We start from the raw sequence: 72,089 nt of genomic DNA, 5'->3' as shown, positions 1-72,089 counted from the left end.
AATCAGACTGGAACTGTGAAATGTGCCATCCTTGTGATGTAGCAGAGAAAGGATTGCACCCTACCGACCATATCCAGTCCTGTCATGTTCAGAAATGAATATTTCGACATTGCAGTCCAACAAAAATTGATAATGAAGTTATAAAATATTCTCTATAATCAAGTCCCTATGCATATATCACTTTTTCTAGATACGGGCAGAACGGTGAACAGGTAGGTGAGAACATGCACATCACCCAATTAATAGCCAAAACAGAAAGAAGAAAAGAAAAAAAGAAAGAAAAGAAAAAATAGTTATGCGCACCAACAATCATTGTACATTAATTGAATTTGTTCAACAAATGAAACATCTTCATTTAATTAGATCTAAAACACTAAATACATCATAGAAATAAATTGGACATAAAACTCTACCTCCATTGCAGTCTCATGGGCTTGACCATAAACAAGATGAAGGGGAAGCAAACCCGCAAGATGCTCAGCAGTAGCAGCTACAGCAGCTTTTATCGGCTGCCTTTATAGACCAGATGAATGATACCATGGAAGAATTGATAAGTGGCGTTATGTTCCATAAATAAAGGTCTTATAACAATTGTTCAATTATTGCTGAGTATCTTCAGCAAAATTATATCTTAAATAATATTGTAACATTATATAACTTGAGATTTAAATTTCTCCCTTTCCCCTATCAAATTAATAAAATACTATAATCTCACCAAAAAAATTTAAAATGTAAGGCCTGTGATGAATATAACTAAACATCCCTTAATATCCTGAATCTTTCAGCTCCACCATCAACATATTTTCAATATAGCTTATAAAATTTATACATGCTTTGGAAGTTCTATGAAAAAGGTAGTTATAAAACAAATGTATATTTCTGACTCTAACCTCAGGTTCATCAGAAGTGAGTGTCCATTACAATGTAGATGGCTTTCCCAAGAAGAGGGCTCTGACTGAACAACAATAATCATGTCGGATAGTGCTATAGCCTGAAAATGTTTGTCCAGTAACAATGGTTCACTGTGAATGAACCAAAAGATTGGAACCTCTAGCATGGACCTGGAATGTGCATGCCTACCTGTTGAAGTTGTGGGATTTAGATAAAAGAGGGAGAGGAATAATAAGAACTTCAAATATTATTGATAATGGGATGATACTAACTCAATATTAATGACTAAACACTAATCCCTATTTATAGGGATACATAGACTCGGTCCTAAATCCGGAAAAAAATAATAATAATTGTTGGAAAATATTTAGTTTCCTAGTTTGTTATTTCTAGGAGATTCTAAGCTTATCTATTATTTCCTTTTATGTTTGTACTCTTCCTATTTAAACCAGCCTTGAGCTGAGGAATAACACATAACAGTATTCACTTATTATTTTCTACATGGTATCGAGAGCTCCCGATTTTGGGGGTCTCGCTTCCGCAAAACCCTAGCCGCCGTCGTGTTTACAATCTGACCACGACAACTGATTTTGTGTGCGGCACTGTTCACCCGTGGTACTGTTCACACGTACTGTTCATTCGTTGGTACTGTTTACGCGCACTGTTCACGTGGTTACTGTTCACGAGTGCTGTTCACCGGTGTTAATTTTTCTTCGCTGCTTCCGGTACTACTTGGCTAAGATTATTAATTATGACGTTTTTTTATTCTCGACGACGATCATCCACTTTCAAATACCGTCGTGAATGCAAATATTGTCATCGTTTGGGACATACTATTTTTCAATGTTGGAAATTACATGGTCTTCCGCGACCTTCAAATCAGAAGAACAAAGGTGGAGGTGAGGGTCATACATTCCAAGCCAGTAATTCTGATCAAGAGCATCAGTCTTCTTCAATTCAGCTTTCATTCACGATGGAACAACTAGACAGACTGTACAAAATTCTTGAATCTAACACTCTTTCTGGCTCTGTTGCCCCCAAAGGTACTTCTGCCCTTTTTAGTGTCAGTCCCAGTCGTGCTTGGATAGTAGATTCGGGTGCAAGTGATCACATGACAGGTGATTCTACTCTGTTTTCTTCTTATAGTCCATGTGCAGGTAACCATAAAATAAAAATTGCGGATGGATCCTTTTCAGCCATTGCGGGTAAAGGTTCGGTTGTGTTGTCTCCAAGTCTAACCCTTAAAGATGTTCTTCATGTCCCAAATCTATCTTGTAGTCTCATGTCTGTCAGTAAATTAGCCCAAGATAGAAATTGTCAAACTAATTTTTTTCGTACTCATTGTGTTTTTCAGGATTTGAACTCGGGGAAGATGATTGGTAGTGCTAAGGAGAGTGGAGGACTCTACTACTTCGACATTGAACCTGAATCACAACTACCTTCCAAACCAATAAGTTCATGCTTTGAATCTTTTTTAGTTCTGAATAATAATAATGATGATGTTATGTTATGGCATTCACGATTAGGTCATCCTAGTTTTCCTTATTTAAAACACTTATTTCCTGAGTTATTTCGTAATAAGGATTTATCTTTGTTTAAATGTGAAGCATGTAAATTTGCAAAACATCATCGTTCTCATTTTCCATTACAGCCCTACAAACCATCAAAACCTTTTTCTGTTATTCACAGTGATGTTTGGGGCCCTAACCGAACGAGCACACTTTCTCATAAAAAATGGTTTATCACATTTATAGATGATCACTCAAGAGTTTGTTGGGTGTACTTGTTAAAGGGGAAATCTGACGTTTGTCAGGCCGTAAAAGATTTTGTTAAAATGGTGCAAAATCAATTTCAAACAAATATTCAAGTATTTAGAAGTGATAACGGCAAAGAATATTTTAACACAATGTTGAGTGATTTTTTTCGTGAAAATGGAATTGTGCATCAAAGTTCATGCCCTAACACTCCCCAACAAAATGGAGTTGCAGAAAGAAAAAATAGGCACTTGTTGGAGGTGGCTAGAGCTTTACTTTTCGCAAGTAAAGTACCAAATTATTTGTGGGGTGAAGCAGTTTTAACTGCTGCATACTTAATTAACAGAGTGCCCTCCAAAGTTCTTAATTTTAAAACTCCAATTCATATTTTCAAAGAATGTTTTCCTAATGATCGTGTTTCAAACGATTTGACCTTAAAAATCTTTGGTTGCACTGCATTTGTTCATGAACATAAGAATATTAGCAAACTTGAACCGCGTGCTATAAAATGTGTTTTTGTTGGGTATTCTCCAACCCAGAAGGGATATAAATGTTTTGATCCAAAAAATCAGAAAATGTTTGTCACCATGGATGTTACATTCTTTGAAAACAAACCTTTTTTTGACACGCATCTTCAGGGGGGAAATTTAAATGAAGATTCGTCTCAAACTGAGGACATGAGTTTTTTTAACTCGTTTCAAACTGAGGACATGAGTTTTTTTAATAATTTATCTTTGCCGGTATCACAAAGTTTTAAGACTTATACTTCTGCACCAACGAAAAATGGCCATGATTCTTTATCTAATCCTACTCCTGTTATGAGTAGTGAGCTTGGTGAATCCGAGGCTACATTTTCTCATGAAGAAAACAATGAGAATCTTGAAAACAATGATAATGATGATCTAATTGAAATGCCACAAAATAATGAGTCATATAAAGATAATAGGTTTGAAGAAGGAAACAAGACTTGGAAAGGAAAGGTTTTTGTGAGAAAGAATCACAAAGAAAGTGATGAGTCCACATCTCAACACTGTCATGAATCTGAACCGGGGGATGATCAACTTCCTAAAAAAAGAAAAGGTAAGTCTATCTCTGTTTCTGAGAGTCGTATTTTGTATCCCGATATCGATGATCTTGTGGCTGTTAGAAAACCTGTTAGATCTTGCACTAAATACCCATTGTCCAATTTTATATCATATTCAAATTTGTCTTCGTCTTTTTCTGCCTTTACCTCAAAATTGTCTAGTGTAGAGATTCCAAAAAATGTACAGGTTGCTCTAGAAGTTCCAAAGTGGAGGGAAGCTGTACTTGAGGAGATGAAAGCTCTTGAAAAGAACAAAACCTGGAGTGTTATGACACTACCGGATGGCAAGAAGACGGTTGGATGCAAATGGGTGTTTACTGTGAAGTATAATTCAGATGGGTCAATCGAAAGGTACAAGGCTCGATTGGTGGCTAAGGGTTTTACCCAAACTTATGGTATAGACTACTCAGAGACTTTTGCTCCTGTTGCAAAATTGAACACTGTCAGAATTCTCTTGTCTCTTGCTGCTAACTTAGATTGGCCCCTACATCAGTTGGATGTTAAGAATGCTTTTCTCAATGGTGATTTAGAAGAAGAAGTATATATGGACATTCCTCCTGGCTTTGAAGACAAGTTTGGATCAAATGTATGCAAACTAAATAAGTCTTTGTATGGATTAAAGCAGTCTCCTAGAGCTTGGTTTGAAAAGTTCACTTATTCCATGAAGAAACAAGGGTACATTCAAGGACAAGCTGACCACACCTTGTTCACAAAGTTCTCCCAAGATGGAAAAATTGCTGTCCTAATTGTTTATGTTGATGATATCGTCCTTACTGGAGATGATATAGTTGAAATGGCAAGAGTAAAAGAGAAATTAGCATTAGACTTTGAAATCAAGGACTTGGGATCCATGAGATATTTTCTTGGTATGGAGGTTGCTCGATCAAAAGATGGTATTGTAGTTTCCCAGCAAAAATACATTCTAGATTTATTGAAAGAAACAGGAATGAGTGGATGTCGACCAGCAGATACTCCCATGGATCCTAATGCAAAACTTTGGGAAGAAGGTAGTGTTCCTGTTGATACTGGAAGGTACCAGAGATTGGTTGGGAAATTGATTTATTTGGCACACACTAGACCTGACATTGCTTTCTCGGTTAGTGTAGTAAGTCAGTTTATGCATTCTCCTTTTGAGGAACATCTTGAGGCAGTCTATAGGATACTGCGATATTTGAAAGCAAATCCTGGAAAGGGATTATTTTTTAAGAAGACTAATGAAAGAAATGTGTCTATCTTTACCGATGCTGATTGGGCAGGTTCAGTCACTGACAGAAGATCAACCTCCGGATATTGTACCTATGTTTGGGGTAATCTTGTGACATGGAGGAGCAAGAAACAAGGAGTTGTAGCAAGAAGTAGTGCAGAAGCTGAGTTTAGAGCTATGGCTCAAGGTATTTGTGAAGGATTATGGATCCACAGAGTCCTAGAAGAGCTTAAGATGAAAATTGAGCTTCCATTGAAATTATACTCTGACAGTAAAGCCGCTATTAGCATAGCTCATAACCCAGTTCAACATGACAGAACCAAGCATATTGAGATCGATCGACATTTCATAAAAGAGAAGTTAGATGCCGGAATCATATGTCTACCTTTTGTAACTTCGAGTCAGCAAACTGCAGATATCTTGACCAAAAGCTTAGCAAGACCCACCTTTGAGCATTTGATCGGCAAGTTGGGCATGATAGATATCTATGCACCAACTTGAGGGGGGGTGTTGGAAAATATTTAGTTTCCTAGTTTGTTATTTCTAGGAGATTCTAAGCTTATCTATTATTTCCTTTTATGTTTGTACTCTTCCTATTTAAACCAGCCTTGAGCTGAGGAATAACACATAACAGTATTCACTTATTATTTTCTACAATAATAATATTAAATAAGTGATATAAATTTAATCCCGAGATACTCTAAGATTATAAACTAATTCTAGGAAATAACTTAAGATATTTTAATATAATATTTAAGATATTTTATAATATTCAAGTTTCTAACCGTCCCGTCCCCCCCCCCCCCCCCCCCCCCCAAGCCCCAAGCTAAAGCTTACTAAACTTGATTATTACAAATTTACCTTTTCAGAGAGAAAATATAACCTGGAATAATCAAACCAAAACATAGTGGCGGATGCATGCATAACATTATATTTATGGGGGCACTTACCCAGACAAAGGGAAAAAATTGGGTTAATGTCTAATAATTTTAATTTTCCCCCCAAACAGAAGAGTTATTTCCTACATAAATCATTTTTTAAGTAAACGTAAAATGTTTCTCTAAAACAAAATAAATTATTACAAATTTTTATAATTTATTCTTTTAATAATGTTTATGACTTCTTTAACACTAAGTACACATAGTGATACAAAATTTAACATATTTTGTAAAGATTTTTTAGGTAATATTGTATATTTTGTAAAAGTGTAAAATATTTTTCATTTGTGAATAGGTTATTCACAATTTTGTTGCACCAACTACGGAAAATTTCTAGATCAGACACTGCCCAAACAGATATCGTTTGGACAATCTAACAAAGAATCCCAAAAGAATCAACCAGTCATGTCAAAACTTCAAACCAAACCAATGAAGAATGTTGAACTACCATTAAGCAAAAGCTACCAAGCCAAACCATTAAGATCAGGAGGAGGTAAAGGATGACCCTTCACCACTCAAGACTGAAGAAAAAAATGTCAAAGCTTAACAATAAGAAAAAATCAAACTACAATGATACTAGGCCGGCGCTCACTAAACTTATCAGTGGACAAAATTTGTTTCCTTTAGAACTTTCCAATATATATTTTTTAATTCAAGAGGACAGCCCAATCAATTCTTTTTGTTTCCAGGTACATACAAATGGCATTCTAAAAATAAAGGAGCACATAAGAAGGATACCTTTAAGAGAACCGTGCTTATTTAGCCTTTGCAACTGATACTGCAGAATGGAAGAATCAAGATAGGTGCGAATTGTCTTTCGATACGTTCCATTGACAAGTAACAGTGGCACAGCAGCTGCTCTCCGTGCAACAGAAAAGGCCATTGCTAAATCAGGATCATCTGACAGAGGTAGCCTGAAACATGGTAATATCAGTAGAAAACTAGGGAAAATGCACATTTTAAGGGAATGTGAAAAATCAAGCGTTTTTCAGTGCGCCTGAAAAGAATTTTCAAAGAGCGGAATAAAACACTTATGACTGCATACATGTGTGGACTGAACATTGGTTTCTGAGAAGGCACCATCAATGAGGAGAGTCCGTCCTTTATAGCATTCATATCCACAGGAAGCTGTTTAATGTGCCTAACTTTCTGCAAATATAATTGCAAGAACATAAATATTCCACTACTGCAAGCCTTTTGATATGATGGAACATACATGTTACCTCCTGTGTCATGAAAAACAACTGAAAGGATATCTTCTCATAATAATGGAAGGCCCCATCAGAAACTGAAGGTGATATGATATGTCTCATAGATCCCCACAGTGTCGCGCCAAGATGTGAAAGAAACGAATCGCGTGCAACTGTGTAGTTCTGAAACTCCTGCATTGAGGCAAACCCATGAACCAAGCTATTATTGAATTGAATCAACCAAGTATTTGCATGTTATTAACTATGTACCAAACCCACACGTAATGAACAGAATTAATGAAGTATATACAAGTCATAAACCACATCATTATGTGAACAGTGCATACAGTGTTGATAAATGTGTCAAAAAGTCATTTTTCTTTGATGAAGGAAGAAACTATTTCCTATCTGGTTACAAGTAAAAAAATCAGTTTTACCTGAAACAGTCATAATGACAAACTTTCAAAAACAACCAAAAGTAATTTTCAAAATAATCAGCAATCTAATTATTATTTTTCCTTTCAAATTCTTTTTTTTTAAGAAAACCTCTTGAACAGATTTTTAAAATTAAAAACGACCAGACAAACAAGCCTCAATACAGTCGGACCAATCAGCTGACCTCATGTGTGTCACTGAATAAATTCCAGCTCTCCATCCTCTTTAATGTCTCTATGGCTTTTGCCTTATGACTTTCATCATATTCTTCACCTTCAAAAGACTGTAGCTCATTTTTCAAATCCCGCATCCTCTCATCAAGTTCTGAAATTACCACATATTTAAGGCTGTGTGAAAAATACAGTATATAGAATATAAAACTTTTAGTAGCAGTAAATGAAAAGGAATTTTGTATCAGAAATAAAAGGAAATGGCTTGACGAGGTGAGATGTAAGAACAAACATGTCGAAATGATTATCACACTGGTGTCTAACGTGTGTGTGTGTGTGTGTGTGTGTGTGTGTGTGTGTGTGTGTGTGTGTGTGTGTGCAGTGGGATCAGACTGGGATCAATGAACTTGCTCCCAGAAGCATGAAACCAGCGAGTTTGAGCAATCCTATGAGGGTGCTTATCGGGTCCGGATTTCACGGTTCAATTTGGTAAAACATGTGATTTCACGATCCCGGTCCCTATCTGTCAACGGTGTGACTTGCCATCGACAGAAGCTCCCTCTCTTTGTGACTACATTACTCTAGAACCACGAGCTCTCTCACTGTCTATGCGACTGTGTGTGACTGCGACCAGCTTCCCACAGCACATTTTTGTAAAGCTCCTGTGATCTCCTTGTGGGAAGCTTTTGCAGAATTGTGTGACCTTCTCAAGCTCATTTGTTGAAACCTTAGTATTGTAGGAAATGTTATAGGTCATTTACTTTCTCTTTTTTATAGTAGCTAGTATTTATTATTCAGGGTGCATATAAATCAAACATGTTGAGTTCATCACTGAAGCAATTTGCCTCAAAAAATACATCTCTTTAGTTGCCAAGTAAGCTCTCTGCTCACATACAAAGACTATATTGTCAGGAAAACTCAAGGAAACAAATTTTTATTTTAAAAAACAAATGCATTAGTCAAACTTCAAGTTTAATCAGCTCAATGCACGAGATTATCACTACACGGGGTATGTAAAACGTAGATGTACACAGGATTATTTCCGAAAGCGAAGAGGTTGTCTTGAGGATTTGAACCCATGATTTTCAGGTCACAAGGCAACAACCATACGATTGAGCCATTACTCACTATCCAAGTTTAATTTTAAAAAATAAAACCTCAAAAACTCAAACAGATTACCTTCACAGAGAGCAAGTTTGACTTTCCTTCCCTTGCAATGTTTAAAAGCAAAAAGCTCATATATATCAATCTCAGCCAGAAGAATATCAATAGCCTGGTGGTCTTTCTGCAACATTGAAAATCAAAGCTGACTTACTGCAAATTCCTTTAGAAAAAATGAGTCGGGATCGCAAACATGTTTTCCTCTTAGCATCCTAATTAACATGCCAATGCCATCAAAGTCTAAAGCCACCGCATAGAAGTACATTCAATTAATTATCCTCTAAAATATTCATTTCTATCGCATATAGTTTCTAATCATCAATTATTTCTGTTGAGCCTCAAAATTAATTTTTCTTCTTTTCATTTTTGGCTTCAACTGCCGCAGAAGGATTCTAACTTGGTCACTATTTGCTACAACTCATTGAAACCTTGTTCTTAGAAGCACAAAATATAATATGCAATCCATAGTTATAAAATCATTCAAACAACACATACATCACCAAATACCGCAAATTTCTCGTGAATAGCGTCTTGCAGAAGGTCTTCAGCTTCTTCTTCTGAAATTTCTGGAATAAGCATCAAGAAAATCAAAATAACATAAACAATAACAATTCAAGTTAAACTATGAAAGATGAACTAAATAATCAAGGTTCAACTTTACAAGAAAGCGTATGCCTTTTCTGGACCTAGATTAAGTAATTTAAGAAATTAATCAGTTTGTTGGATATTCCGCCTTCATTGCGGTCCGCCCCCATATGCCTAATTGCGGCATTTGAGTTGCCTTCATTGCAGCCTCCAACACCTTCATTGTGTTGGGTGTGAAGGGGTGGATTTAGTCCCACATTGCTAAGATATATGGCCTGTGTAGTGTTTATAAGCAAGTGGCAGCCCTCACCTTACAAGCCGGTTTTGTGAGGATGAGTTAGGCCCAATATAAAATTCGACATGGTATCAGAGCCTATCCTAGATCTATTGTTGGGCTTCCCGCATCGTCCACGCTTCAGGCCCAATGGGCCTGAGCGTGAGGGGGTGTGTTGGATATTCCGCCTTCATTGCGGTCCGCCCCCATATGCCTAATTGCGGCATTTGAGTTGCCTTCATTGCAGCCTCCAACACCTTCATTGTGTTGGGTGTGAAGGGGTGGATTTAGTCCCACATTGCTAAGAGATATGGCCTATGTAGTGTTTATAATATAAGCAAGTGGTAGCCCTCACCTTACAAGCCGGTTTTGTGAGGATGAGTTAGGCCCAATATAAAATTTGACACAGTTCATTGTCAAGAAAAGAATAAAGAAATTAATCAGTTCAGTAGGACACCACAACAATTATCAGATTATTCAATTGCACAGAAAAATAATTGCAGGTATATCTTGATCATTCTTTGCAGGCAGTTCACATCTCTTGGAAAGTAAAAAGCAGGAGGTTGTTGCTAGATCCAGTGATAAGTATTGCACTATGACATTAGTCAAATGTGAGCTTATATGGATCAACCAACTAATTGATAAGTTAAAATTTAATGAGGTCTCTCCAATGAAGTTGATAAGCAATAATCAAGGTGCTCTTCACATTGCTTCCAGCCCAGTTTTTCATGAGGAGCAAACACATTGAAGTGAATTGTCACTTTCATCAGACAAAAAGATTTATCTGGTTGTATTGTCATTAGTTGCATTAGTTATAATGATCAATTACTAGCTAAATTTTCTCTAAATCACTCAAGGCCTCTTGAGTTGATTCTATTTGTAACAAGCTAGGTGCAGTCGGAGGTGGCTATAGTAACAATCCTTGGACAGCTTGGGTTCCCAGAAGGAATCTGAAGGTGGCTGTAGTGATTTTCGGGAATGAGTCTCATTGAAGAAGGCGTGACTGGTTGAATCGCATTAGGATGCAAAAAAAAACACACCGATGGAAAAAAGAAGCACCGGTTGAAGCACAATAAATGCACATGGCAGGAAAGAAGCACAACAGAAACATCAACTTACTGAGATTACTTAATAAGAGCTCACAACAAAACCAAACGAGGACAGATCCATGTTATAATGATTGGTTCTAGACATTCAGCTCCTAATTTATTCACCATTTCCTTTTGTGAAGTTATAATATATATCTTAGTTTTGGGCCTAACTCATCCTTACAAAACCCGCTTGTAAGGTGAGGATTGCCTATACTTTATAAACACATATTCCGGCCATCTCGCAACAAGAATGTAAATGTTGAGATCTCACATCAGTTATTGGGCAACTCATTTATCCATTATCCAGGGGCCCTTTCCTATGCATGAGGGGTATGTTGAGATCCCATACACTGGAAATAGTTCTTATAAGGCTTTGGATAAGGATTTGACATATAAGTACTTGAGTAAGACTCATCAAGCATTTTCTTTTGAAACAGCAAGACTCATCAAGCATTGACTTAGGCAACCTTCCACCCAGGCCTTATAAAGACTAAAGACTGCTTTAGAATAAGAAATAAAAATTGTAGTCGCAAGGTCAAGTGTAAAGCAGAATTTTGAGTTAAGGCTCACAAGATTTGTGAGACATAGATGAAGGTCAAACTTGGCGGTTTCAAAATAAAATATGAAGAATCTATGAGGCTATTTTGCGATAACAAGTCTGTCTGAGCATCACTCACACCATAGTTTAACAAGATAAGGCAAAGCATATAGCGATTGATCAACATATCCTCCAGGAAAAAGCATCCCTTCTAAGCTTCACATAAAGCAGCTTCAAGATCTTACTTGCAAGCAGAGAATGAAAGGATATCGAGGAGTGGTGACATAATACAAAAAGGATTCAATCTTTCCTTTAATAGTGTATCAACTTGTTACCGTAATTAATGTAATTAAGCATATTTCAGAATTTCAAAACAAAGTCTAACGATTAAGTTTAAAATTATTTATACTTGAGCTAACCTACAGCCTATTTTATACCTCTAAGACAGTCACAGCTGTTAATAACTAACCAGTCCTTATGTAGCACTTTACAGATTGCCAGCACTTTTAGGTCAACACACGAAATGCATATATATTAATACACCAAGTATCAGTTTAATTAGGACAAATTTGATTCGATAAAGCCTATATAAGTTATACAGTTTATGTAATTTTTTAATAAAGAAATAGAACTTGGATTTCCCCTCCACCTTTTTTCAAACGATTTTCCTATTTATATTTGTTATATGGATGTAAAGTGGAATCCATTGCCATTTTAGTAACTCTGGTTGTCCAAAATAACACTACCACTATATATCAAACCAGCGTGCACCCACCCAAAATCAAACACATCATTACTACCTGAAGTTGAACCAATTGTCCTTTCCACATTTGGCAAGCTTGCTTCTGTACGCACGCCTTCTCCACCAACAGCAGGTCCCCATGAAAATGGACCAGCACTTAAATCAATAAAGGCCCATCTGCTACAAAACATGAATGAATGTGAATAGAAAGAAATGTGTATATTTTCACATATGCTGTGTAAAATAAATTGAACCTGTCCTTTCCAATCCACGTGTCTGTGAGACATTCTGCTTGGAAACCACCATAATCTGCAGATTTTAATACCCTTTCCAAAAGGAGCTTTAGATCCTGATCCTTCCCTTTTAGTACCTTCAAATACCAAAACACAAATGTTAGAAAAGAAACGTGGAGTAAATATCCTGATATTATTGTGTAAAAAATATTTCTGATTTGTTTCAAAAGTGTAAATAAAATACAAGCACTAATATGTTTAAAAAAGACTATTCTAAATCTAATGGGCCTAATTAATAGGCCAAATACAATTATTTACAACACTCCCTCTCAAGATATGAATATCTATCATTCCCATCTTGCAAGTAAGATGGTTGACACGTTCAACTGGTACCCCCTTTGTTGACACATTTGTCAGTTGATGCTCAGTTATCAATCTACTATCTAACTTCTCTGTAAAGAAAAGATAGTCTATCTCAATATGCTTTGTCTTGTCATGTTTCCATTACTATGTTCTCATATGTAGGAATACCCCTGTTAGCCGTATTTTGTAGCAAATTCTATTTGTTCTTGATTCATAGGCACAAAACAACTTCATAGAGAATCACACTTTATCTTTAAATCATCTTGCACAATTTTCATCCACAATAACTCACAAATTCCTTGTGCTGTAGCTTTAAATTCCGCCTCAGCGCTTGATCAAGCTACTATACCTTGCTTCTTACGCGTGAAAGCAACAAGGTTCCCACATAGGAAGGTACAATAACCTGACATAGATCTTCTCTCATTCATTGAACCTACAAAATCAGCATCAATATACACCTCTTTTAAACAAAAGTAATGGCTGGCATATTGTAGAACATGGTCTACAACCTGCAAATGTCTCACCCTTGGATCATGCATGAATCGGCACACCACACAACTGCATAATCCAAATCTAACCTAGTTTGTGCCAAGTGAATCAACTTTTACAATAATCGTTGATATTGTACATTGCCAACTTTGACACTATCTTTCTCAGTTCATTTTGTGATTTTGTTCAATGAGAACACTCGTAGGTTTGGATCCAAACTTGTCTGTTTTTAGCAAAAGATCAAGAACATACTTTCTCTAAGAGATCAAGATGTCTTGCTTTGAATTGGCCACCCCAATTCCGAAGTAAATACTTGAGTTTCCCAAGGCCCTTCATCTCAAACTCTTCTTATGGTTTCTCCTTGAGCAGTTGTTTCTCAGTTAATCATCTTCTGTAACAATAATGTCAACAACATAAACAAGAAGTAGAGTCAGTTTTTGTGAATGTTTAAAGAGAAGAGTATGGTCTCCTTGACTTTGCTTATAGCCCAAGCACACCATTGGTGAATCTTCCAAACCACGCCTGAGGAGGCTGCTTTAGTCCATATAAGGTCATGCTCAATCGATGCACTCTGTTGGCTCCACTTGTGTGACCAAAACATGGGGGAATTTCCATATACACCTTTAAATCTCCATGCAAGAATGCACTTTTAACGTTTTCCCATCAAGAGTAGGTGGCAAGAGATAGTAAGATCCGAACAGTATGTATATTTGTCACTGGACCAAATGTCTTCTCATAATCAATGTTTTATGTGTGAGCATATCCTTTTATCACTAGTCTGACCTTGTATCGATCAACAGTGCCGTATTATTTGTGTTTGACTATATAGATATACCTGCATCAAACGGCCTTCTTGCCTCTCAACAATCTCCCAAGTTCCATTTCTTTCAAATGCTTTTATTTTCTCATCCATAGTTTGGGCCCAACTTTTATCTTTAAATTTTTCTTGATTAGGCGATGGAATTATCACAGATCCAACAACTGCAATAAAACTGATACTGCATGGAAAAATGTTTAGAGGATACAAATTGAGAGATATGATATTTGGCACAAGATCTTTTTCCTTTCATAAACGCAGTGGGTAAATTATTTGGATCAGTATTACAAGTATAAAAAAATATGAGAATCATCAATAGAGGGATCATTTTCAGTAATTGCATCTAGTTCAAGCAATTGAAGTTGTATCTGGAGCAGGAAGGGTTTACTTCTTCTCTGATGCACTAGAGTTGCCTGCGCCGAAGGTGTTGATTCTTGAAAAAACAGAAGACAAAGGAGGAACCAAATAGAAATAGTCAAATAGATTCAAGTTCATAAGTTGAACCAATAATAGGAACTGAAATAGCTGTCTCAAGGAAGCTAGTACCACGAATCTAAAACTTGGACTAAATTCGAAGTCATTTATGTTCTCACTCTGAAGTCGTTTGATGGGTGCATAACCCATAAAGATACACCTGATTGCACAAGCATCCAATATGATGTTGCTTATGAACATGAAGTCGTGAACAGAAGTAACACATTCACTGGAACATAAGGAAAACAAGAGAGCACTAGTCTGTACGACCTTGCCCCAATATGAGGTGAGAACAGACATTCGGAAGAGAAGGGCTCAATCAACTTCAAGTAAATGACGATTTTTCCTTTGTGACACCATTTTGTTGTGGGGTGTTGACACATGTGAATACATGGATGATGCCATGTTTACTGGTGAAGCTGGAAAGATTATGATTGACATATTCTTTGTAATACATTTCCCAAATTGTTTTTGTAGCATATGATAAAATTGAATAAACAATTGTGGTACTTTTGATTTATTATTCATCAAGAAAATCCATGTTACTCGAGTGCAATCATCAATAAATGAAAGAAACGAAGAAAAGAAAAGAAAAATGGGGGCCAGTCTCCAGACATCAGAATGAATAACATCAAATGGTTCGGCACTTTTATTATGACTACGAAGAAAAGAAAAATTATGGTGTTTGGCAAACTGACAAATGTCACACTTAAGAGACTCAACAGAATGTTTTATAAGTAAAGACAGAAACATAGACTTAATTGTGGGAACATGAAGCACAGTTTGCAACTAAATAGATGGTTCCAATTCAATATTCTCACTTTGCAACTTAAAAGAAGATTGCAATTCAATATTCTCAAGAGTTAGTTTCCCCCTCTGTGGAGCCTTCAGTGTCAAGGGCCAAAGTGGAAATATGTGCCTAGTTTTGGTGCTCACAATAAAACTTACGTGACCAGGATTGGATGACAGTGATGTTGACCCTTGTTTGTCTGTTTTCTTTTCCCTTATGCTAATGCAGACCCATCAAAAGACTTCTCATCAAGCATGACATGCCGATGTAAATCCTCACTTCGAACAGTGTAAAATATCTCAGTAAGAGGGGGAAGTTTTTCCTTACCCAAAATCTGCACTCAAATAGAGTTAAACTCAACGCTCAGTCCTCCTGATAAGAAATTGAAGGCCTTATCCCGATCTCTGGGTGGCGATTCTCATGGTCCTATTACCGGTGAAAAAACTGCAGTGTACAGTGGTTAAATAGGCTTGAAAATTGATGGGTGTAGTGAACAGTAATGTAAATTGTGAATTGGAACTGGAAAGGCAGCGAGCAAGGCTGAAGATCTCAAAGAGCTGTAAAAAGACATCAAAGGAACATGAAACCACAATGAGGGTGGAAAAAGAAAAAAGAAACCCTAATGGCAGCTAGGCTTTAAGCGAAAGCAAGACTTGGAGACCTGGAGCTCATTATACAATGTAGAAAATATTTCTGATATATTTTGTAATTGTAAATGAAGTACAGCCACTAATCTATTTAAATAGAGACTATTCTATAAATCCAACGAGCCTGGTACAATCATTCCAAATAGTTACAAATAATTACAATTATTTACAAGATATATTGCTTACATTTTCAAAGAAATACAGAGGCTTATTTGATGAACATATACCTGTAAAGCTTTGGCCTCAATGAGTTTAGCTATCTCTCTCCCTTGATGCAACTTCCCAAAATTATCTAGTGTGTCAAGCCAAATATTATACCATTCCACCTGCAATTTATGGTTGTGCCAAAACAGCAAATTTTCAAAAATAAAATAAAATTACACTGCCGTGTCCAAGAAAAACAAAAAAAACAACAGACTCAAAACATAAAATATAAACACATAACTACAATAGAAATTCTTCCGCTAGTTTCCTGTAGGCTTCTACAACCAAGATAGGCCTTTTTCTTAAAGAGAAGGAAAATATTCTCAAAGAAAAAGGAGGGAGAGTATAAGATGCTACGTGAGAGGAAAAGGTGAGGAAAATATGATAGAAGAATTTTTTAATGTGTTTTAGTGAAGAACACAAAGAGCCGTAGCATTTTTGTGTCTAATACAAGAACAGCGAATCTTATTTTGAACAAAAATAGGATTCATTGTTGGAGCATGACATTTATATACCAGAAATATACAGTTTACAAAAAGATAAATTAAAGCGATCACGAGTTGATGAAAACCATAACCCAACACCGGGAAGGAAAAAAAAACACCTAACAAAGAAAGGGAAATCCCACTGCCATAGAGAGAGGCTCCTGCAGAAAGCTACTCCTCCCCATCCATTCCGAGCATAACTAATTTCTAAATATGCCCTAACTCCCTTACAACCAGCCTGTGAACAACTGTAACCCACAAATCATGAAACCACCTTCATTCTTTTTATAACTTCAATGGTAGTGGTTCTGCTGAATGGGTCTTCACCTCCGTTCTTTTTTAAGCTTCATATTAGTGTTTCAGCTGAATGGTAATCTTCTAATTGAAAAATGAAAATCCTAATTCAAGTTTACACCTACAGGCTTCAAAGCTATCACCCTGATCCATGTATTCTATCAGTGATTCGGAAATAAGCTTCTTCACATCTCCAGAAGCGAAGTAAGTTGTTCCGCCCCATTGTCTTTCCACAAATTCTTCATGGTGGAGAGAGATAACTCCTCTAAACAGCCTTAAAATGCCCCTCTACTTGCAATCTGCACAACCAGTTTCATTTTCTCAAGCGGTAACGGTAAACTCAGCAACCCAGTACACAACTTGCACTTCTACTCGAGACTTATATCCCTCTTGTATATACTTGGCCTTCGGCTTTAACATATTCAAAGGTATCACTCGAAGGCCGCAGAGGGTTGCGCACCAGAGAAAACAGCAACAGAAGTTGTATCATTTGCGAGTTCATGTCGGATCAAATTTTACCTTGGATTAGGCTATATAACATCCCTTTTGTTAGGCACGGGGCATCACAAGAGGGAAAAAGATTGTTGAGGGTCTCTTATAATAGCAGTGTGCTTGTATAATGAAAGGGGGTCTTTTTTATTTGTTGTGATTAGTGAATTATCTAGTGTGAAAAGGAGAGTGCTCCTGTGGGGTAGCCTAGTTCAGAAGGTTACTTTCTTGTCCATTCCTATTGTTTTCATTCAAGTGTTAATACCAGACATTCAAAGAATTCTTTTTCCCTATTCTGTCGATCAATCTATACGATAGTTACCATCATTCTTTGCTCTAGAAAGATACCTGACACCTTTTTCCTAAACCCAGGTATCTAATATTCTGTTTTCTTGAATCCATGTGTTATCATTAATTTGAGTCAAGCCCGTTAGGTTTAGAGTTGAACTCAACTTCCGCCACACAACCCACTTGGGTTGGTGCATTGGTATTGGCTTGGGACCTGGGAGTGTGCTCCTCTTGAGGTCTGAGGTTCGATTCTCTCTGGCGCCAATTTGGGTGGGCTAATTTAGCTTCTTCAAAAAAAAAACTTCCACCACACTTGGATTGCCGTCCGACGGTTCTGGTGCATGTAGTTCATTGAGTAGGATGTCTGAGACCCAAACATTAGAGGATTTCACTCCCTCCCTTCTTCGGCTATCTACCCTTGCAATAGCCACACGAAGAGCCTCATGTTCTATTTTTGGATGTTACTGCATCTCCTTCGAAAGCTTACTCTATTGGGAAATTTCTGCAATGCATCCCACTGGTTGGTCCGATTGAACATCTTTCTTGCCCAAGAATGATGCCCTATTGTCATTTTTGGCCCATACTTTTGTTAACATCACCATCAAATTTTCGTGATTTTCCTCTACTTTGATCTGAAGATTTGCTACAGCCTTTGTGATGCTTGTTACGTTAGTTTCTATAGCTTCTATTTTGCCTCCCTTTTAGTTATAACTGTATTCGTCTCACGTCCTTCCTTACTGCCCTGATCCTAACAATGGAAGAAAAATATCCTAGCACATAGCAAGGCTCCTACAGAGACGCCCTCATTACTTATCTTGACTCGCTGGCAGGTCAGTATACTAGCCCATTCACCCTCTATTTCATGGATCTGGCTCCTCTAAAGCTTTCTCACTTTTTAATATATTAACTAATTACTCACTTTGGAAAGTGCAAACATTAATTGTATCTTATTTTCACCACCCCCCCCCCCCCCCCCCCCCCTCTCTTTCAAGGTATGTAGAGATCAAAAGCATTGACCCCGTAACATATATAAGAGTTGGTCCCCCAAGGCAAGTAAATCTGCCAATTGAACATTTGAGTAAACAAAAGATATACTAAATTCTCCACTCTCCAGAAATGATCTTCTGCAATATTTTTCACAAACAAAATGCCAATGGATCTCTATATGGTTGGTTTGTTCGTGGAAGACTGAGTTGGATACATTGTCAAAAGCACTTTGAGTATCACAAACATGTGTCATAGTCACAATTTCACAATATTTTAACCAAGTTATTGCAGCTGAGAGTTTGCATGTAGTAAAAGCAACAATGAATATTCTACTTCGGCATGGGATCTTAACCACATTTATTTATTGCTTTTGGTGAAAAGAGACTTCTTCTATAGGGAACACACAATATTTTGAAGTGGATTCTTATAAAAAAAATTAAATAAATATTTTGAAGTGGATCAATCTATTACCACCATGAGATTTGGACCAATCTCCATCAATATACTAAATATAGACATTTTATAATTACTTAAGGAAAATGTCAAGTATAATAATATTCTCTTGGTACTTGAGCGTTCAATTTTTAAAATATTAAATTTTTGGTATTATTTAATACAAAATTTCTATGTTTAGATACCCTTAACACGTGCACATGTTAGCATTACCCTTTATTTAATCATAATGCATATATATGCATCAGTATTGGTGTCCTATGTTTTTCACATTAGCAGTGTCTACATGTCCATGTTGTGTCAGTGTGAGAGTCCGTGATTCGTATGCTTCATTATTTTGATATAAAAAAACACTTACAATATCAGTGTCCTCTGTTCTTGTCCATGCAAACTTCATCATCGGATGCTTTGCATATAATGGTCGCTGAATCTTTATATGAGCTGCCAATAAATTTATAAGTAATAATAAATAAGGGTCCTGTTGGAGAAGACAAATTATAAGGACATTTTTTTACAGAACAAATTATATGGACTTTGAATAATGGCAATGGTGTAATGTAATTGAAAATAATTTGATACTAATTTAATACTAAAGACTAAGCACTATTGCCAATTTATTTAGATGAAAGACTTCTGCGTCAAAAAAAAAAAAAAAAAAAAAAAAGATGAAAGACTTCTATCTATTCATAAATAAATAGGAATATCAAGAAACAAATCATGATATAACTAAATAATATGGAAATCAATCTTAAGAAGTAATTTAAGATATTATATGATTAGAAACTGAACGAGATAAACTACGATACTCTAATATTACAAGATCTTTTCATATATTCTAACACTCCCCCTCAATCTAATGCTTAAGTTTGTTACAAATATACCCTTTGAAAGAGAAAACATAAAATTTGATATAATTAATTTTGTTACAAATATGCCCTTTAAAGGAGAAAACATAACATTTGACATAATCAGACTAAAAAGGCTGCTGGAAAATACTGACATTGGCCAGTAGTGGTGCCAGGAAAATCAGAAGTGCCGAAAAGAACACACAGCAGACGAGAGAAAAATGGCAGATTGTATGGCTGACAAACTATTAGAGTTTCTTCATAAAAACCGCTCTGACACCATGTTGAAATAATGGGTTTTAGATAAAAGTAGGGAGAAGACAAATAATAGGACCTTGGGTGTGTTTGGTAACACAAATAAGCTAGCTCATAGCTTATTATTTGAGCTTATAAGCTTGTTTCAAAAAATTAGAGGTGTTTGGTAACAAGCTTTTTTTACTAGCTTATAGCTTTTTTCAGCTGTTATTTCAAGTAGCGTTTGAGCTTATAGCTTATAGCTTTTTACACTTTATTCCATTTTTACCCTTTAATTTAATAACTACCCACTCTAAAAAAGAAACTACCCATTATCAATTATGTCATTTTATATTTATTAACCACTTTAAAAGCTAATTTTACCAAACACGTTAATTTCAATTAGCTAGCTTTTCAGCTATCAGTTATAAGCTAATTTTTCAGCTATCAGCTACCTTATAGCTTATTTTTACCAAACAGACCCCTTGAATGATGACAAATAATAGGACCTTGATACTAAAGACCAACACTATCCCCTATTATAGGGACACAATAAATAGGGAAAAAATTGATAATAACAACTAAAAAATACACAAACTAATCTTTGGAGATAATTAAAGATACTCTATTATAATAATATTGTGATATTATAAAATATTTCCTAATTTTCGAATGGACAGGAATTTCTAAAATCTAACTATGGAAGTCAATCATAACAACATCGTCGGATGCCTTTTCAAACTAAATGGAGTCAGCTACTAGGGTCAAATGGTGTTTTTTGTCTTATTGTTGAAGATTCTTTATTTCCTTGTATATATTGATTTTAACAACATCTTGAGCATTATGCATTCTGCAACATATATTTTTGTCAGAGAAGAGTTTCATACCAAGAGGATTTTCAGGAACCACTTCTGACTGCAGAAGCTTCATTTGCAAACTATTATTCTGCATGACATGGAAGTTGTTAGTTCTGGCACTTAAGGTATTATAAAATAGAAAAATATTTAACAATTGAAGTTTTGACATGCAAAATACCCATAAACTAAGCAGAAAAACATCAAGCATGGTATGATACACTTTACACATGAATCACCAATATCAGATTTAGAAAAGTTTAAAGGAAAAAAGTCAGAAAGTTCCATATACCTCCTTTAAGAAGTTAAATTCGGACTCCGATAAACCTCTCCTGAAATATTTTGCATAAAATAAAAATACAGAGAAGAAAACAATATAAACACAGTTATTAAAAGTGACAACATCAGATCTTTCATACTTAGATTACATCATTTACAATTTACAATATAAAACAGATCTGGCTCAAAATATGCATGAAACAGACTCCAAGTGGCACTTTAAAAATTATAAAATGTACATGTAGAAATGTGAGGTAAAAATGTATTTCATTTACTTACTCAATAGAGTTACAGCGTTATGTATGTGTACGTATATACAAGAGACTAATGGGCTTGGGCCTAATATTTAAAATATTCTAAAACTCCTCCTCAAGCTTGAGCATATAGATTATATGCACCAAGCTTGTTACAACTCAATTTGAGGCCCCCTAACAGACTTCATAAAAATATCAGCTAACTGGTAGTTAAAAACAGATGTAAATTAGTGACTATACAGTCATACAAAACTTCATCTCTAATGAAATGACAATCAACTTCAATATGTTTGGTTCTCTCATGAAAAACCAAATTAGAAGCCATATCAAGACCTGCCTGATAATCACAAAACAACTTCATCTAAGAAACCTCTGAAAACTTTAACTCCTGAATTAACTACTCAAACTGACACTTATAAAATTATAAAATGTACATGTCGAAATGTGAGGTAAAAATGTATTTCATTTACTAACTCAATAGAGTTACAAAATTGTGTGTCTATGTGTGTGCGCACATATATACAAGAGACTAATGGGCTTGGGCCTAATATGTAAAGTATTCTAACACGCCCCTTCAAGCTTGAGCATGTAGATTATATGCACCAAGCTTTTTACAAATTAACTCAATTTGAGGACCCCCTAAGAGTCTTAGTAAAAATATCAGCTAACAGGTCATTAAAACACAGGTAATTTGTGACAATACAGCCATACAAACTTTATCTCTAATGAAATGAAAATCTACTTCAATATGTTTGTTTCTCTCATGAAAAACCAGATTAGAAGCCATATCAAGAGCTGCCTGATTATCACAAAACAACATCATCTAAGACACTTCTGCAAACTGTAACTCGTGAATTAACTGCTTGATCTAAATAAGCTCATGTTACCATGGCCATATATAGCACGGTACTTAGCCTCTTTTAGTATTTTTCCTATTATACCCTCATTTTAATCTACCATTTACTTTCTCTTTCCAAAATCAATTCGACCTATATACTCTTTCTCTCTCCCTTAAATTCCCTATTTTTCTACATACATTCTCTCCCAAACATTAAACAATCCGTAAAAAGCAATAACAATATTTGAAAAAGGACTTTGAAAAATGGAATGGAAGTTATTGAAAAAGGAGTTAATTAATTTTATGGAAAATATGATGTGGAGTTATTGAGAAAGTAAGGGTATAATTAACAAATCATAACCTTAAACTATCAAAACGATAGTTAAATAAGAACAAAAAAAATCTTCTAAAACGACACTTAAAAAGGAACAAAAGTGTATTACTCTAAACTGGGAATAATCCCCTAGATTATAGAACAATGGCAGCACTTTGAGGTTCTGCCTACCTCTCAATGCCAAAAGGCGTTATTCCTCTCAAATGACACAAAATATCCATTCTATAATATCTTCCCTATTTATAGAAAGCATGTCTTATTTGCCCTAACCATCTCTCAACACACTCACTAACTAACCCATAAACTAATTAACTAACTACATAACTAACAATAAGAGACCTATTAATATTCCCCCCTAAACATTCACCGTGTCATCAAGGTGAAGAATTGTGTAAAATAGCCTCGAAAACTCTTGCAGCCTCGAAGCAGGATCCCATTGTTAACAAGTTAAAGACCCAATAAAACCGCATTAATATGTGAAAGAAAACAGTATTGACCAATAAAACATTGTGCACACCTTGGCTGAGATTCAAAGGAATAACACTGACATGCTCTAACCTGGACAAGGAATCAAGCATACTATGAGAATTTGGGTTGGGCCGAACTCAATCTTACAAAATCTTCTTGTAAGGAGAGGATTGCACTCACTTATAAACTCATGTTCAGACCTTATCTCATCCAATGTGAGACTCTTAACACACTCCTCTCACACTAAGGACTGGCCATCTGGAGCATGATCCGAGTGGCCAGATAGCAGTGACATGATAGTAGGTGGCCCAACAGATTTTCACCGGCCTCTGCTACCATATTGGAATTTGGGTTGGGCCTCTCACTCTATTAAGATAATATAATACAGAGGTAGAGAACGGACTCAATAGAGTACAGATAAAGAAAATGGTTGGAGAGAATAGAAGAAAGAAAACAATGAACAGAGAATGAAGGAGTTACTGGCAGCACATTGAAGGGCGCCAATCCACTTAGACAGTTCTAATAGGCATGACCCAAAGGAGGTTATAGGTCTTACGGATACCATTGGGGAAATGCAAAAAAGGCTATAAAATTTGAATTTGTATTTAACATGGAAATATAAAGCTTCTACTACCACTACAGCAACCATAGCTGTGCAACATATACACCATTATAAATTGTTTTGGCTCTGGCACAATGCATCAAGGCAGATTGTGTTGCTAATCTCTATATTGTGCTATTAACAATCACAATAATGGAAAAGGTTATATTGCAATTAAAAATAAGTTTTAATATACAGCAAATATTTATCATGTAAAAGAGATGGCATTATTGTAGTTTATAGTAAATGACAACATTTACCAAGAATACTAACCGATATCCATATTTAGATCTCCTCTCGTCACGCTTGGGATTCAAAATAAAAATATTATATGCATTTTCAAGTTGAAGGTATTCGACGAGGCTAGTCAAAAGACCATCTATCATGTCCACATCTACTTGCCAATCATCACCATCATTATCCCTACAAATAGAAATTTGGAAGAAGAGAAAATAAATCAAGCCGCGTTATGTTTCTAAACATGCAGAGAGAGAGAGAGAGAGAGAGAGAGAGAGAGAGAGAGAGAGAATAAAGAAAAAAGAATCACTGGAATTGGAGACCCATTTGCTAGATCTCGACATCCTTTTCATAACACAAAAAATCTAATCTAGTGGACAGGAATCCACTTTCATATGTTGAGCAGCATTTACAATAGTTTAATTAGTTAACTTGCCTACACACTCAGTGGGTTGCATTGTTAAGAGTACCAAGTTGTTTGATGCATGGTTACAATAGTTATACCACAAGGGATTTAGGTCAGATTACAAGAATGGGAATGCAGAATATCACTTAAAAACTAGGCCAAGTGTAATCTAGACTTTGTTCTTACTTATGCTCTAACTTGCTAATTGAATCATTAAAACTGTCTTATATATTATTCATATTTTATGTATACTAGCTAAAATAATTGACAGGCATAGAGGAGAGAAAGAAGTGAACGAAAAGGGCAGGCTTCTTAAAAGCCATCAAGGCCTTTGGGTAAAATAATTGGTAGAAGGGGGAGGAGAGAAAGCATACATAACAGAAGGACAGATGGCATAGGGAGATAGGGAGGAAGGACTCGAGAGAATGGGTATATTAAGGGTGTAACAGAATGAGGGAGGCATCCGATATATGGGTCTCTCTCAAATCAGGGATAATATTTCTCTTCCATATTTTAATTTCCTTCTCCGTCGTGTAAGGAGCTTAATCCATGTAGCCAACCCCACTTAGTGGGATAAGGCTTGGTTATTGTTGTCTTGTAAGGAGCTTTGCCCCAACCACTGTTATAGTCTTTATTTTCATATAGTTTCTAGTGTAAGTACTTGTTAGGCCTTGGGACCTAACAAGTTGTGAATCTGTGTTATGCACTTTTGTTTTCATAACAGGAAAAGAAAAAAGATGTAATAAAATGTTAGCATAAATGTACAAAGAGAAGTTTAAAGTTAAAAAGGTTCTTCTAATAAGTAATAGCTAATTTAAACATGATTTACCCACTGCCAACTGGATCATCCTTGCGACCAAACACCTTTATGGCAAGCTCAAATATGGAGGTAACCTTCTCTCCCATTTCGATAGCATGGACAGAAAAGCTGCACCAGAACATCCACAGTCATAGTAAGAAATGATAACATATACTTTCTCACTAAAAGAAAATTCAAAGAATAAATAAACAAGGAAGAATCCTACACAGATTTACTTTTGGAGATGACACATCAAACACCTTCAACCAAGACGGCCCAAAAAAATAGAGAAGTTTGCCACTGGTTTTTGAGGTTTACAAATGGGTTGAAAAAAACTTTTGAGCCAATTATCTGATTTTGCTTATTTTGGTTGATTAAGAAGAAATTTCATTGTTCTAATACTTTACGGGTCTGTTTGGGAGGGGGTTTTGATTGGTTTTGGAGAGGAGGGCTTCGGAGGGCTAAGTCTACTTTTTGAAATATTTTTTATGTTAAAAAAAAAAAATTGAAATAACAGTAAGCCCTCCCTTCTTAAACCCTCCATCCAAACATTATATATGAATGATCATATAATATATCAATCATACTTAATACATTTAAAAAAAAATATGTATGGCGTCCATAATTCAAAAAAGAACAGTAACCCTCCATTCTTAAACCCCCCCATCCAAACAAACACTACTATATAAAAATAAAAGATAAACTGCCAAATAAAATAAAGACTGAAAGACGAGCACAATCAGAATTGACTATCAATGAGACAGGATGAAAAGGTTTAATTTTTAAATTGAGTCGAGCATAAAATAAATTAATATTAAAATAAAAAAATAAAAGATAAATTGCGAAAAGAAGTGACAACTGAAAGACATGCATAATTGAAATTGACTATCAATGAGACAAGATGAGAAGGTTTAGATTTAAAATGAATCAAGCATAAAATAAAAGACAACAAACAAAGCCATGTGAAGGATCTGTTACTGCTTTTCTGAAAACGTAGGTAGCACCGTACCAATCGCTGGAGGTTTTAAAAATACATTGTACCTATCTAACTTTTCCATCCCTCAATTAAAACTACAAAGGTTTTATGAAGTAAATGTAAATCCTTCAAATTTGATGCCAAATCAGTCTGTTTTGCCACACACTCTTGTATTTGTCAAAATCCCCTATTGCTTTGAAACTTAAATGGATGTAACAAAAAGATTGTAAAAATAAAAATGATGACAAAATGTAGTCTTCAAAAGAAAAAACGGATAAGTCGTACTTGTAATTTATGTGACTGGCAACAGGATGGGAGTGCAATTGAATTTTATCTACACTTGTTTTGTAGAATGCAGTTAGAACTTCTTCATGTCGAATTCGTGTATGTTCAAAGATGTGATCAATTTTTGTAAACCAGCGCTCAATTTCTTCTGGAAGAAGCTTGAATTCTGTGGGACATAAAAAGCACTATGGAATCCACAATACTTTTAAAATGAAATAACCAAAGAAAAGATGGGTTAGTCTTCCAACTATGTACCTTGGTTGCCCTTCCCTTCAAATCCTATAAAAATGAAGTTGATAGGAACAGGAAGGTAGATGGAATCAATTTCCTGCAGCTTTAGATAGTTTGCAATATTACCTGAAATACAATAAATTAGAAAACAATATGTACTCAATTTACAAAGTGAATTGCGAAGTTTTAGTCAATCCATGATCTAGTACTACTAAAATTATAAAAGGGACAAAATAATTATGCATTTAGCAATACTTCGGGAAAATTTATGAACGTAAACAACATTCATAGTTCTGAATAGTCTAAAACATAGATACTAAGTAACTGAATAGCATAGAAGGAAATGACTATATCACTCAGAACTAGCACAAATAATAGGAGAATAAGACTTAAACAAAGGTCCTTTGTGTTAATTCTATCAATCAACTATTTCAATCCACATGATGTGAAACAAGGAAGAAAGGGAGGGAGGGGAAGAAGAAATTAAGACAGAAAGATTGAAAAGGGGGTAAAATAGAGAAACTCCAATTAGTTAGGATAGTTACTAATTTAGAGGAATGTCCATATAGCTACATGTATTTCCCCTACTCTCAATCAATCAATAAAATTATAATTATTGGCCATTGTTTTTGCTTCTACCAATTTTACATTTCTAATCACCGGGCTTCTATCAATACCACAAATAATTTTTTAATCAGGTCTAACATAGTCTCCAGCAAATGACAATGAAAAAACACCAACCATTTTAGCTTTCTATGAGTTTCTACGTAATGATACACCAAAATAAATGAGGCGAGCAACCCGAGCTATCTTCCAATAGCAAGCAACGTTCTAAATGGCATAAACTTATTTTGGAGAAGAAAAATACTATTAGAACGAAGAAAGATTTCAAAAATATAGGAAGGTAAACGATCAACCAAAATTAGTATAAAATCAAACCAGTGAAGTTAAGTTAAGTTGAGAAGAACTTTGACAGAATGCATGCATACCTGAGTTGGTATAATTAAATGCGCTTACTTTTCCATGGCTTGAAAACTTCAATTCATCAAAATCTGAAGAACCAACATACCAAGAGAATCAAAAGAAATACATACTAGAGAAGAAAATTGATCTTTCTATCCAATGAACATGTCCACATACCATTATGTATAACATCCTCGCTCCAAAATCGACTCTTTCCTTTGAGGTTAAATAATGAGAACACAGATGATCTGCCACTTTTGTGAGTTTCAACAGGAGATCCAAGTGAACTTGCAGCTAAGAACTGATAAAAAAAAAAAACATAGTAAGCATCAAAATAATGTATGTCTTTATTTACAAAATTGAAAAAACGTAGCAATGGCAACGGAAAAAATGGAAGAATCAAACATCCAGGGAAGGAGCTAATAAATTAAAGCCTAACAGAAATATATCATTATTAGAGGTAGAAAGAGAACGTATAGAAGTATAGACCAAACCATTACCCTATTTAAAGGTAAATGGTTTATCATTGGATTTGATACATGACAGGACATACAGCCTGATTGGATAAACAGCTTAATTGTAGCTTATAGCACAAGCGCTTATTATGCTTGTATATAAGCTTACTTATGAAAATTGTCATAAGTTGTTTTCGTAGGTTATACCAAACAGTCTCGCAAAACCCACAGCAGTAGATAAGCTGCGGATAAATTGTTTAGCCAAACAAACAAACAAACAGGGTCAATTGAGTTTGCCTAGTCGGAAAAGACATATGCTTCTTCTATCGCATCATCCCCCCAAGCCCCCCATTGAAAAGAACTTATACTAGGTATAAAATAGGGAAATCAAAATTACAAATTAAAAAATAATGAAAATGATCGATCGTCCATTGTTATAACCAATCAAAATCTAGTAGTGAGCCACTAGTGAAATCAATCAATGTTCATCAGATTGATAACAGTAGACAAAAAAGTAATTATTTACCAGAAGAAGAGTAGAGGTGGCGAGCAGGAGCTTCCACTGACGACGTTTAAGGCTGGAGAATATGCGAAGAACCATTTTACTGTCTCCTTTTCCAAACAACCGTGCGTTGGATTAGCGTGAGGAAAAGAGGCTTCTCTGTTTGTGTGAGCAAAGAGATGTTTCTCTGAACTTTGAGAGAGAGAGAGAGAGAGAGAGAGAGAGAGAACAAAAAATACTAGTAATAATAAGAAAGAAAGACCATCAAAAAAAAATAAGAAAGAAATCTCCTTCAAAAAAAATAAGAAAGAAACATACACAAAAAAAATGGAATTCACACCAAAATTAAATTAAGGTAATTCTCAATTTTTGCTTTAAAAAAATCAATTTAAAATTGATTCAAAAAAAAAAATTCAATTTGAATTAATTTTAAACTATTAAACAACAATGAATTGGTTGAAGTATAAGAGTCTTGGTCTCTCAAGCATTACAATTCAGTTGAAAGAAGATAACACTAATATCATCTCATGGTGACAAAAAAAAAAAAAATTATTAAATTTTGTCATGAAACATGGCATTTTAATTATTAGCTACGAACACCAAAATTCTACTACTTATTAGAATACAATTAAAATTGATAAAATAGTATATGCAGCGACAATATAAAATAAACTTTAATTATATGACATAGCAAAATGTTTGATTTCTATTACATATCAATATAAAATTATTTTACATTAACAGAGGATATCTATTAAACCCATTAAAATATTAATTGCAACAATATGTGCCAATAATAAACTAAGATAAAAAATGAATATTAAGAAAAATAACATAATAAAAATCTATATAAGAATGTTAAAAACTCTATCAATTAAACATTTGAGATTTTAATTGGACTGACCATTATTTTTTTAAAATATTCACTTGCTTTTGAAAGAAGTATTAGATGTTATTTCATAAAAAAATAATTATAAAAGAAAATGTATTTTATAAATAAATTATTTAAAATGTTCTTCTCTGTAAATCTCAATAGACAATCAATTGATGGGTGGATTAAGTTGTGACATGTATCTCTTGGGATAATTTATCGATAATAATATTAAGTCGACTTTGCAAACAAATCATTATAGGATACAGTTTTCTTTTAACAATTTGAAAAAACAAATATAATGAGATGAAATTCTCATTATACTCAATATATAAAACTCATGTTTAAATTTTGGCGACAATCGGAGTCTGACTAAATCTAAATGTTATGGACTAGGCCTCGAGCCCAGTATCGGAGGAAAATCCACAGATCTACGAGCATAAGCCCAAGTAACTAGCAACCCACAATGGTCAAGACGCTGGACGCATCGTAACGACCGTCCACCGGAATGATGAGCATTAACTGCTCATTATGGCTTTTCTAGCCGTTTTTCGGCAGCTACTTGATAGTCATTAATGCCATTAAGGCCTTGGCCCAGCGCTGGGGGCTATATATACACACCTCATTGTCATTTGCAAGGTACGTACAATCTAGCACGTAAAACCTTACTCCACACTTAAACTGACTTGAGCGTCGGAGTGCCTGCAGGTACACAACCCCTCCGCTTCAACAGGGGCCTTCGAGAACAAACGATGGCGCGGTTGCACATTTTGATCAGGTAAGATTAGTGGCGTCGTCTGTGGGAACTATGCCCAAAAAATTAGTGGTCACCTCAAACACCCGAAGAAAGGCCATCAAGTTGGGATGAAGTTGCGATGGCGTGACCCGCATATGGCGAAACACGGCTTGTTCCAGATCCGTGAAGGGCATACGGTAGCACATATGCTCGAAAATAATTTGATAAACGGGGATAGTCCCCCAACCCCAATTAGAGCATATCTGCCTCCCGTGAATAGGTACCCGGATCTCCCAGTTGGAGACATCAATGTCTTCAACTTCAAAGTAAAGTTCTTTGTGGCCATTCGTGCACCCGGAAAATATAGAAGGCGTCTCGCGAGTCTCGTTAGCCACCCACGACGTGTCAACACGAACGAGTTGCATACCCTCGTCAGGTCGAGCTTGATCACCGTTCATTTTCTACACCTGAAAAAGCAGAGGAAGGAATCGTGAATTCAACGTTCATAACATCAAATCCACTCTTCCACCGCCAAATCAAGTGAAAGGGCGAGGATGTCAGCGAGCACATAATTGCTTGCAAACGACGATCAAACAAAACGAAAAAAGGGGAAATCTACACGAAAACCCTAAAGAGGCATATTTAAGTTCCGCCCTTATCCTAAAGCCCAAAAAACGGGCAAAGTTTTATCTTGTCGAAAACCTTAGATCTAGGGGGAAGTCATAAAGTTTCCGCCGGTAAAAACGCTAAAACTGCTAGTTTGTGGGAAGGAAAGGGTGTTAGCCACCGTTAACAACCTTCTAAGCCACCGTACCGGAAATATTAAACCAGCGTACTGGAAATGTTAAACCACCACACCAGAAGTTCAAAACAACAAGTTTAAAACACTCACAAGATATCTACAATACTACTACAAGCCAATATCGCATGATTGCTACTCCTAAACCACATGTTGCTACTCCTGTTACTAGAAAGCATCAACGAAAAATCCAAAAACAAAAACATGAGAAACGATGAAGGAACTTACTTGTTTTGGAAAGATGAAGAGGATGGTATGGAAAAGAGCAACGAACGGTGAAAACTAGCAGCAAAGGACACAATACCGCAACAAGAAGCTTGAGAAGCTCAAGAAGTTGAGAGAATAAACAGAAACTGTAAAGTTTCGAAAATTCTTCCCCTATCTCTATATATAGGCAAGCGAACCTGCATAGGATAAACGACGCCTTGTCTCTTCCAAACCGTTGCCTCAATCCAAAGGCCCTAATTAAAATTAATCCAACGGGTCAAATTTGATCAGGGAGCAAACGAAAGGGAGCGAAAATCCAACGATCCTAAGCGACTTCGTAATTCAAAACGCATTTAATAGGCACTTGAGTGCTCTCTGAGTAGCCTTTACATGTGGCGCTAAGACACGAAGTGGTTCATCCCTTCGGGTCACATCTACCTGCTCGCGAGAATCTCATGAAATCCAACGTATGATTACCTCGAGAAAGTCACTAACAGATCAGGCAAACCGAGATTCTCGGCAAAATTGGAGAATCCAACAAATGCCCGAATATTACGCCAATAAGAGCAAGCCTCTTACGAGCTTTTAATAAATTCATGGAAAGATGCTGTGCATAAGTAAAAAATGCTATGAGACATAAGGCAAATTTTTTATTAATGTGAAAAAAAAAACCAGTACAAAATTGGAAGCAAATTATAAAAGAAACAAGCATCTAATCCTAATGCTATTATTCATAATCTGATTTAGCTTTCAGCGATTCTGGTGACGTCATCTTGGATTCCACGGTCTTCTGGGATCCTTCTTCTTCACCATATGAAGAAGCGTGAGGGTAAGATTCTTGAGGATCGTATGTCTTCAAAAACTCGGCATAATCCTCATATGTACCATCAGAATCTGAGGTATTTGAAGAAAGGATTATGGTCTCCACCTTAACCTCTTTAGATTTCCTTGAGCGAGTGGACTTGGAAGTATATACTACCACTTTCTTCTTATCTTTCTGAGATCTTGGCCCTTTGACAACATTCATCTTGATATTCTTTCTTTCCGTCGTTATTGTTTCAGATGAGTTTGTGAAGGTAAAAGGAGAAGCAACAAGTATTTATAGGCAGTCTTCTTTCCTAAAACTAGCATCGTTATCAACAACCCGCAATAAATGCATGGACGGTTGCAACTACTTAAGTTGACTGACTTAGGAATCATTTTTGTCTTTCCAAGAATTAATCTTTGACTAGTGAGTTTGCTAGAAAGTGGGACCTCAAAAGAAGGCGATACGTAAAGGGAAATTCACGGAACCTCGACATATACCCCTCGAATATAATGCTCGAAAGTATTTTCCTGTTATGCTCCGCAAAACTCATCGAAATCGAAAATTCCTCGACACACCAACAACGGCAAAACTTCAAGTCATTATGCTTGTATTCGAGCATAACGATTTGGGGGCTCCTGTTCTGGACTGGGCCTGAGCCCACTATTAGAGGAAAATCCACAGATCTACGAGCATAAGCCCAAGTAACTAGCAACCCAGAAACTCCATCTCTCGAACACCAATGGTCAAGACGTTGGACGCATTGTAACGGCCGTCCACCGAAATGATGAGCATTAACTGCTCATCATGGCTTTTCTAGCTGTTTTCCGGCAGCTACTTGATGGTCATTAATGCCATCAAGGTCCTTGACCCAGCGTTGTGGGCTATACATACACACTGCATTGCCATTTGAGAAGTACGGACAATCTAGCACAAAAAACCTTACTCCACACTTAAACTGACTTGAGCGTCGAAGTGTCTGCAGGTACACAACCCCCCTCCGCTTTAACAGGGGCCTTCGAGAACAAACACCGGCGCGGTCGCACATTCTGATCAGGTAAGATCACTAAACAACAGATATATTTTGTCTATTAAATCATAATATAATCTAATTACTTTTTACTTTTTTTCAAGTCGTCCAAAATACGGGACCACCTTGTATTTATATTTATCAATAATTGAGAATTCCATGAGCACGGTTCTAGTGTAGGAAGTTGATCGAGAATAAAATAGGACGAAGTTGTTATATAGAAGTATTTTTTATTTTAGTTCAAAGTGATTAACAATGTCATGAGGTATGCATGTAACTATTAACTAATGTTAGAATCAAGAGTGACTCTCATCTAGTCACGAGTCGCCGTAGAATTTTAAACATGGTGAAAAATATATTCATGTTTTGAGTTGTTCTACAATACACTCTAGGTGATTAAAATTATAGGGTTGACATCTTGTCAAAGTTTGCTTGTAGGGTCAACTTGCAACCCGGCTCGAAATCGATATAACCGCTAACATATGGAAGCACTTGGTAGGGTCTCGTGTCAACCATTGTGAAAAATCGGTCATGAAACGATTGTATACGGACGGATGTGGGTCTTTAAAATTTCATCTCTTCATAACCGAAACCGACCGAACAATTACTAAAATGCAATTTATTTATTTTTTGTTTCAAGCACCTCTTCTCTCTGTTAATCTCTTGTACTCTTCGCTTTGTTGTTTTTATATATCTTTGACAGATGAGAGAAATGTTATACTTTACGAGCTTAATAAGTTGCTAAATGAGATGTGAAAGATAATATTCTAGATTTATCTTAATTTCTACTTCTCATCTACTTGACTTATTATTGTCGTTTGATCTACAAATTTAAACAAAGTAACTACATCTTTCCCTTTTTGTTATACCATGTGTTGCATTGTATACGAAATATTGAACTATTTGAAGAATATGAACTTTTTATCAATGAAGTTTTGGATGCAACAACAAAATTTAAAGCTAACCCGTTAAAACTGACATGTTATACCTGTCATTCGTTTGATCCGACACCTGAACAAACCGAAGATGTAGACAATCGAAATTGGATCTAAATTATGGGCTAGGTTTAAGGTTAGAGTAAATTAAAGGTTTAGGGTTTACGGTATATAAATTTGGTTTAAATTAAAGTTTAGGTAAGGGTTTGGTTAAGGTTTAGAGTTAGGTTAAGGGTTAAAGTTTAGGATATAGAATATATATATATATATATATATATATATATATATGAGTCAGGATCCGTTGACACCAACTAGTTTGACACCAAATGTTACACCTCTCAATAACGTTTTAACCGATATAAATTTTATAAAATCCACCGTTGGATTGAAAGTTTACATCATATAGATCATTTGTGTAAAATTTCAGACAAATCCAAAATCATTTGATATGCTATTGAGACACATAAAGATTAACGGCATTTAAAAAAATACAAAAACCGTTAATTTTGATGTATCTCAATAACATATCAAATGATTTTGGATTTATTTGAAATTTTACACAAATGATCTATATGATGTAAACTTTCAATCCAACGGTGGATTTTATAAAATTTATATCGGTTAAAACGTTATTGAGAGGTGTAACATTTGGTGTCAAACTAGTTGGTGTCAACGGATCCTGACTCTATATATATATATATATATATATCTTTTATGAGTCAGGATCCGTTGACACCAACTAGTTTGACACCAAATGTTACACCTCTCAATAACGTTTTAACCGATATAAATTTTATAAAATCCACCGTTGGATTGAAAGTTTATATCATATAGATCATTTGTGTAAAATTTCAGACAAATCCAAAATCATTTGATATGCTATTGAGACACATAAAGATTAACGGCATTTAAAAAAATACAAAAACCGTTAATTTTGATGTATCTCAATAACATATCAAATGATTTTGGATTTATTTGAAATTTTACACAAATGATCTATATGATGTAAACTTTCAATCCAACGGTGGATTTTATAAAATTTATATCGGTTAAAACGTTATTGAGAGGTGTAACATTTGGTGTCAAACTAGTTGGTGTCAACGGATCCTGACTCATCTTTTATATTATAAGATTGTATACACAAGCAAACCCTAAACCCTAATTTGTTTTCCCTCCATTTTATCAAAAAATAATACAATTTTGTCTTGACTAGGATTCGAACTCGCAACCCTTTAGTGCAAGGCAATATTTTCAACCACTATGACAAGTATACCAATTATGATTAAAATTATGTGCAATAATTGATAAGCACCATCAATTTTAAAATTATACCATATCAAAATTATTGTTGACTATATTATTCATCACAAAATATTTTTATGTCTTTCCTGATCAATGATTTTTTTTCTACCGGATCATAAATTTAGAGAATAATTATCATGTGAGATTTGGAAAGTTATTATCACGTGTAATTTGGAAAGTTATTATCAAACTTAATTTTGCTAAATCAATTTTTTTTGCAATACAACCAAACACAACCATAGTCATGTCACTAACCACATTCATTATTTTGATTTTAACATTGTAAATTTAATGTTAACCGATGATCAATTGATACAATATGCACTAGCAGACCAATTGTGATTTAAATTATGTCCACAAAGTGTTAAGCTCCATCAACTTTCATAGGAAATATTTCATACGACAATTAAGCACCATTAATTTTCATTGCACAATTTAAACAATTAAAAAGCGATAATCTCTTATATTATAAGCTTGCTAACATAAGCTAACCATAAACCAATTTTTTTACCCTCTCATTTTCTCTTTCTTTTTATTGCAACTTTATATTAAAAAAATACAGATTTGTCATCGAACCTGCATCCCTTACTTACAATAAAACCTTTCAACCGCTAAAACATGTGCTTCAATTATGAAAGAATTTAGGAATCCTAATATGTTAACTTTGTTTTCAATAAATTTGAACGACGAAATTAATCACAATTTTTATTTATTTATGGATGTCTACTTAAGTTTATGTTCTTGATTATGTCTTTAATTTTTTTTAACCTTTAATTATCATCAATTTTTTAACCTTTGGTTATCAACAATTTTTTTTAATAAGTAAACAAAACGTTGGGGGTCCAAAATTATTTAAAAAATATATAAAATATAAAATAAGCACATAAAACAAATATAGAATAATTAGTCCATGAAATTCTCTATACTACTCTTATTGAAAATGCTCTTAGAATTTTTGTATTTTATTTTTTATTGTTACCTATTACACCTAATTAGACTCATGCACCGCATGGGTCAAAGTTCTAGTATATATATATATATATATATATATATATATATATATATATAGGGTTTAAGGTTTAGGGCCCTTTAGAGCTTTATGGTTCTAAGATGTATTAGGGTTCGGATCTTGCATTTTTTTTAACACTCTAAGCAAAAGAAAGAAGTTCATACGAGCCTCAAAGTGTGACACAACCTTCCAAAATTGTATATATTGGCATCAAGTAATCACAGTCTCCTCCCGATTGCAGTTGCGGGGATCAAATTGTGGTCATCTATACCAAGTCTGGCATCGATCACCACTGGACCAATCAACGATTAGTTTTTTGTTTAGGGTTTTGCTAACGAGTGTCCCCAGGACACTCTTTAAGGATTCCAATTAACCCATGTCAAAGTCACTATAGCAAATGCAATTATGATTTGATTTGTCGAGAGCTTGATTGGAAATTACACTAACGCATCTTTTAAGTTGTGGCCGGAATAAGAAAAAATCTAACTACCAGTATTTGAATTGAGTCGCTTCATCGTAACCATTTTTTATGTCAAATAGCTTAATAGCTAGAAATTTCACTTCATCGTAACCATTTTAATTTGGGAAATAATACTACTAAGGATCACTAAGTAAAAAAAAATAATACTCCCTTCGATCCTTTTTATATTGAACGCTTTGAAAAAATTACACTGACCAAGAAAGCACATTTTACGTAGTTATTTTTATTTAATACTCTTATAAATTTAAATGTGTTCCATGTATACCCTTATTTATTTACTCTTAATTCAACTAACTTACGTATTTTTAATATTCTCTCTCATAATAAATAAGGGTATAAGTGAAATTAAACCTTTAAAACATTTAAAAATTAGTCAAAGTTTTGCTTCAATTGTTCCTTATAAAAAATTGTTCCCTATAAAAACTAAAAAGGAGGGAGTACTAAGGATCACGTCAACAACTACTCCCTCCGTCCCAAAATATAAGCAAAAGTTGGTCAACAAAAATGGATGTATTTGGTCCAAATCTTTAACCAAATACATCAAGTTTATTTGACCCACTTTTGCTTATATTTTGAGACGGAGTAGTATTTTACATGTCACATTGCACGAACGGTCAGCTCGGCTCACATTTAACGGAGTGGTGAATTTGTATAACGTCGCAAAAATAAATAACCAAAATAAATCTTGGCTTAAATGCAGTTTTGCCCCCCCTGTTTTGCTTAACGCGGAATTTTACCCCCCCTATTTTAAAATGCGGACTTTTACCCCCCATATTTTAATTTTTGTTGGATTTTGCCCCCCCCTTGTCATATTAGCTTATGTGGCAGCGCTTATGTGTAATATTTTTTTCCACATCATTAATTATTTATTATTAAATATCATCTTATTATTTCTTTTGAATGAAAAAATTACTAAAAAAATTCTAAAAATGACAAAAAATATCAAAATGAATATGGAAAAAAGTAAAAATAAATAAAATCACTTTAAATAGCATAAACAAAAAAGAGAAAAATTCAGTAAATCTCCAATAATAAGTAAAAAATAGTAAAAATCACAAAAAAAAGAAAAATAAAATAGAGTAAAAAAAACCAAAAAACTGCATTTAAATTAAACCAGTAAAATCTTGGATAACCATTAACATAGTTACATCTCAAAAAACCTATTTTATTTTAAATGCAAGAAATGCAGATTATTTTAGTGAGAATCACATCTAGAAGTACTCTGCAATATTACAGTAAATACCAAAACCTAGTTCATCAACAACAAAAAATACCAAAACCTGCTAATAGCTAAATCCTCCATTATATGATCGGCAAATAATAAAGAACATTCAGTATTACATATAAACAATGACACTTGTAAATTATACCTTCTGCTGATCTGAGATAAATGCATATTGATTGGGTTGTACATTATTTAGATCTTCAAGTAACAGATTAAGAAACCATTGCCACGACTCTTTTGTTTCTGCTTCTACTGCGGCATAAGCAATGGGTAACAGGCGCTTGATGTTATAATCTTCATCTGTTAACATATTCTTTCGACAGTGAAATTCATATCTAGAGTCAAAATACCATTGTCTTCCAACCATATATCATTTGAAAAAATTAAAAAAAGTTTACATATTTTATTTATATTTGACAGTTATCTCACTCACATTCATGGTGAAAAAGTTGCTTCCTAACAGTTTGATTGAGAGTTTAGAGGGGAGGGCAATGGAAAAAAAACATTGAAGGACCACTTTTCCTTTAAATATTCAGAACTCTACGAAAAACAACTTTCAAAATCAAAAGTAAACCCACAAATTGGAGAGAAAAAAATACCTCATTGAACTTGAACCTTGAATGAGGGCTTTGTTATTCTCCATTTTCGTCTTGTATTTTCACCGAAGATGTGAGGAGAATCGGCGAATGGTGAGGACAACACGGTGATAAGGTGTTGTGTTTGAGAAGGTGAGAAGAGAAGGACAGTGGTTGCATAGATGAGAAGATGAACAGTTGTTGCCTTTTCTACGTTTGTGTTTCTACGTTTAGGGTTTTCTACTTTTAGGATTTGTGATTTTCATTCTATTTTGTAGGCTTAAAAGATGCACCATTTGTAACAAAAAAAAAAAAAGATGCACCGCAAAAAAAATTGCAAAAGAATATATGTATTTTTTTTTTTTTGAAACATATGTATTTTTTTTTATTAATGATGTGGAAAAAAATATTACACATAAGCGCTGCCACATAAGCTAATATGACAAGGGGGGCAAAATCCAACAAAAATTAAAATAGGGGGGGTAAAAGTCCGCATTTTAAAACAGGGGGGGTAAAATTCCGCGTTAAGCAAAATAGGGGGGGCAAAACTGCATTTAAGCCAAAGAACCAAAATAAATTGAGTTGAAGACGAAGGATCAAAAACATATTTTAGCCTTTAATTTAATGCTGCGACCGAGTTAGATACAATCAAAGATGTGAGTCATTCTCAACTTCCCCCATTAGTGAAAACACCTCACTAATTGTAGTAATTCATAAAAATAATACGTGAATCAAAATTCAAGACTATTCTATTAATCGTTGCACATTCATTCTAAGGTACAACATGAATCTTGAGAAGTGTATGATGAATGAGAACTAAATTTACTACTAACCTTTACTAACTTTTACTTAAGCAGCATAAGTAGGATGCAAAATTTATGCTGCGAGAAATCGATAGTTTAAACTAATTTCTATATCCCATCTCTGCAACTTTCATGTCCGCCTATCTGTCTGAATCAGTTCTACCTCATTGAATTCTTATGACACATTTTTGGAATCATATTCTTGGCATGATGAAAGACAGCAGGAAGAAATGTCGATTCCAGCCACTTCCATAGCATCGCAAACCCATTCAGGAACATCACCTTTTGGGAACTACATTAAGAAGATGAAAGAGGGTCTAATGCTACTCACAAATATCTCAATAGAATATAAAGAATGATCGTGTTAATATAAATACATATTGGTTTTTAATATGGAAATGGACATCCTATGTGCACTTTAAAGGAATTACTGAAGGGTGTAATAACTAGAAAATGCTGGAAAAGTCAAGTATGGACAGAACATCTACCACTGCGGCTATATTTGAATAGGTGGAATGGAATAGAATGAAATGGAATGAGATGGAAATATGGGGAACGGGATAAATTCGAATGTCAGGGAATGGAGTCCAAGGGAATATACTCCATCTCATTCCCGCATTTACCCCTATTTTTTTTGGTAAAGACTTACCCCTATTATTTTCATTCCCTCAAGAATTGGATGGAATCATTCATTTTTTTATAATTATAAAATTACTAACTTAACCTTCATTTTTTCAGAAAAACAAAGTCACCCTTCCTGTTTCCTTTGCCACAATGTTCACGGACAGACTTAAAAGATACATAACTATGTAGGTTATTTTTAAGCATATGTCAATGTAATGATGATCAAAATTCAAAGGAAGGTTTATGTAAATTTCTCAAACATACCATTCGGTGCAGAAAGTCGCATACAAACCTTCAAAAAGCAAAAAACATATATATGGTTATTGGCATGTTGAGAAGCAAGAAAATATTTGAAAGGGTAAGTATTAATTCAGATCAAAAGTGAGATCAAAATGAATATAATAATTGAATATAATGGTAAAACATACTTTGGGAACCTTTTTTCAACTATTGAAGAGTGGAGATTCCTACTGAGCTGCAAATTTTGAAAGGACGGTAATTTCAATCATAAACATTAATAGGATAATTGTACTTATAATAAATCATTTTATCGCATGATATTATTTGTACCTGCATCATATAATATAAATTATGATATGAAAGAAGCTGAGACCCCATGGCATCTTTTGTCACAAGACAATGGATGTAAGCCCTGGTGTAGTTCTTGCAAACCTGTAACAAAACAAACAAAAACACTAAACACATGCTCATTTTCACTAAGGTTGAATTCTAAAACCAGCCTCTTACAAGCATACTGATAGAAACCGGCACTAAGGAGAAACAGATTGCACAATATGAATACTTTATTGATCCTAATTCTGAAGAATGATTCTAAACCAGAATATTACACAAAGACACATTACAATAATTATAGGAAATAGTATTGGATAACAAAACACAAATACACCAAGATTCGAGAGCTTGGCCTCTCCCCTCCCCAAATGTTTGAGAGATGGGTCTCTCCTACTAACCAACCACTTAATAACTTTCTGATAACCTTTTGTTTGACCCCTTTCCTATTTATTCTTCTTAAAAAGAAAATACACACACTAGAAAATAACTACTAATTAATAATTACTAACTGCCCAAAATAACTGCCAATTGACATTAACTGCCCATTGACACAGAAACTGACTATCTAACACATACCATACAAGAGCAAGTAGGATCAATTGGACGGGTGTCATCAGCCATGTCTCTGTTTTTTAGTTTTAACACTCCCTGCAAGAATACTTAAAGAAGTAAGTTCGAAAAGAAATCGATGAATGTGTGGATATCAACTAATTATTCTAAATTCTCATTATTCCACCCGCCAAATATATTAAAACGGGCCCAATGTGCAATTGGAAAATTATAATATCCCAATAGGAAGGCAATATCGTCATTCATGATTCAACGGATACTTTTCCAATATTAGCATATACACAAACAAATGCACCTTTTGTAGAAACACCCTACTACTGGTACAAATACTAGGAAAAATATGCTGGTCGGGTAGATAAAACAGCCATGGATATATCATATCCGCATATAACGTTAAAAATCATCAATAAAAGGGTAAAAGATTATCACCTCGGGAACTAGAGCAGTGCCAAAACGTGCTGTACGAGTGGGATAAACACAGTCATACATGTCAGCACCCAAAGCACTACAAACAACAATGTCAAGTGGATAACCAACTCCCTGAAAGAAGTACAAGGGAAAGTTGCAATATAACTATCACATTGAAATGCTTCACTAAAAACAAAATGTCTGTACTCTATAAAGTATTTTAACCATAACATATCGCGGTTTATCCTCTGGCAAAGCAGCGGTGCACTGAGCAACAACTCGCCAAAATGAATTTTTATCTTCACCGCCTGAAAGACCACCAATAGCATAGCTGTGACAAAAGAAAAGTATATTTAACTCCCCATCACTGCAGAAATAACTACTAATTTAAAGGCCACTACATGGCTGTGATGCATATTCATAAGGATTGAAAGCTACTTTTTTGAGTCTGTATGAAAAGTTGCATTTGTTGCTCAAAGAATTTTTTTTAGTCAAGTATCCAAACATGACCATGCACAAAATTCATGATTTACGGTACAAATTGTGAGGGTTGACATATAAGAGGTTCATTCTTATTTGTGTAATGCATATAAGAAACCCTAAGTCAGATCCATTCAAAGGTTAGTTGAGGTAAATATATAGGGTGGGTGTACAGTAAATATAGTTGAGGCTTATGTTTAAATGAGGGATACTTCAACCATCCAAAGGTTAGTTGACGTTATCCTCTAATAGGGATTATACAAGTCTTCTTCGCACCTATCTACAAACACTTCAGATGTGGGATAGATTAAATAATTCTAACCATATAAAGACTCCATCGATGTTTCTCCCATTGACAAGAGCAAATAGAGACATTGCATAAATAATTTATTAATAATTTGCCCAAGTCAAGTTTTGGAGGGTTACCGTATGAAAAGCCAAAGCCAGCCAAACTGGTCAATACAGTCTAGTTTAGGTCTTAAAGCACGGAATAAAAGTATAAAAACATTGGCAAAAACCATGATATGTTGACATGAATGTAGACCTACCCAGGCAAATTGCGCTCCACCATACCTTTAACACAAATATCCCTGGTTACAAAATATGTAATATATAAGCACAATAGGATGTCAAAATTAATAAATCAATAACTAGTAAAAAACTAAATATAATGGAACAACAGATAGCAAGAAGGCTATGCTTTTTGCTGGAATCCACCTCAACTCAGGATCTAAACCACCTTGCACAATACCAAACAAGTTCTGATCATGAGGCCTCTTGTGAGCTGTTTACAAAAGGTAATGTGTATTAATATTTGGCATGCAAAGCAAAAACATGGTTATAGAAGGCAGTGCTAAAAATTAACTGCTTTGGATTCATCGATATGGCATTCATTTTCTACTTGACATCCAATGATAAAACTAATGTCAAATTATTTAAAGATAGGACAATGCTTAACAGTTAACATCACTAACATGCAAAGAGAAGAAAAACGCAATACACAACAACACGTAAAAGACTTCTCCAAGCACCTTTCCACATTCTGAATGCAAAGCCCTCAAAGAAAAAACAAACTATATTCTAGTGCTTCATTTATTTACTTTAACCTTTCTTTTTACATACGAAGTATTGAATGTGCTACTGATTGGCTAAAAGAAACTGAAGAATGGCCAACTATTCTCTCTTACTCTACAAGAAATAAAGTTTGAATAGAAATGTCTGGCAAATAACTTTGGGGAAGAAAATATATATTGCTACAGTATGGTTAGGTTTTTTCTTATGGGAAAGTATCTTTCCATATAACAAGATTTAACTCAAGCCACTAATCTATACTAAAAAAAAAACACATTCAGAAGTCTCTTCATTTCAAATAGGTGCATATTTAGTTCCTGCCATTATAATATGGACAAACTGGTTTTCGGGCCAAGAGAACATGGATTGACTGATGAGTTTGATAATTCCTCTGAGGCTAGCTTGAATAATGTGTTAGGTCTGGAATTTGATAATGCTTCCCAAAAGGCGAAGAGAAAATTGAAAGTATTATTTTCTTCTCTTGAAAAACCACACCTTATAAAATATTTCTGGAAAATGGAGAAATGTTGATGCTCAGAATATGGAAGTACTTTGGGGAATTTAATAGTGCTTACCAATTGGGGAAGTGAAAACTGAAAGTCAGAATTATTTTCTTCTCTTGGAAAACTGAACGGAGTCCAGTGAAGTAATTTCTCTCTTGCATGTGTGTGTGCAAGTGCACGTTTGGTGTGGATGAATGGAGAAGAGAGAGAATAGGGATAGAATTTACAGGTTATTTTCTTAAGCACAATGTGTTACGCTCATTCAAGAGCTGTATTACTGTGAACTATCTAAGTTCTGCAGTAGGTTTGATCTTAGATGCAGAAAGTTTGCAGATCATCCTATTGACTTGACACATTTGAACCAAGTACCACTCAAATATAAGAATATCAATGAAGCCCCGCCCTAATTATTTTGAATCCCTACAACTTTGTTTTTTTGGCAGGTATCCTTACTCGGATATGACCAAAGCCTTATGTAATCAAATTCTTAATTCCCAACTTCATTAAGAAAAATAGAAGATGAGTGAGTACAAACAACAAAAAGGTAGAAGGATAAGAGAACCGACAAAAGCATCAATGAACCAAAGCTGCCCAATCCCTTGCAATATTGTTAAGGGAAACCCCTATAGAAAGACAGTGAGTTCATACTTTGCAAATGCCAAGTCTTCTAGGTAACCAAAATATACTACTTGTTATGCACATTAGCCACGGCTGTGTAACCCACAGGATACAAGAGAATGTTATCCCAGTAATGATACTTTCGCCCGTGCAACAGTATCACCACAATTCAGAATCAACCAGTTATTTACACAGTCAAATAATTACTGCAACTTTAGTAGTTTACATGTACTAAATATCACCATAGACTAGAATGCTACTCTTTGCTAACGTACTTACCTTTTATACATCTGTCTATCCATCTAAGTGTTCGTTCCATAGCTTCCTTAACTCTTGCACCAGTAGTGGTGGTCTTTATAACATCATCTAGAGCCATTATGATGTCTGCTCCAATTTTATTCTGCACAGTTTAAGACAAAAAATGAAAACACATGACTTAGAGCACATCCATGGCTGTTTGCTAGCCATAATCTTTGGAAGTAAAGAAGCCACATGACATTTTTGGGAGGCATAAAGCAGTCACATGATATTAGTAGAATCATTGAGGGCTCTTTAATCGACATCTGGGGCTCAAAAGCTTATTGTCTACATGAACGATATCTTGTTTCAATATGAAAGTGAGGAAAAGTAACTAGACATATGCGAAAATAATGTGGAATTCAAGGGTATAGATATGCTACAAATGCTTCTCAGTACTCAGCTTTGAATATTTGATACCTTAAACAAGCATCAGCTTGTGAATAGAGACTGAAGAGAAAAAACAACATAATCTACTTACTTGTATTTGAATTGATTCCTCAGGTGTTAGAAGCATCGGCTTTCCATCTACTGGTGACTGAAGCAAATGAATGGCTTTTCGTTATAAATAACATAAATATGGAATTACACTTCAAAATCATAATTCCATAAATTTTTATTTAAAATAAATTATTCTTTTATCCAAAGTGTGATGCAAATGCAAGGACAAAAAACAACTTCCAAAGTTTGATAAATGATATTATTATATATATGTATGATGTATTAGAATCCAGAATATGAAAGAATGGAACCAGTCATGTAATAGCTTCATTTAATAAGTAATGTATAATTATAATAATTATAATTATGTGTATGTCCCTGTCAATTAATAATTATTATGTGTATGCACCATTTGAAAAACTGACAACTCAATCCATGGTTTTAGGTTTGACAGAATTGGAATGCAGTCTGATCAGCATTTGGATGGTATGCTCAAACCAGTTTCTAGAAGACTCCCTTCAAGATTTGACTATGTCTTTAAAGTGAAAAGTATACCTGAAATGTGACACCTTTTTCTGTGATATCCGCAAGATGCAACAGTGAAACCTAAAACATAAGTGAAATATAAAGTTTTTACTTAACAAGAATTTTGCACATTATTATCAATCTTCAACTGTATAATCTAGGTTTATAGGCTTACTTGCTTGAATACTTAGCTATAATATCTATTTTATTGCCAAGCCTATTCTTATAGTTCATGTGTCACATGTTGGGCTAGTTTCACTACAAGAGTTCAATATCATTCTTCTTTTGGTATGGTTAAACAATATAGAACATAAAACACAATAGTAAGTTTGAAAAAGAAACAGCGACACTTCTTCAGAGCTACAAGATCCAAAGATACATTACAGAGAACAAAACTGGAAAAAAATAAAAAAACTAATGTCACATGACACACATGCTCAGATATTAAGCCTGTTAGAAATTGGTAATCTTGAACTCAGTTATTTCCTCATTATGCAAATTTGAAACAGTATATTAAAAATGAAAATAATTTAACAAAAATTTTCTTATTTTTTCATATTTGGCATAGGCAGTGTGCCATGGGCAATTTCCATCAGGTAAATTTAGGATCCAAAATGCAAAAGTATTCATATCATAGACAAGAAAATAGCATAATATCAAAAATACAAGAAATCACAGGAGCATATGCAATGTAAGTGTAAACAAGAAAAGGCGTACATAAAACCATTAACAACCATTTGAAAGCCACCAGAGTCGGTAAGCATTGCCCGTGGCCAATTCATAAATTTGGGAAGACCACCAACTTCGTCAAGAAGCTCTGGAGTAGGTCGAAGGGCCAAGTGATAAGTATTTCCAAGTATTATTTGGCAACCAATATCCTCAAGCTGGCTAGTTGTCAATCCTTTGATTGTTCCTGCTCATGTAGAAACCTCATCCATAAGAAAAAAATTGCAACATTTCAAGTGTAAGATAACTAGTAGGAGTTTCACCATAAAACCTACCAAACCGAGAGAATTGTGTAACAGTGAAAATATTAAACATCGAGTATTGAATCGTTTAAGGACAAACAATAACCGGTGCTTGAAACTTGCATTAGCTACAATAATCATAATCATGAATATTCAAGTTTAGACTCTAACCTTGTGTGCCAACTGGCATGAATAAAGGTGTTTGGCACACAAAATGAGGGAGTGTCAGTCGAGAAGCACGTGCGCGGTTGAACCTACCAAGAATCTGAGAAAGGGGGAATACATGAGTTGTTAATATTAGTATTCTGCTGTGTTCACATTATTACTTAATATCGTCTTAGATTTGATTTAAGAGTGAAGAGAAAAAGTGGTAAGCATCTGTGAAAATATAAAATTAGAGAGAGAGAGTGAGGCAGGAAGTAGTAGGTAGACCTCAAAACGAAGAGCCATGGCGTCAGTGAGTGAAGCAAAGCAGAAGCAGATAAGGGTATATCCTGAAAAGGAAGGAAGGAAGGACGATAAGAACAAAGAAGAACGAAAAAACAAAAGTGTGTTGAGAGAAAGAGAACTTACTTACGGATGGATAGAGAGAATGAAGAGAATGAAGAAGAAGAAGAAGAAGGTACTTCTGCTTCTGCTACTTTGGCAGCTGCGCATGCGTGTGCCGCCGGCCACACTTTGTTTGAATAAAAAATTCTTACCGAACATTTACCTAATAAATGATTATTTTTTTTAATAAACCTAATAACTGATTATTTTTTTTAATAAACCTAATAGCTTAGTACTAATAGTTTTTTTTAAACAACTTACTACTAATTTTTTTGGTTACACGGCTAATAAAAAACAAAAGACAAAAAGAGAAAAAAAGAAAACTATTCTCTAAGAAAGAAAGTTTCAGCCGTGTCGCTTCGGAGAATATCTAAGAGACCTTCTCTAAGTAAGATCAGAATATGAAGAGGCTCCAAGCTTGGCTAATCAATCCGCACAATTGTTTCCCTCTCTGAAAGTGTGTCAAATAGTAGTGTTACTTTGAGAAATCATCTCCTTGATGTCTTGAATCAACACGGCATAAACATGATAATTTATATTGAGACATTTTATGAGGTTAATGCAGTGGAGACAATCAGAGTAGCAAATCAACTCATCAATAACCATATTTTTTGCCAAAGTGAGACCCTGATAGTTAGTCACACATGACACGTACAATAAAAAAGAAAATAAGTAAATTAAAAAAGCAAGTGTTTTCTTCTTCTTATTTTATTTATTTATTTATTTATTTATTTATTTTGTCTCATAACCCAATAAGAGACACTGCATATTTAATGAATACGGATGAAGGTTTAATGCTACATGACATGTATCCACAAATATTTGTATCCGTTAATAGCTTAGTAAAAATATAAAATTACTTATAAATTTATGCTTAAATTAAATATAAATTCTACGCAGTATACTTAAAAGTCTTTTCATATTGTTACATTTTCTTTTAATATTTAGTAAAAAAAAAAATCATATTCCTTTTTAATCCGTTGAGGCAAAACGTTTTTTTGATACTGAAGAAGAAATTTCATATTCTTCTTTTGAAGCGACTTTTCATATAAAAATAATAATATTTTTTGCTTATCATTTGGGACAAGAAAAGTGAGTTTTTTTCTTATAAATTGGGACAGATGGAGTATTTACCAAATTAAAATATATGGATATTATCCGTAAATATTTAAAATAAGTTAAAAACATTTTTTTTCCATAATCGATTTTATAGAAAAACTTTTTTTTATAAAATATTTGTGGGTACTTCAAAATCCATAAATTATCTGTTTAGTGGATATACTCACACTAATATGGAGCATACACAAATATTATATTTATCTAATGGGACAAACACAAATATTGATATCCATTTACATTCCTAGTCACAAGTCATCTTAACTCTCACCCAAGGGTCCGTTTGATTTATAAAAAAGAAGAAACAAGTACTAGTCAAAACGCAAGACAAACTTTAATGTATCGAACAATTTTTTGTCTTGTAGACTTGTACAATATTTGGTGGACTAAAAATTATTTTAATATTTTAGACAATTTTTACTTAGAGCAAAATGTTGTCCTATAATATAATTTTTATCCTGTCTATTTGACTTCCATTTTACTCCATCTCAAAAATATATTTTCATATGAAGTCCCTTTTCTTTGGCATATAAACACACCTTAAGTATATGTTTTTGGTTATCGAGAGTTTATAATAAGAAATATCCTGTTTTTACTTTATTTTATTTTTGAATATGTGAAGAAAATGATTAAAAACAAAAGGCTTTAATGCACTTTTGATCCCCTATTTTGAAAAACCTGAATTTTTGATCCCCATATTTTAAAAGCCAATTTTTTGATACCTTATTTTGAAAAATCCGAACTTTTGATCCCCTTATTTTAAAAGCCAACTTTTTGATCCCCTATTTTGAAAAACCTGAAGTTTTGATCCCCTATGTTAGCCCCCGAACTAAAATTCAGAAAAATTAATATAATAACATCAGCAAAAATCTTACCAAATTAAATTGAGGGACTAAAATTCAGAAAAAATCTAAAATAGTGAGATTAAAACTTCAGCTCAATCTCCTCACAAAATGCGTCACTTACTATGGAGGTTGTGTAGGGAGTGTCTGCCGACGCGAGTTCGTTTGAGACAACGTTATGTAGAATGTGAACTAAGCTGTCATGTGTGCAATGTTGAGGTCAAAGATGATATTCGTGTGTTTTTTGGATGCGCAGCAACTCGCGAATGTTGGTCGGTCGCAGGCCTGTCACAGTTGCTGCATAATGCAGCTTACCAGCATGGGATTGTCGCAGACAGGGTATTTCGAATGCTATGAAGGAGGTTATCCATCATGGATTTGAGCGAGTTCAATTTGAAAGTGACTCAAAGTTGTTGGTTGACACTATCCATTTGAGAAGACGGGGCAATTCAAAATTTAGTTTAATTGTTAATGACATTATTCTTCTTATGTTATCTTCTTATGTAAACTTTGAGGTTAAGTTTGTTAGGAGACAATCGAATTTGGTTGCTCATACTCTTGCTAGGACGACCAATGTTTGGGCTAGTTTTCATAGATTTGAGATTATTCCCTTATGTATTGAACATTTATTAGTTAATGATATGAATTAAGTTTGTTTGGTTCAAAAAAAAAAAAACTTCAGGTTTTTAAAAATAGGGGATCAAAAAGTTGGCTTTTAAAATAGGGGATCAAAAGTTCAGATTTTTCAAAATAGAGGATCAAAAAGTTGGCTTTTAAAATAGGGGATCAAAAATTCAGATTTTTCAAAATAGGGGATAAAAAATGCATTAAAGCCAAAACAAAATATCGCTTTCAACATATCTGCACATGTTTTATTTTGTTTCAAAAAGCTTATCAACAAAATTCTCACACTAAATACAGAAAATGAGTATTGCATATTTGAACTCGTGTCCAGCACATTAAATGTTTCCACAACTTTATACCATTTCAACTGTATTGACAAAACTGCTTCGCGGCATCTTAAAAACTATATAAAATAAGGTAATATACTATAGTTATAAACAACAACAAATTGGGTTTTAACAAAAATAAGTAAGGCCGCCCTCAACCTCCTATTCCCTCCTCTCTCAAAATTCAAACTCAGCCCACCAAGAACTGTATCAGATTATCTGTGATAGCTCACAGTGCTGCTTCAGTAAATTTATCATTTACATTATGGCACATATAAGCACAAAGATCCAAAAGTAGCACCGATAGCTGCAATGGTGAGTAAATTAAGATATGCCTATACAATGGCCTGTGCTTCAACTTATAAAGAAATAGCTGACTAGCACTCAACGATTTCCTTCAGAATAAGATATGCCACAATTGTCATTCCATTATAATGGGGCCTACAGATGAACGAAACATATTACTCAAGGCAAGCTGAACTTCTCCAGAGGTGTGTTCACTCCTCACGAGATCCACCAATAATTGAAAGAACCGGGGAATATACCTCCTGAATGAATCTTTTTCTAGACCAGCCAACCCTTGCAGTGCTGAGATGACCAGAGATGTCCTAGCAGCTATTTCCTCTTTCTTTGCTGAACTCAGAGGGAGCTTTCTACGTGGCATTGGCTGTGTATCAGACTTTTGAAATGTGGACACAGAGCCGGCACAATTTAGATATATGTCCAATACATTTTCACATACAGTTACTAACTCTTGTTCTAGATCTATATCACCGTGCACAAAATATTGATCGTCATGTAAGTTTTGTAGAAAGTTGAGGTGATTTTGGAAGGACTCATTTTCAAAATGAACCACAGGCGGGGCAGATAATTCCAAGATAGAGCAAGCTTTCTGCAACTTTTTCAGCAGGACTGACTCTCTGTTTAATTGTCGAGCATGCAAAGCAATAGATGAGTACAATTCAATAAGGACTTTGATGTTGTCTGCTGATAAGGATCGCTGGTGCTTTCTGTACAAATCAGTTGTAACCTAAAATCAGAACAAAAAAAGTTGTCGTCAAGATGAACTCATCCAAAGATGAAACTTAAAAGTGATTGAATATTTTACATTAACTCGTAAAAAGATGAAACTTAAAAGTGATTGATTATTTTACATTATGAACATCCATGTATGAAAAAGATATGTAGACATGAATCCAGAGCAAGCAACCACCACAAGAATGGAGTAATCAATCTCCCTCTTATACCCATGATAAGGTGTGCAACCTGGCCATTAACAATATTTGATCCCAGAAGATAAGGACAGAGCTGTATAAGGAAGGGGGAGACGAGTTGAACTTGAATGGTGGCAAAGACAATAGAAGACAGAGATAGCGACAATGGTTGAGGTTAAACTAGGTTTAGGTGGCAAGATTTTGTCATGCAAATAAGAAGACAAAAAAGGTGAAACAAAGTATAGCAACCAAAACTAATTCCATATCCTGAGGAAGGTGGCAAGATTTTGTCATGCAAATGAGAAGACAAAAAAGGTGAAACAAAGTACAGCAACCAAAACTAATTCCATATCCTGAAGAAAGTAGCATGCAAAGTTTATGATAGAGATATAGAAAAATACAAGTTAAGGATAAATCTGGACAAAGTATAAGAAAAGGGCAAAATTGGTGGGGATGCATGCAGAACCAATCACAGGAAATTTGGATGTCATTTTTAAAATGTTGATTCTTATTGTGATTTCGTGTTTAGCATAGTAAGATCAAGAAGTAAACCTGTAAAATAAGTAGCTGCATAGCAATATGATTCTTTGTTCTTGAGACAACATATGTGGCTGTTTGCAGATTGTCATCATCAAACTCATCATTTGTCATATCATGATCAGAAGACTGTGAAATTTTAAGTACTGCAATATTACTCATGGTTCTCAAGACCTTTATGAATCCAGGCACTGTTGATGTAGCAGCATCTTTCAAACACAGAAAAATCTCTTTCCACTCTTCTTCTGAAAGCCTCTTACCAAGGTCACCTGTGAGACGCATTAATCCAGCGACTCCAGTACTAGCTGGACCCTGAACAGGACTTCTAATGAACCCTGTCAGTACAGAAACCACACCTGGTAGCTGAGACCTCACCATATCAAAGAAGGTGACAAACAAATCTATTAAACATTCTGCTGCTACCGGAGAAGTCTCGTAATCCCATGTGCTTCCTTCAGTGTGCACAGATACTGAAGAATGACCGTCTAGTATATTCATGTCTCGTTTTCCACATACTGAGTTATATACAGGGAAAATAACAGAACAGAAAATGCTATTCCAAAATGTGCGTGAGAATAGGTGACCATGATCCTTCAAAATGTTAAAAAGAACCTCCAAAGAACTCTTTCTGATAGCTGATCTTGGATCATAAGTTAATTTTGACAACCCTTCAAAAGAAAAAAACACACTTTAAAACAGAAAGCACAAACAGGATTTACAAAACAGCCATTAATATCATAGCACAGAAAAATTGAGGTTATCGAATGCTGCAAAAAGTGTGGTGAAATACCTTCATGTTTACTTTTCTGACACTAACTAGGAGCTAAGGATATGCAGATTTACTTCCTTTATTAAGATAAGTGCAGTAGGCAATTCGGTTGACCTACTGCAGCAATCATCACTCAATTTTAACCCAAAAACTTTATGTGAAGCTTACAGATACAGTAGGTAAAGGGCAGCATCAATATGGTTACAAGCAATAGACATCTCAGATTTATGCAGGCAATCAATCAAACAGAATACACAATTTAGTGGGGCAAGAATATGCTTCAATGTCCATCATGCATAGTGGTGTAGCAACTATACAAAATATCTTACCCCATTAGCAATTAATAGAGTCTGAAGGCATCTAACCTGATAACAAAGGAATCCAAAAAGACACATGATCATCGTTATCAGTAAGAGCATGTACATCTGAAACACCATTTGTTAATACAACTGATGAGCCATCAGCACTGCTGTTCTTATTGCATACAAGTCCTCCATCAGCAAGTCTGACTGCACAGAAACGAAGAAATGCAATTGCATTGAGGCTAACATCACTATTGAATCGGCTATTTGTAAATGTCAAAAGGCATCCAACACAATCAGTGAAGGTCGTTGTTTCCGTCTCAGTAATATAAGGAAAAAATTCACGCACTATTTTCTCCATAGTCTCAAATGCTAACAATACAATATTCTTCCGCTCATCAGCTGCCGCAGCTGTAAAAACCTGAGCCAAGAACATTGCATGATAAGTCCAAATATTTCCATGCTCTAAATTATCAAATCCTAACAATAAGGCATGCATATGATCACAATTTTGGTCTTCTTTAGGACGGAAAGAAGGGGGCACACTTATGAAGCCCATGTCAATTTGCTGGGATATTAAACTTTTTATATTGTTATAGATTGTCGGAAACCATTAATAATTTGACTAGATAAGCGTTCTTGATGTCCTTTTTCTTGTTGTTTGTATTCATTTCCTTTTTAACAAGTTTAAAGAGTACAACTTGTATGAGAGTGTGCTTTGGACTTTTTATTTACCAACAGAAAAGAAAAGAAAGAAAAGGAGAGAGATGTTCAAATGTATACTATATATACAAGTATTTTGCATTTTCCTTCCTAAAAATGGTTACGAACTCCAGCCTATATAACAAATTTTAGATTCCAAGAAATGCAATAATGACAATTTAAAACTAAACAGAGACAGTTCGGCAATACTTGACAATTTAAAACTTGGATTTCCAACCAAATAATTTAAAATCATGACCAAAGCTAGCTTCAACATACCATAAAAACACTTTTCCAGCCAGATTTCACATTACTGACACGGCTAAGGACCATCTGTGAAATGCATCGAACTATTAATTCTCTAATTTCTGTCGAGTTGCTTTTCTGCATAACAATCACGAATGGTCTCAGAAATTCATTCTGGAAGTTATAATTAGCCAGCTCCTCACGCTCCAAAAATTTCATCGCAAGTTGTCGTAGTGAATCCATCGCAAAGATTGCAACTGACAGGTTTTCTGACAAGCCAACTGACACAAAGAAATCGGAAAGAACATTCCATATGCGAGACCACACTAATCTGATGCGGTTCATATTATAATGCCTGCAAATGTAACCATGTTATACTCATAACTTCAAAACAAATTGAATTATGTTAAGAATTTTAATCATCTGTGTGCAAGAGAAGAGAAGAGAAAATGATATTTCTATTCATTCTAAAGTAACATATTTAATGTTGTAAGTAATGTATTTTTACTATTATTAGTAGTAATTTGTACTACTATTCAGCCCATTAGGTTAGAATAGCCTTTATAAACACATTGATGGTTTGTACAATATACACAACTTGAAATATATTATTCAGTTTTCACATGGTATCACAAGCTCTCGTTCTTGAGGGCCTTGCTTCTGCATAAAAAAACCTAGCCACCTTCATTGCGGTCCCTTTTTCCTTTGCTGCCTTTGCAGTTCTGTTCACTGCGGCCATATACAGCCAGCCATAAAACAACCTCAGGGTCACTATTCCACAGTCAGTTTCACCCATTTTCATTCAGATTTAAACATCATATCCCACACCATCGTCTTGAAAAACTCGGCCGGAACCCAAAATATCACCTCCTCCACACGCAGCCCAGCATCGGCCACTCTCCTGGTGCATGAAGGCCACGCCATCCTCCGTTCTTTGCCGCTTTTTCCCAGATCGTAGATTGGCTCATCCTCTTTCCATTTTGGGTGTTCACTCTCCGACCCGAGCGCTTTGGTTCGTGGGTCATTTGAAACTCACTTTTTTGCTCTTTTTTTTCCTTCTAATTTTTATGATTTTATCTATGGCTGTCTCTGGATGATCAGGAGTGATTGATAGCGAAATTGATACATGGGATTACAAATCCCAATCTAAATTGCCAAACATCCCTTTGGCTTAAGTTGAATGACAAGAATTATTTGAAGTGGACTCGACTCGTGAAAACTTTCTAGAAAAGTAAAGGGAAGGAAGAACACTTAACGGGCGAATCTCCCAAAGAGACGGATCCCAAGTTTAAGAAGCGGGATACAAACGACCATGCATGGCGTGCTAAGTATGGAAAAATCCTCTATTCCAAAAACTGAGTGAAAGGCCCGAATACCCTACCCTTTTCAGATTGAACAGCTTTGATTTTAAAGAGAATTTGGTTTTCAACCATTATTTTGAACTTTTGAAAGGTGTTAATGCCTCAAACTTGTTTTGAGTATGTATATCCAGGTTAAATGAGTAAAGGCATCTACAAAGGACATAAAATATGAAAAAGCAGAAACAAATGGGGCTGGTCCCTAAAGGTCACTATATTAGTTCAAAGGGGTGAGAATAAGTAGTAGATGAATGAGGAAACGCCTTTGCCAAACAACGAGATGGACAAAAATCAAAGGAACATTTATTAGTGAAAGGAATATTAGAGTTTTAAAACTTGCTTTTGCACATCAACACTAGGATAGCCAAGCCTAGCATGCCAAAGAGAAAATTGACTAGAACTAGCAAGAGAATTTACAGTAGGTAAATTTTTATTTGCATATGAAAGAAATGGGGAGGCAGGTACTTCCCTTGGCTGGTAGAGACCATCAAGGCAAAATTCAGGGTGGAACTCAAAGAAAACAACATTGTCTCGTGCAAATTTACTGACATTTAATAGATTTTTAGTTATGGTTGGAACATGAATCAAGTTTTGGAGAGTAAAATTGAATTTGGGGTTAAAGGGAGATTGACAAAATGAAGCCCCCGGTGAATTTGACGGACAAACCTTGGCCATTTCCAATTATGATCTGATATGGACCTTCGAAGGGGGGCTGCTGTTTAATTTTGAGAGCATCACAATTTACAAGTCACATGGTAGGAGAATTAGATGCAGTGGAGGGCACCGTAAGATTAACCATAGCAAGATTATTCTTGTGAAAACGATAAAGTCTTGCTTCATGACAGAGGAGCAAGGTTTCAACCTCTTCAATGTATATAGATCCGAATTTGCCACTCATAAGGGAGATTGTTGAATCAAATTCTTGAGGAAGACCCTCAAGAATAACATCTATATGTTCACGAGCAGAGATAGGTTAACCAATCACATTGATCGAACCAATCATAGAGTTGATTTTCAGAAGAAACTCAGAAATAGAGTTCTTGCAAGTATCAAAGAAAATCTTGACTCCGACATGATTTGTACTTCATACGTACCTTCACAAGGGCAACTTATGGACATTCTCACCAAAGGATTGAGCAGCCCAACTTTTGAAAAAAAAGTATCCATGCTGGCAAATGGAGAATACATATTCACCAGCTTGAGGGAGAGTGTGGGAAATAAAAATTAATTACTGTTCCACTTTCCTAGACCTCTTTAATGTTTCGCTTCCCACATAGTTTAGATCCATTGTACAGCAAGTAAAACAAGTTCAATGTGTCTTAGGAAGTAGTGCTGGCTTTAATTACTCCGTTGTCAATTGCATCTTTCATTTATTATCATTGTAATTTCCATATGTATATAAATTAAGCAAGCATGCTGCTGAGAGCTAAGCATTTCAAGAACACTCAGAAAAATCCTATTTTTCTGTTTTTCTTAGAAATATTACTTAAAGAGGACTTAATGTTGCAAAAAAGAGCACTGCCTAACTTATATAAGGGAAAGAAACTTACGCGATTTCTACTATTTTTGTCAGGCCAAATACACGGGGGTCTGTTGGAGACTGTAACTCTGAGATGGAAACTTTGCAAAGAGCTTTCACAAATGCTACTATTGCTTCGCCATTCAACCGTTGACTATGAGCAAACACATGGTTCAATTCAAAGTTTCCAATTTGATCCAGAAGATTCAAGTTAGAGATGAAACTATTTATCTGTTCCGGTGTTACCAATGCGGAGGGGTTGGCCCCAACACTTGTACTGTCATACGAACTCCCACGAACGACAGCCAACATGGCTGGATTTTGGAGAGTTCCTTTCTTAAAAGAAGAGAAACCTAGTGTTTTTTGTGTTTTTTCCTCCGCTTCAAAATTAGATGAAGTGAAGAAGGTTGCATCACTTGGGGCCCCCTCACCTAACAGCTGCAAATGCTCAATTCGGGAGAGGCATGTTAGTATGTGTTCCCATGCTTCTTGTAGATGATCACCATCTTCAATGGCAATTGATATTATTGCCTGTGGAAAATTAGGATGTCGAATATATAAGCAAGATATATATGCATCATATAAAATGGGTCACATACATGATAAATGCACAAAAAAATGTAATAGTCAGACCTAGTCATTACTGCATTCTTGATATAATTACAGTATTGATAGAATGAGATTAATACATGATTTGCAATTAGCACTAGTTAACAGCAATGCTTGTATAATCACAAACCTGTAGGCACACCTAATCAAAAGCTCAAAACATCATTGAAATAACATAGTGATAGCTTTGTTGTCAATATTGTTACTTCAATGTATTTTGAGTTTTGATTTGTTGGGCCTATAAGCACTGTATGGATGCAAACAAATGTTATTATACATGTATGGGGAGAATGATTTGCTTCAAGAAGTTTCGGCCACAACCAAACTAAGATTAATTCACCTTGACAGCATCAACATTTTTCTGTTTCATATCTCCAGCACAATGCAGATAAGTAAATTTGGCAACAGATGTAACAAAAGCATCCCTTTGAGTCTGCATGCCCATCACTGCAGTAACATGCACAGCATGTCGAAATCCCTGTAAAGATTGAGAAGTAGCTACCCTGTCATCACTCTGGTCAAGCGTCACACTGAATGCAGCCAGCATAGGCCCCCAACAAACTTCCACCATAAACCTCAGTATAGCTACATCTGTGACAACATGATATGCAGATCTGCAATAATAGGTAAGTAGATAGCTTAGAAGAAAAGAAAATGCACAAATGGGAGGATATACGATGCAGAAAGACCCATACACAATCACAGACACTCCCTTGCTAACAAGTTAAAAGTAAATTTTGGTTCATCTACCCGTAACAAAATATAAGTAAAAGTGGACTATTTTCTTCATATTTAATGATATTATACCAAAACTGTCCTTTATGTCGTTTTATATTTATTTTCATTAAACTAATTAACTGAAACAAGTTTCCATACAATTAATGCTCCTATGGATAGTTGAACAGACAGTGGAGAATAAAGGTTAGCATACCTTTACTTTAAAAAATGGCAGGTCTTGAATAAGTTTAGCAAAGTCAACCGGTGGCAAATTTAATTTTAGCAAAATTTTTTATGAAATTCAATTTTAACATCAACAAAGAGTTAAAAAAAATTGCGCCAAAAACCTTGGTTGAAATGAAAGATTGAGGAAGATTCAATAAATCTCCCGGTTGAAAATATAGAAGGAAGACGCTTTCTTGATAAGAAATATTTAATGGTGAGAACATGAAAAGATGGGTAACTTAATGAGTGTGAAGTAGTTGAATTTGCTTTTAATTTGTTACAGATGGAGTATATATAAACAATTAATAAACAACAACAAAAGCCTGTTTCCACTAGGTGGAGTAGGATTCATGGATCAAATGACATCATAGGATTCATGAACCAAATGACATTATAATATCATATCATTAATCATGTCTACGACTACGGACAAAATATTTAAATCTTTTTTTTTTCCTTAATGGTTTGACTTATAGTTTTTGTTAAAATATGATGCACATTTCTAGAATTTTCTTGAATACATTAGCAACTTGTAGAATAACTATTAGTCATCAAGTGAGGATGTACACTTCGTAGATCTTTCTAGAATATTTGAGCAACTAGTAGAATAAACCATTACTAGATAAATATCATGAAGGGTCTAGAATGAATTATCTAGATTACCTTCCACACCTATAAATATGTAACCATGGCTCATTTGTAAAGCATCCAAGTTGAGAGCAATACAATCTATACTTGCTCTAAGTGATCCTCACACAACTACTATCATCCAACTATCAACTGATCTATATTATCCAACTATATTCTAAAATAACACTATTACCTCAACTACTAAGTGTTTTGTTTAGTATCCATCTATGTATAACTAATGCAGTGCCCTCCATATTATCTACATTCCTTATTAGAGCTGTTACTGGTCTTCTACAGACATGCCCAAACCACGTAAGGTAACATTTTTAAAAGAATAAGAACAGCAGAAAATATATAGGCAGAATTGACCCTTATTTAGGAAACAAATATGCCGAGTAAAAAACAGAATTAAAATAAAAACTAAAGCAGGAAATAATATCCTAGGTTCTGATCAGATATCATGTCTTGTTAGTAACCTGGCACTGATGCAGACTTTAGTACAAATAAAATCCACCTTTTCACCCACCCTGTTCCAAACCTATAGTTTACAGTGCACAATTTCCTTATCATTTTATATGATGGACTCGAGATACTTAAACTGTGTAATTATAAATATCTACAGTCTTGAAATTGGGGAAAATCAATACCAAAAGTGGCAATTATTCTAGACTTACTTTTAAGTATCACTCCTAAAAATAGATCAAATTTTTAAACCTTTTTTCTTTCAAAATCATTTGTTTTACCATCGATTATTTCAAAATAAATTTTACTTGAATCTAAAACCGGACCCCAAGACTTTTTACCCTCTTCATCCTTAATGCATCAAACTAACTTCAAGTCTTCTGTGTTTCTTCCTATACCTTTTAATATTACTTCATAAACTTTGTTCCCCAACTTTAATCTCTAAGGATTGGCATAACCCTGTTCTAGCTCTTGGTTCACTCTTGATGACTACCAAAATTTAGGATCACATCAATTCTCCACCCTCTTAATTTCTTTATTAGGTAACTTATATTTTTTACAGCAATTTTCAATATTTTTACACAAGAACACCTTCCTACTACTAATATTTTTTACCCTCCCATCCAAGCCTCTTTTTTCATTGAGTTCTACCTTCCTAATCCTTTTAACAATATCATTTCACATATCGTTATAACTTTTTTAATGCCTCCCAAAATCCTCATGCACTCACTCACAACAAAGACCCTTTGATACGTAATCAGGCTCTCCAACTGATTCGAAAGCATGTCGCCAACTTTATAATATGTAGTAAGATGCTTATCCCATTTCCTTATACAAGTGCTAGCTATTAGAATTTAGAAAATTAAAAGGTAAAGCAACATCAACAAAAAATTTATCCTCTGCATTTTCTTCCAAAGATCTCATCCCCGTGCAACCCCTCGGTATCCTATAAATACTATCTCCACATGACCATTTATATCTCCCAAGAGAGTCTTTTTCTCCTAATGGTATTCCCTGACCTAAACCTTACGAATCCTCCCAAAATATGTGTTCGATAAAAGACATCTAGTGAAAGATTCAAGGTAGCATACCTAAGTTAAAATCTATATAAATCAAACAAACAACACACAATCTAAACAGAGAAAGGGTTTATCAGGTATAACCTTGCATCTGAGAAAACTTCCACAAAAACAACTCAAACATTAAGTAAAGTTGAATATGTTAGCTTACTCTGATTTTCGTGAATTTGATTTAAACTGCTCCTGAATGTGCCGAATGAGAAGCCCATTTGCACCCACTGCTTTTTCCTCATTTTGCTTCCAATTCACAAGATTGAGTATACCATCCAATCCCAGCAATCTATTAAAGCTATTTTCTTGCTTACTCTGAGGTGCAGAAGAATCAGCCTTCATCTTAATTTCGTTTCTAACAATTTTATCATAAAGGGCCCCAAGATATTCCTCTGGTAAATCCTTTCCATCATCTATTCCTCGGTTGTTTCGGATAAAATCAGCCTTTGTCATCTGAAAAGCCACAACACAGAATGTGCACCACAAAATCTAGGTCAAACCCATATTCAACACCTTAGAATCACAAAACAATATATCCTGAAGTTGCAATGTCAACCATGTAAAAAGAATTACTATTATATTTTGTCAAAATCAATTACAAAAGTATATAATAAATGATTGCTAATCATAATCAGTGAGATTCCTTAACACAAATGCTGTAATTTACCATTATTACCACACACCTAATTAAGAAGATAAAAAAAAATAGAGAAAGAGGAAATGATTGATATTTCAAATAGAAAGAGGAAATGATTGATATTTCAAAGTTGTATTCAAAATATACATGTATAAATCACATCGCTTTTTGGATAGTTCTGCATGGTACAAAATATATTGTTTGATTTTCATCAGTTAAAAAAATTGGAAAAGAATACTTAGAATTCAATTAAGCCTGTTAAAAAGAATACCCACAGTGAGAGCAAACCTTATCTTTCACCATATTATTATGAGCGTCTGTATTAAGCATTATTACAGAGTAAGCAAGAACGTAGGCTGTATCTGCACTGCTGAAAGAACTAGGGTTGCATTTACAAAAGCGCTCAGCAAACTTCTCCATAATGCGATCAATTTTCTGTGCCTCACCAGGCAACCTAAAGCCCTGAAGAAAAAATCGTATAGCTTCACCAAAGTCCATCCCTTTGAAGTTAAAGGAATCTACATAAGCATGCATAACTTTTAGAGAAAAATCCTCCCTTTCCCCCAAATAGTCCCCAATCTTGGCCTCGTCAAGGCCAACAGTATTCTTCAGGAACAGAGCCACTTCTTCTGGAGAACTACCAATTTTTTTGTTGCTTATCAAGAAATCAATGCCCTTGGAAGGTTTTCTATTAAAAAGTGATATACCTTTCTGCATTTAACCCAAAAAAAGCATCAGCACAGAATATGGAAATATGAAGCTTAGGAAGATGAAATTATGCATGAATTGAAACCATTATTGGATCATGAGGGGAGATAAAAAAAGAAAATTTACAGCCACAACACAGGTATGTGTAAGATGATATTTAGCAATATGACAATATAACAATTTGTCATCCACACAAGGCAGATAATAATGTTGATTATTATTTATTATGAAATAACAACCTGAAGCTCAACTTTGTATGCCCGGCGCTGCTCTAATGTGGCAGCATCTGAGAATTCAGAATTTACATCAGGATGTAACTCAAGATCAGAAGCATTTCCTTCTTCTCCATTCAGAGTTAGCGGACTCTCTCCTACGCTAGTGCTTTCAGGAGTCTTTACAAGATTCAAGTCTCCTGGCCTTATCTGCTGGTCCATCCAAGCTCCCATTGACTTAATGATGCTGACCAAGCACTTCACAGATTCATGTCGGAAAGTAATATCTTGTGCTGGAGACAAAGATGTGGTTGACCCCGTAGGTGGTCCCAAAGCAGTTTTAAGAAGGCCATTGACTATCCTGCAAATATCTAAGGAATTATAAGTGTTTAAATACTAAAACAAGATGCAGAAATCAAACATAAATAAATAAAGGTAAGAAAAGCATACTGTGGACCTTGAATATGCTTTATCTATTTGAATAATACTGCTCCAAGTCTACCATATAAACAAACTACTCAACTAATATGCAGGGAAAATGGTTTGACCCTAAAAAACCCATGTTATGGCTTCCAACCATGCCATTCTCCGCCAAATAATTAAATAAAAGGTATCGGAGCAGTTTCTAATATTCCTAACTCAAAGAAAGTGCTCCAACAAACCAAATCTTACACCAACCACACTCAACCCCCCCCCCCCCCCCCCCCAACGGCCCTGTACCCAAAATCTACGACTAGCTTGATTTCATATGATTCTCCAAGACACTCCTTGAACTTAATCAGCAACAATGTGTAAATGATGCCCTAGCTTTGTATTCCTCTACATGTTTAGCTACTTAGTTGTTTAGTTCCTCTGCTATTGCTAATTTCAGCTAGTTAAGTGTTTGTTAGAGAAAGCTTATATTTACTCTGTTGCTGGCTGTTATGATACTTATTCTTCTGCTGCATTCTTTCGCATGGTTTCTGTTGCATTTACCTAACTCTAGACTAGAACAGTTTATTGCAAATTCTAGTAGCTTTTGTTGGTAAAAAATGTTAGAATCAGTTACTAAATAACTGACAGTTGGATTCAGTTACTCTACTGCTGAACCTAAAAGAAAAACATAGGTTCAAACTCGGTGTATCAATTTAAAATTGAATCAAATTTCAGATATGTCCTCTACACTAATTCAAATCTCTCTGCTTCCTTTCATTTTCCCACATTTCTTACTTTCTTTCACTTTATAGGAAATCACAACTGATGCAATAAAGCATTTTTTTGCAATCAAGGAATCCACTTTAACAAGGCTATTTATCAATTAATCTGTTCAGAAATCAAGTTTAGTTATCATCTGAGGTTTGTGAAGTATAAGTCCCTGTCTGTTTACAAAACGTGATCCTTTTCAAGAGATAAAAACAGCAAAATATTACAAAAGTGTGATACCTTTCAAATATGTTTGAAGCATCCACATCACAATCATAATTGACAAAAATGTCAATAATAATCTGAGGATCTTGAGATAATTTGTCCAATAAGTTTAGGACAGTCATTTTCTGCAGAAAACTGGGCTGAAGAACATTCTCAAGTACTCGGAGGATAAGCATGGGAAAAAACATGCCGATTTCTTTTTTCAATCCTGATCTAAATTTTGATAACAAGTTCATGAAAATGGAACACTGAAGCTGAAATATGGCCATTGCTGAAAGGGCACTGTTCTTTAATAATGACAAGCAAAGATACTGCTTGATGCCATTGAGAAACCTGCACCATGTAAAAGAAAATATAGATGACATTAAAATCAAATATCAATTGAATTGAAAAAGAAAGATCTTGGAGGAAATAACTCTTTTTGTGTGTGAATTTCATTATACACACCACAAGTGTTATTTATCTTAGTACGAAATAACTATTCTATAACTAGGGTAGGATAAAATAGGAACAGAAACTTCAAGATGCAACCAGTAGCAAAAGATACAAAACTGCAGCAAGGCTCACAGTCTCTCTTTATATATTAAATTGCAACTCCCTTAGGCTCTGCTTGAGAGTTTGGAGCGGATGGGAGGAAAGGGCTTTGGGGGAGGGGAGGAGAGCAAAATAAAGAGAAATCTTACACCTTAATTGAGAGAGTGATTTTGTAGAGAATGATAAATGAATGTTTATAATTAATATATTTCTAATTTTGAGAGTATTATAACAACATAGATTGGATTTGAAGAATTTATCTAAGCCATCAAAAACCCTCCAAAATCTTCCTCCAATACCTTTTTTTAGTTTTCCCAAATTAGGGGATTTTGTATTATGAAGAAAAGTAAACTCCCCAAAGCCCTCTGTTCCTTCCACTTCCTCCTTCAATATTTTCAAAGCCCTCCCCTCTTAAACTCACAAACAGACCCTTAAACTGCAAATGTGCTGATCTTGTACCAAGTTTACAAGCAAAGAGATTTTCTAAGACATGAGTATTCCACTCCGACCAAACACACCAAAGGACTACTGACTACATATATAACATTGTCAGCCAAATGCTACTGTCTACTGTTATTTTATTACCAAAAAACCAAACTCGCTCCAAAGTAAAGGACACACCACGCACTCTCTCCGGAAACCTCAAAAAGATTGTGCCAAAGAAAAGTAGTGACCTTATAATTTAAGAGTTATGGATCAGCTCTCTGCACCAAATCATTTGTCTTAATTAATCCTGTAAACATGGAGGTTTGGTACGCATAGAGATGACATAATGGCTTCCAGATGGGTTTGTTGGGACGGTTTACAACGAAACATTCGACAATAATCCAAAGTTCAAACATAATTAGTCGTAATTCACCAGCATCTCTATCTCTATCAACTCTCAACAAAAATGAAAGTCCAGATTTTTAAAAATAAAAATAAAAATACTGAATAGAACTTTCAGTTCACAGAATCTGAATCATGCCTACAGATTAAACAATTAGTTTTTGCAAGTGAAGAGTAAGATAATACTTGCCTCTCATTGACGCGCCATATTGAGCCGCCATTATCCATGACAACCTTAAGGAGCTCCAAGGACAAAATTTTCCCTCTCAAGAGGATTCGGTCATCAGGGTGTTGTTGAGATGAGAATTTCATGGACAGTTTGCACAAATTTTTAAAAAGAAGAAAACCGTCCTCCCTTATTTTACTTCCATCAGTTCCAGCTTCGGTATCGGTAGAAGCTTCATCCACTGCTTGTTTGGGCAAGGGTGGAGAGGCATTGGGTATATCAATAGGGGATGGTTTGAGAGGAACACCCTGAGTGGCCTCCATGACCTCATTGATAAAATTTTGGCAAAAATGTATGGAATTGCCCTCGTTCAAATTCTTATCAGTGAATTCCAAGAGTTCACTAACAGAAACCCTTTTAACGGAGACATCCATGGAGTCCTCCTCGACTCTGGTGAAAACAATAGTCATGATCTGGGCAAGAACAGACTTAGCACAGATCTGATTAGTTCCGTTTACGCCACCGAGATAGACATTATAACAAGTTCTAACAATCTGAACAAGACAATCTCCGCGGATCAGAATGCAAGGGGATCTTACAGCTGAAAGCAGGACCCTGAGCACACCCAACTCAATTGCCTCCTCGCCAAGGCCGCCCGACTTACAGATTGCATCGATGATATTGAAGACGATAACTGAGTGTGAAGAATTATCGATCTCACCGCAGATAAGACCAAGAGAGAAAAGTTTAAAGGTGCATTCGAGAGCAGGCTCAACAACCTTAGCGTAAGCAGAGTCAAGGGCGAGAAATAGAGGTTGAAGGACATATTCGGCATCAGAGGAGGAGAAACCTAAAAGAGGGGATTTGGAATCAACGGATTCGGAAATGGATTCGAGCTTGTCAAGGGTGGATTTGCAGGATGAGACAAGTTGAGAGTGTTTGCGCCAGGCGGCGTTCTTGATGATCTTGTCGAGTGATGGACCAAGGATTCTGCCACACCGTGAAGAACCTCCCAGGGATTGCGATGCGGACATTTTATTTTCTTTCTAACGATGACGATGATGAAAATTAGATCATAGAAGAAGAAAGAAGAAGATTCACAATAGACCTAAACGCACGCGTCATGTCCCCATTCTCTTCTTCTATTGAAATTTCACTTTCAATTTCAATTTCAATTCATTTGTTGAGCTAGCGTGCGTGCATGGAGCAAAATTAAAGCGTTGCTCCGTCGTTTAGCTCCTCAACCTACGTTACGTCTCTGCGTAAATAAATAAGAAATGTCAACAAGACGGGTTCCACACATGGCGAACGGCTCCGGGTCCGTATGGTTTGGGTTCAATGTTGGGTATTCACTTTTATTTCCGACCCAATCAAATACTTTTTTTTTTTACTAAAAAAATGATATTCCTTCGTTCAAATTGGCAGAGTACATCAGATAGTACAAATTCAATACCGCTAAAAACGAGAAGGATGAACATGCGAACAAACTCACAACATTGCATAAAACGGCATACTCATGCCTACAAAAAATGTGATAAAATTAAAGTAAGCGGGATACATATGCTTCTGAATCTGCATCGTTGACGAACTTAATCACTGTGTGAATCAGTAATTGACCGAGGTTGATTTGACAATTCAATCAAACGAACACCGCAACAAGACGAGAATACAAACACCGCACAAAGACGGGACGACGAAATCACATAAAAACACACAAAAGAAAAATTTTAATCTATGTGAAAATCACTTATTTAAATTAAAGCAAATAGAAAAAGATGCAAATAGGTGACTTTGGGTCTAAAAAGACTCAAAATCACCCTTTTTTGATGAAAAAATGAGATAAAAACTTAGAAACTTTGCCCCACCCTTTAAAATATTCTTAATTAGGGGTGTTAAATCTAAACCAATCCATATAAAAACCGTAAATCAATCCAAAAAAAATCAAAAACATCAAAAAATTGAATATTTTTAAATGTGTTTAAATATTATTTTATGAAAACTGCTGAATCGAATCGGATTTCAAATCGATCTTTTAAAACCAAACTAAACCACATACATATATTTTACTAATACTCATATATCTTTTTATTAGTATGAATATATATTACATTAACCTATTTTTAGTTCGTTTTAAATTTTGTTGATACTAGTTTAATTTCATCTATTTTTTACTTTTTGATATGTTTGAACTTTGAAATATAATTGATAATTTTCATTCTAAAATATTAATTTTTAATATATTTTATGTTATATTTTACATTAATATTAACTATTATTTTATAGTGTTTTTTATAATATTAATATTTAATAAAAAAATTTACAATTTCTAATTTGAATATCCAAAAATCGATAAAAAAAATTGTATAAAATTGGATCGGATTTTTTTATTTGTACTCTAAAACTAAATTAAACCGCAAATAAATTTATTTTTTTATCGGATGATTTTTTACCTCTAAACCGAACCGCAAACCCCTAACCCTTATTTATTTAACACTCGAAACACATTTGCAAAAAAAAAAAACACTTTAAAAAGTCAATTGGATAAACAATTGAAAAAGAGTTTTTTTTTTTAGTTTAAAAAAACAAAAAAAAAAAGAGTTTTCTTTTTCAATTTTTTTTTTCTTCCTGAAAACTAATCTAGGGTTTGTGTTTATTGTGAGGACTAGAAGAAAACTTCACTCACTCACCCGTGGTTTCAATGAGGGACTGACTTGAAACTTGAACTCAACTCTTTCTCGTTAGCTTAGTTTAGTTTAGTTTGCAGCGGCGGCGCGTGACGGAGTGTGAGTTGAGTGAAATGGACAACGACGCGGTAGAATTTGATATTGGGTTGGGAGGGGAATACGAGGAGGAGCCTATTGAGATCGAGGAAGAGGACGATGATGAAGAAGAAGAAGAGGAAGATGATGAATTGGATTTGGTAGAAAGCAGCGGTGCAGTGTATTTTCCAGAGGCGGGGGATCTGGAACCTTCGGAGGGCATGGAATTCGAGTCTGAAGAGGCTGCAAAGGCTTTCTATAATTCGTATGCTCGTCGTGTTGGGTTTAGTACTCGTGTCAGCTCATCTCGTCGTTCACGTCGTGACGGAGCCATCATTCAGAGACAATTCGTGTGTGCAAAGGAAGGATTTCGCAATTTGAACGAGAAACGCACGAAAGATAGAGAGATCAAAAGGCCAAGAACAGTTACTCGAGTTGGATGCAAGGCCTCTTTATCTGTTAAAATGCACGATTCTTCTGGGAAATGGATCGTATCCGGTTTCGTTAGAGAACACAATCACGAACTTGTTCCACCTGATCAGGTTCACTGCCTTCGTTCTCACAGGCAAATATCTGGATCTGCAAAGACACTAATCGACACTCTACAGGCTGCTGGTATGGGTCCTCGTAGAATTATGTCTGCACTTATCAAAGAGTATGGCGGTATTAGCAAAGTCGGCTTTACCGAGGTTGACTGTAGGAATTACATGAGGAATAATCGCCACAGAAGTTTACAGGGTGACATTCAACTTGTTCTTGATTATTTGAGACAAATGCATGCTCAAAACCCTAATTTTTTCTTTGCTGTTCAAGGTGATCTTGATGATGAGGATCATTCCATCACCAATGTTTTCTGGGCTGATCCCAAGGCAAGGTTGAATTACACTTATTTTGGTGATACTGTCACTTTTGACACTACTTACCGCTCTAATAGGTATCGTTTACCCTTTGCTCCCTTTACTGGTGTTAACCATCATGGTCAACCTGTTCTTTTTGGTTGTGCTTTTCTAATTAATGAATCTGAAGCTTCATTTGTCTGGCTTTTCAAGACATGGCTTATGGCCATGTCTGGACGCCCCCCACTCTCAATAACTACCGACCATGATTCTGTTATTCAGTCCGCCATTACGCAAGTGTTCCCCAGCACTCGCCACCGTTTCTGCAAGTGGCACATCTTTAAGCAATGCCAGGAGAAGTTGTCTCACATTTTCCTCCAGTTTCCAAATTTTGAAGCCGAGTTTCACAAATGTGTTAACTTGACAGACTCAATTGATGAATTCGAGTCTTGCTGGTCCAAACTTGTAGATAGATATGTTCTCAGGGAGGTTGAATGGCTTCAAGCAATACATTCTGCTTGCAGGCATTGGGTACCTGTATATTTGCGAGACACATTTTTTGCAGAAATGTCCATCACTCAACGAAGTGATAGCATGAACTCTTACTTTGATGGCTATGTGAATGCTTCAACCAGTTTAAATCAGTTCTTTAAGCTTTATGAGAAAGCGCTTGAAAGTCGCAACGAGAAAGAAGTAAGAGCAGATTATGACACAATGAATACTTTGCCAGTATTGAGGACCCCCTCTCCGATGGAGAGGCAAGCATCTGAACTTTACACAAGAAAAATTTTCATGAGGTTCCAAGAGGAGTTAGTTGGCACACTAACATTCATGGCATCCAAAGCTGAGGATGATGGGGAGGTCATTACATATAACGTAGCTAAATTTGGAGAGGATCATAAAGCATTCAACGTTAGATTCAATGTGTTGGAAATGAAAGTGACTTGCAGTTGTCAGATGTTTGAGTTTTCAGGCCTTCTTTGCAGGCATATTCTGGCAGTGTTTAGAGTTACCAATGTCCTTACTCTCCCATCTCATTATATACTGAAACGCTGGACAAGAAATGCCAAGAGCAATGTCATTTTAGAAGAACATGCTAGTGATGTATATACTTACTATTTGGAATCTCACACAGTTAGATATAATACTCTCCGACACAGGGCCTTTAAATTTGTTGATAAAGGTGCAAGCTCCCCTGAAACTTATGATGTTGCAAAGGATGCTTTACAAGAAGCTGCAAAAAGAGTCGCACAGGTAATGCGAAAGGAGGGGAGAACTCCCATCAGCAATGGGAAGGTCAGGAGTCACTTGCTGAATGATGAAAATCGTGCTAATTACACTAGTGGCTGCCAGGATGAAAGCTTGGGCGAGCATATGAATAAGGTTAGAATTCCATTTCATCGTTGTTTTTAACCTGTTCTTGGATGGCATGTTAACTGTATTTTATTTACTCTTTCATCCACCATGTTATTAGAGATATAAAACTGATGTTGATTCTTCGCCAAATAGCTTATGGTCTTAGGATAATTGAATCTTGAATTGGTATTAGAGCCCCTCTATACTAATAATAATAAAGTGGTTAGCTGTTTGATACTTGTCACCGTCATTCTGTTTTTCGTCATTTCTTTCTGAGGTATATCTGGTTTTAGTTTTAGCCCTTGTAAACTTTTTTGATAGATTCTACCCTTGTCATATAAGTAAGATTCTCCAACTTTTAGTTCTTCATGGCATCTGACTGTTCAAACATGCTTATTTGACACTCTAGTTGGATTTTTTTTTTATTTCCACATGATTTTTTTTAACACGTACAAACAGAAAACAACTATTTTTGTTGCTTTACAAAATCTGGATTTAGTCTTGTTTAAGGACTCTATGACAGCCTTTCCATCATGATGTATTTAATTACATATAATTTGTCCGTTGACTGGATGTTGGAACAGAAACATGTGAATCATGATATTGGTGTTCTTCCTTTGTGAATTTCAGTCAACCAAAAAGTGCTTTGAGGTCAACAAATCTATTTTGCTCTTACATGCATTTGGTTGAGGAAGGTTGAATAATAATGATATGGAAAGAGAGGGAACAACCTTCTAATATAGTTTGCGTGTCTTTCATTTTTCTATTTAGGAAGATTTGTTATTCTCCCCTTAGACGTGCTTTCTCTCATTTCTTTCTAATGTTGTTTTCTTAATTTTTTTTTGTCCAATAGATCATGTGTGTTAAATATGCTTTTGTTTATCTTCATTGCTTGATATCGTGCAGGATGATATGGATAAGCATATTGCAAAACTTACAAATGAGCTTGAATGTGCAAATCGGAAGTGTGAAGTTTACCGTTCCAACTTGCTCTCTGTTTTGAAAACTGTTGAGGATCACAAGTTAGAGTTGTCAGTAAAGGTGGAAAATATCAAGATAAGCATGAAAGACGACCTCTGAGGATTGTGAAGTACATAGAAACAGATAGGAAAACAAATGGAAAAGATACCTATGTTTTCATTTTCCGCGATCTAGTTAATGCTCCTATGAATAACCATTTTAATTAGTTTGTGTAGAAATTGATAGTCGTTTCAACTTTTACCTTGTCACCCTCCCTTCTATATAAGATGAGATTACTTGCGGTGTTTATTATGTCAAATTTAACTTTTATAGTTGAAGTATTTCAATATGTAATTAACTTATTTAAGTCCAAAAATTGTATACCTACTTATTATCTCTACTCATACAATGAATTATCGATTTGCATAGTGTCAATCTTTGAAAACCGAGCTTACTGTCACCAGTGGCGGAACCAGGAAAAATTTACTGGGCGGGCCGCTAAAAAATTTATGGCTTATAATTTTTAAGTTTGTATTGAAAAAAAAAATTGGTGACACTTTTTCATGAGCTTATAGCTTAGTAGTTTATATATAGTTTACGAACTAATATTTTCACTTGCACTTGAACTAATATGCATATCGAGTGACTTACAATCATCAATAATAAACTCTAAACTAATATTTTCATTAATATTTGTACTAATATATATACATAATAAATTAAAATCATTAATAATATTACACTTAAACTAATACTCTATGCTTATAAAAATATTAATTTTTGGGGGTGGGGTGGGCCGTGGCCCACCTCAGCCACCCCCTAGTTCCGCGGCTGACTGTCACTCATCTTCTTAAGGCTTGAATAATCTTTGAGGTTTGTTCATTCTAAGTTCACAATTTGAAAGACTTAATGCCTTTTAGGTTGTAGTTGCCATGTCTAGTTTCCATGTAATGCCCTCTTCCTTCTTCCTATAATTTTTTATCATTTTGTTTCTTTCTGTCATTTCTCTCATTGGTCCTCCATTTGGTTCAGCTTTGGGTTGATAAAAGCCAGCTCCTGTTGTTTTGGTTGACAATGGTAAGGAGGGTAGGTTTGATGGTCGGTTGTTGGTATATTAAAAGAGAATTAAGGGTGAGAAAATCGGTGGAAATAGTTGGGCAAGTTTGTATATGGAGCCTTTTTAATATTAAAATTTATGTAGATATTCTTTTTTAGTACTGCCATTTGTGCACACATGTATTGAAATATCCTACAAAATTTCAAACCTTTTATATATGAATTATAATTCTTCTAACATAATTTTGAATCTTCTTTCCTTTTAGAAAATTTTGAATCTTTTTTCCTTTTACAAAGTTGATTGAAAGATTATATCAGCGTTGTTA

At 35.0% G+C, this 72,089-nt stretch overlaps 4 protein-coding genes across 6 annotated transcripts in view; 1 reads left to right on the top strand and 3 right to left on the bottom strand.

The window, feature by feature from the left end:
- LOC123924663 overlaps positions 1-28,922 on the bottom strand; it is a gene marked incomplete at its 3' end in the record, with an annotated part of 29,012 nt that extends 90 nt beyond the window's left edge. The window contains 22 exon segments of the mRNA XM_045977615.1: positions 1-79; positions 414-513; positions 891-1,080; positions 6,610-6,785; positions 6,917-7,020; positions 7,095-7,253; positions 7,681-7,820; positions 8,846-8,951; positions 9,323-9,393; positions 12,116-12,237; positions 12,312-12,427; positions 16,098-16,196; positions 19,429-19,511; positions 21,037-21,094; positions 21,296-21,335; positions 24,051-24,200; positions 25,250-25,348; positions 26,481-26,646; positions 26,736-26,837; positions 27,701-27,763; positions 27,852-27,975; positions 28,656-28,922. The exon segment at positions 1-79 is cut by the window's left edge and continues 90 nt beyond it. Of these exon segments, the coding sequence (XP_045833571.1) occupies positions 1-79; positions 414-513; positions 891-1,080; positions 6,610-6,785; positions 6,917-7,020; positions 7,095-7,253; positions 7,681-7,820; positions 8,846-8,951; positions 9,323-9,393; positions 12,116-12,237; positions 12,312-12,427; positions 16,098-16,196; positions 19,429-19,511; positions 21,037-21,094; positions 21,296-21,335; positions 24,051-24,200; positions 25,250-25,348; positions 26,481-26,646; positions 26,736-26,837; positions 27,701-27,763; positions 27,852-27,975; positions 28,656-28,730 (2,422 nt within the window).
- A 9,102-nt stretch (positions 28,923-38,024) lies between these two features.
- On the bottom strand, positions 38,025-47,193 carry LOC123921760 (queuine tRNA-ribosyltransferase catalytic subunit 1-like). 2 transcript variants are annotated; one of them, XM_045974424.1, is made up of 17 exons: positions 47,061-47,193; positions 46,920-46,981; positions 46,659-46,752; positions 46,254-46,432; positions 45,550-45,600; positions 45,035-45,091; positions 44,536-44,656; positions 42,782-42,848; positions 42,613-42,654; positions 41,810-41,915; positions 41,606-41,716; positions 41,183-41,254; positions 40,604-40,705; positions 40,462-40,508; positions 40,298-40,325; positions 38,631-39,701; positions 38,025-38,331 (listed from the first exon to the last, which is right to left on the bottom strand). In XM_045974424.1, exons 2-16 carry the CDS (start codon positions 46,935-46,937, stop codon positions 39,585-39,587), a joined length of 1,212 nt encoding a protein of 403 aa, XP_045830380.1. In that variant the 5' UTR covers positions 46,938-46,981; positions 47,061-47,193; the 3' UTR covers positions 38,025-38,331; positions 38,631-39,584. The 2 variants fall into 2 exon arrangements, with proteins under 2 accessions (XP_045830380.1, XP_045830379.1); XM_045974423.1 differs by having other exon boundaries at positions 47,065-47,169.
- Positions 47,194-49,949: 2,756 nt separating this feature from the next.
- On the bottom strand, positions 49,950-66,138 carry LOC123924378 (brefeldin A-inhibited guanine nucleotide-exchange protein 1-like). Of its 2 annotated transcripts, XM_045977245.1 has the most exons (11): positions 64,821-66,138; positions 63,284-63,601; positions 61,889-62,222; positions 61,230-61,652; positions 60,465-60,757; positions 57,541-57,814; positions 56,623-57,122; positions 53,748-54,069; positions 52,830-53,187; positions 51,711-52,363; positions 49,950-50,974 (listed from the first exon to the last, which is right to left on the bottom strand). In XM_045977245.1, exons 1-11 carry the CDS (start codon positions 65,828-65,830, stop codon positions 50,366-50,368), a joined length of 5,094 nt encoding a protein of 1,697 aa, XP_045833201.1. In that variant the 5' UTR covers positions 65,831-66,138; the 3' UTR covers positions 49,950-50,365. The 2 variants fall into 2 exon arrangements, with proteins under 2 accessions (XP_045833201.1, XP_045833203.1); XM_045977247.1 differs by lacking the exon at positions 64,821-66,138 and having other exon boundaries at positions 61,889-62,232; positions 63,284-63,464.
- Positions 66,139-67,318: 1,180 nt separating this feature from the next.
- On the top strand, positions 67,319-71,142 carry LOC123921076 (protein FAR1-RELATED SEQUENCE 5-like). Its single transcript, XM_045973470.1, has 2 exons — positions 67,319-69,774; positions 70,654-71,142. Exons 1-2 carry the CDS (start codon positions 67,594-67,596, stop codon positions 70,825-70,827), a joined length of 2,355 nt encoding a protein of 784 aa, XP_045829426.1. The 5' UTR covers positions 67,319-67,593; the 3' UTR covers positions 70,828-71,142.
- The last annotated feature ends 947 nt before the right edge of the window (positions 71,143-72,089 follow it).

Source organism: Trifolium pratense, linkage group LG4 (assembly GCF_020283565.1).
Source record: "Trifolium pratense cultivar HEN17-A07 linkage group LG4, ARS_RC_1.1, whole genome shotgun sequence".
In the NCBI taxonomy this organism is placed as follows: domain Eukaryota; kingdom Viridiplantae; phylum Streptophyta; class Magnoliopsida; order Fabales; family Fabaceae; genus Trifolium; species Trifolium pratense.
Note: the sequence above shows the minus strand (reverse complement) of the source record. Positions and strands in the feature narration are given on the sequence as shown.

What these genes read in the sequence shown, in the direction of transcription:
- LOC123921076 (XM_045973470.1), top strand. Translation starts at nt 67,594, where the DNA reads ATGGACAACGACGCGGTAGAATTTGATATTGGGTTGGGAGGGGAATAC. An exon ending in TGGGCGAGCATATGAATAAG is followed by an intron (nt 69,775 to 70,653) that starts GTTAGAATTCCA and finishes GATATCGTGCAG; the next exon opens with GATGATATGGATAAGCATAT.
- LOC123924378 (XM_045977245.1), bottom strand. Translation starts at nt 65,830, where the DNA reads ATGTCCGCATCGCAATCCCTGGGAGGTTCTTCACGGTGTGGCAGAATC. An exon ending in TCAAATTCACGAAAATCAGA is followed by an intron (nt 57,815 to 60,464) that starts GTAAGCTAACAT and finishes CTATTATTGCAG; the next exon opens with ATCTGCATATCATGTTGTCA. An exon ending in TGCAGCTACTTATTTTACAG is followed by an intron (nt 50,975 to 51,710) that starts GTTTACTTCTTG and finishes TTCTGATTTTAG; the next exon opens with GTTACAACTGATTTGTACAG.
- LOC123921760 (XM_045974424.1), bottom strand. An exon ending in ATCCTACTTGCTCTTGTATG is followed by an intron (nt 40,706 to 41,182) that starts GTATGTGTTAGA and finishes GTTTTGTTACAG; the next exon opens with GTTTGCAAGAACTACACCAG. An exon ending in ATTTATATTATATGATGCAG is followed by an intron (nt 40,509 to 40,603) that starts GTACAAATAATA and finishes CAAAATTTGCAG; the next exon opens with CTCAGTAGGAATCTCCACTC.